Consider the following 72,089-nt stretch of genomic DNA (forward strand, 5'->3'; position numbering starts at 1 on the left):
GACCCTGATCAAATCATTTAACTTTGATTTCCTCATCTGTAAAAAGAGAGATAATAATAGCACCTTTTTCCCAGGAATGTTGTGAAGCTAAAATGAGATGATATTTGAAAAGCACTTTGCAAACCATAAAGTACAGTATAAGCACCAGTTTTTACCATTACAGTTTACAGTTATGGGAACTCAGGATATAAGACTTGTCCATGGTCACACAGGATCTCTGATGGTAAATCCTCTCCCCTTTCTACCACACTACAAAAGACAACATTTAGATTTCGTCACCTAGAGGCAGTTCACTCTAAACACAGATTACACTAAAATAGTCTTATTTAACTTGGTTGATTTGCTCTTCCTTAGTAACTCTTAATGGTATTCTTACTTTGGACAAATCTGGCCAGCTGGATATTCTACTCTGGTTTCTGGGAGTAGGAGAGAAGAATGAATTAAGTATGGTCACTCCATACATTTCACCAAAATGAAGCTGTCAGACAACGATGAGGCAAAAAAAATGATTACATCCACTTTGGTTGGTCACCAAGGCTGGACCATACAAGCTAACTGAATTCCTTAGTTCAGGTAAAATTGCTGTATAATTTATATGTTTGCAATTCAGATAAAAAAGTGGTATTGGCCCTAACTCTTCAAATAGGAGTTCAAGAAGTCTTACAGATTGGGAATAACAGTGGCTGAATGATTAGATCAGCAACTGGCAGCAAAATAAATAAATAAATATGATATTTTGGCTTAGAAATTTGATTTTTATTCAATGCGGATTTTATTTTAAAATGTAATTGATTTCTGTATAGAGCATATTATTGGGTTATTTGATATGTAAAGTACAGACTAAATAGAAAAATCAATTATATCTTAAATTTAGCAAGAAGATTTAGCAGAATCAACAATTTGATGCATGGTGGCAAGCATTCCAGATCTTGTAGACAAAAGTGAAAATGTGTCCCAAAAGTGGGGAAAAATAGCTAAATGTAAAATTGTTAGGGAGTTTGCTTTTCTCTTAAAACTAATGAATGACTACAACTTCAACATTTTTATAAGAATTACAAATATTTTCTGTATAAATCCATATTTTATCCCTAATTTTTCAGGTGGTTGAAAAACCTTTATATGACATGAAAAAAGTCTTTCATTCCCCATGACAGATTTCCTTCTTATTTGATTTGTGTGTGTTCATCCTTCATTGCTGAAGAAGACCATGACATCAGAGAAAAAATGACATGACTTGCACTTGACTTCCTTTTTGAGTGAGAGAGGGCTGTGCAGGTCACCAACCTCACTTCTCCTCCAGAGCCATCTGAATCCAGTGACCAGATATTCATCAGGATGATTGGAGATAAAACAGGATGAGGCAATTGGGCTAAGTGACTTGCCCAAGGTCACACTGCTAGTGAGTATCAAGTGTTTGAGGTGAGATTTTAACGCAAGTCCTCCTGACTCCTGCACTGGTGCTCTATCTACTGCACCATCTAGCTGCCCCTCTTATGTGATTTGGCTACTAAATAAAAGATTCAGATTGTATGTTCTATTCCTCATAATTATAAAAATAATAGCATCAGTTTAATAAAAGCATCATGTACTCAAAATGAACATAATGACTCTTCTTTTTTCATAAATTAAAGAGCCATTTTAATTTTGCCACTTAATATCACATATCCTTCATGTGTTGTTTGGCCTTTGTTTAAATACCTGTTGAAAAAACAATGTTTATTGAGGTTACAAATAAAATTAATATTTATGAAGAAATATAATTCTTTAGATATCACTGTCACAGAAAGGGAGTTAGTCAGATAAGAGCAAGATTCAAAAAAGGATTTCTCATATCCTACAGAAACTAGCAAAATATTTGAAAATGTGTTTCACATTTGCATTGGTTTTAAGCATTATTGGAAAGCTCAAAGTACCATGGTTTCTGTTTAAGACCACCACATTTTAATAGCAGGTTTAGCAAAACCACGATTTTTCTAAGGAAACTTTTGTTTATAAATGATATAAAAGTAATGCCAAAAATACCCACCAAGTGAAATTATTGAATTTGTGGTAATTAACATGATTCCAATTTAATTCTTGAAACAAAAGAAGTGAGCCAGCCAATGGACCAAATAAAGTTTTCAAGTCACCCACAGGGTTTTTGGGATGGGCAGGGGCATATGACTTCCTTTTTTCTAACTTGACAGTTGAGTTTATCCTGAAAACCACATGTTTGTGTTAAGTCTATGGAGAGTTTAATGCAGGACTTTATTTGTACAATGCTACTTTGGTGGCTGATTATTAATTACCATGCTGAATTTACTGGGTGTCAAATTGGACTCCAAGTGAAATTCCATTTCTAATCTAATTAACATATATGTCAATTCTTTGCATTTAGTATGCCATCACAGATGGTAATTGTGGTTTGTGCACATGGGCAAGTCTAAAAGAAGTACTTAGTGACCAATGTCCCTTATACATGTAATGGGAATTTGATATATGTCTAGACCACCTAAGATGGTGTCATTCCCTTGGAAGTCTCTGGAGGAACTGCTTACAGAAGTTTAGAAGAATAGACCATGTATAATAGAGTATAATGTTCATTTTGTATTGCCCTTCTACATATTTGGGAGTGGGACAACTAGGTGGTTCTGTGGATAGTCTGCACTGCCTAAAATCAGGAAACCAGAGTTCAAATCAAGCCTTAGGAACTTATTAGCTATGTGACCCCAAATAAGTCACTTAACCCTTTTTGCCTCAGTTTTCTCTTCTGCAAAATGAGCTGGAGAAGGAATTAGTAAGCTTCTGCAGTGTCTTTATCAAGAAAATTTCAAATGGAGTTATGAAGAGTTGGACATGACCTAAAAAGACAATGGTTGGAAGTACTATTTTCCATTGACTATATGGCTAGAAATGGCAGTTGGTATCTTTAAAATGGCCTGATTCAACAACTATGGTGACTTCTACTATATTCTTAACTGATGTTTTCACTCATGCCATATGGCATGGAAGGTCTCCCTTGCCATCCACCTCTTTAGGTCATGTGGCCCTAAGAAACAGGCTTGAGTTTCTGTGCTCTTCATTTTTCTTTTCCATTCTAGGTGCAGAAAGTAAAGTCTCTGATCCAGCCCAGAACTTGAGTCATGGGGATTTATGAGCTTAAGAATCCAGGCTGAAGTGTGCAACCAGCCCAGCTGCAAAGCCCCAAAGAGCAGGGTTCTCCAGCATGAACTTAGCAGAAGCTTATATTGAAGGCTTTGGATTTGAATTGAGCTAAACTGTGAGCCTAATCTCTATCACCTCCACAGAACCCAAGGTGGTATTAGAGGGTGTAATTTATTTCACCACAGATTTTTGTGGACAATGTTTAGACCTTTGTCCTTGCTATATTAAAGCTACTCTCATGTTATCTAGTTAAAAATAATTGGAGTGATAGTCACTAGGCCCCTTAAATAATGAGAACATAGCTGGTTGGGGCTTGAACCAATGACAGAAAAATATATAACCCTCTCAAGGCAAGAGACAAACTTGAACTGGTATAAAATGTAGCATGCTAGAGAGAATAGCACTAGAGTAAAATTGTGTACATATATCTCAAAGTTGTACAAGTCATTTTTCTAAGGGTAGAACTTAAGAAACCTCACCTATCCAGAAATAAAGTTAGAACTAAAAATATGCAAAAAAAAGACATAGGAAACATTTTAATGCATTTCCCCAAGCATAGCTTATGTAATTTTCTCGTAGGAGTGCCTCTCTCAGGCCCTCAATTACTCTTCTTTTTTTAAATAAGCACATGGTATTTCCTTTTCTAGCTTAAAGCAAATTAAAAGCAGTCAGTTAGAAGTTAGAGGTTAAGACAGACATGCTGACAAAAGCAAGAGGCAGTTGATAATGTGACATAAAGAAAGAATTACTATAGAAAGTAAACTCCAACACTAAAAACAAAAAAATCCAAGGAAACATATCAAGGGCCATCTTGCATAGGAGAAATGGGTCTACAAACCTAAATAATATGCAAGAACAATATTATATTTTATTACATTATGATATGACAATGATTATCCTAGCCATTCATGAAAAAATTAAATTATATTTATTATATTTTGTGGAAAGAACATGTAATCATCCTAAGTGTTTGTTCATGTCATGGAAGATGCCTTGGCCAAATGGAATTATTTACTATTGAAGTAGGAATTTTAGAAATTCTCTTATTTTTGAATTATTATCATTGCTATAATAATTATCATGTTATTCTTGTATTATCATTATGGTACAGGCCCTTTTAAATGAAATATATAATTAAAAAAGAGAATGTCATAACCATCCATGCAACATAAAACAAATGGATAAAGCATTCATATTATACACATTCTGATAGACAGAAGTAAAGAATTTTCTATCTGCATATATCTCTTGAACGGTCACTATGTGCATGACACAGAATTTAATGGGAGAATATCAGGCTGGTCTCCTATGGAAAATTGCTTTCATTTTTTGAAATAAAATTTGATTTTTTTTTAGAACACCAGAATTTCTAGTAGAATACAAATTGATTCTTCCACTTCCCCATTGCAGGGTACCATTCCATACAATAAATAAGGGAAAAGCACTTTCAGTTATTCTAATCTGTTCTGTAACCAAAGTCCATTTTTTTTTATAACATTAATATTCTTGTACTAAGACTGGGAGAGAAACAAAGGGAATATGGCATTCCAGGAGACAGGGCAAAAATGGAGATGATTAAAATGTACAATGATGTGTAATAAACACGTGAACTAGGTAAATTGCTTGCCATGTGAGGTGATGGAGAGAAAGATCATTAGGGTATGTAATCTGTTGATATAAATCCTGAATCTTTTTTGTCTTCTTATTTTAAGTGGCCTTCCACAGTGCTTTGTGTACAATAGGTAAATACGTGCTGAATTTAAGGACATAAATGTACGAAGGATCATGTCAATTCAATTAAAACATAAATGTATTAAGTGTTTACTATGGTCCATAAATCATGTTAGGCTCTGGAGAAAGAAAAAAGATACAGGACACACCCTGTTCACAAAGTTCTTATAATCAAATCAAGAAGGGGTAATATGTACCCCAACAAAGATAATATAATGGAGTATGAGTTAAGTGCAAAGGAAATGTCCAAAGACAGCTATTATGAGAATTGTGCCAGGTTGCATCAGTAAAGACTTTGTGGAGCAGGGGATGATCGAGTTGAGTTCTAAAGGAAAGACTTCAGTAGAAGAGAGAAGAAAGTTCAGCATTAGTATGGTGATAGAAAAAAGCAGGATAAGAATGGAGAGGAATCCACCTAACTGGGGACTTAAATTATATAAAGGAATAAAAAAGTGTGGATCCATTTTAATGGATTCATCGTCATCCTCATCATGATCATCATGATCGTCATCACTGTCATCATCATCATCATCTTCCCACTCAGATATGTTCAAACTCAACAAACTCCATTGATTTTCTATTTACAAAATAGTCTGTTTCATATTCAAAATCCTTCATAAGCTATGCCCACTCCTTCCTTACCTTACTGTCTGACACATACGCTTCTTTTTTATTTTTTTCTTTTATTTGTTTTCAGTGTTCTACAATTGCTTCTACATAACTTAGATTTTCCCCCCTCCCTCCCCCGACTTCCATCCTCCCTCCCTCTCCTTCCCCCCTCCCAGAGTCAGCATACAATTTTATACAAGCTCTACACATATACTCTTATTAAATACATTTTCATCTTAGTCATGTTGCATAGAAGAATTAAAATGAATGGGAGAAATTATAAAACAAACCAAACCATAACACAAAATAAAATGATCTGCTACATTCTGCAATTGAATTCCATAGTTCCTTCTCTGGATGTGGAATGCATTTTGCCTTAAGAGACCATTGGGAATATTTGAAGTCCTTGCATTGAAATGAAGTTCTAAGTCTACCAGAAGAAATCCTTGCACATTGTGGTTGTTGCTGTGTATAAAGTCCTCCTGGTTCTGCTCCTTCACTCAGTATAAGTTTATATAAGTCTTTCCAGGCCTCTCTGAAGTCCTCCTGTTCATCATTTCTTATAGCATAATAGTATTCCATTACATTTATATACCACAATTTATTCATCCATTCCCCAATTGATGGGCATCCCCTTGATTTCCAGTTTTTGGCTACCGCAAAGAGAGCCACTATAAATATTTTTGTACATGTGAGACCTTTCCCATTTTTATGATCTCTTGGGGATGCAGTCCTACAAGTGGTATTCCTGGATCAAAGGGTATGCACATTTTTGTAGCCCTTTGGGCATAGTTCCAAATCATTCTCCAGAATGGTTGGATTTGCTCACAGTCCCACCAACAATGAATTAGTGTTCCAACTCTCCTACATCTTCTCCAGCATTTATCATCTTCCTGTTTTTGTCATGTTAGCCAATCTGATAGGCATGATGTGATATTTCAGAGTTGTTTTAATTCGCATCTCTCAAATCAATAGTGATTTAGAGCACTTTTTCACATGACTATAGTTTTGATTTCTTCCTCTGAAAACTGCCTGTTCATATCCTTTGACCATTTATCAACTGGAGAATGACTTGTATTCTTGTACATTTGACTCAGTTCTCTATATATTTTAGAAATAAGGCCTTTATCATAGACACTAGTTGCAAAAATTCTTTCCTGGTTTTCTGCTTCCCTCCTGATCTTGGTTGCATTGGATTTGTTTGTGCAAAACTTTTTCAATTCAATATAATCAAAATTATCCATCTTGCACTTCATAATGCTTTCCATCTCTTGGTCAGTCAAAAATTCTTCCCTTCTCTATGAATCTGATAAATACACTATTCTTTGCTTCACTAATTTGTTTATAGTATTAGTCTTTACACCTAGATCATATACACATTTGGACTTTATTCTTGTGGCACATATTCTTCAGTCCAGTCACACTGGCCCCCTGGGTGTTCCAAGAAAAGACACTCCATCTCTTGGCTTTGGGCATTTTTCTTTCTGGCTGTCCTCCATACCTGGAATGCTGGCTTTCCTCTACTCCACCTACTGATCATCCAGGCTTCCTTTAAGCCCCAACAAAAATTCCATCTATTTTCTAGAAGACTCCCAACTCCATCCCTCCAATTCTACTGTCATTGATCTGTTATTTCCTATTTATCATCTATATAGCTTGCTTTGTATATATTTGTTTGCATGTTGTCTACCCCTATATTGTAAGCTCCTTGAGGGCAAGAACTAACTTGTATTTTTTTTTGTCTCTCCAATGTTTACCACAGTGCCTAAAAATGTTTATTGATTGATTGATCATGGAACACAAATTTGTGTAGATTCTATCAGACTCAGAATTCTTTGGGGTAAAGAAGTCAACAGCATACTGTTTGGTCTATGAGAATAAGCCTGCTGAAGTGTAGGAAGGGCTTAACACAAGGTGCTGAATTATTTTAGTTGAAACAGTTTGTAAATTGTCTTTTTATGGATGATGATGAACATCAGAGATGGTAGTTCACGCAGATGAAGCCAGAGATCTTTTGAATTACAGGACTATAAACAATGGGTTAACAACCCACATCAATATGGAGTTAGAGTTGATCTTTCCTTTAGAATGGAGTTGAAGCAGACAATCTTCATCTATTTACTAAGTACCCATAGAGTCTCTAGCACTATGCTAGATGCTTTTGAATTTCCATATGATCTCCAAATGCCTTAGAGTTATTAACTTCTAAAAGATGGTTTCATTGTTCAGCCAGAGACAAGAGGAATAGAATATGGTAGATAATACCATCCTTTCAACACCAAAGGAGGAAAAATCTAAGGTATCATGAGTCATTTAATCTTCTGATCTGGATAAATATTGGTTTTCCTATTTTTCTAATCCAGGGTTCACTACCAAATAAAGTAGCTAATGAAGAGGTTTAATTTTTTTTGGTTAATTTAGTAAAGGAACCAACTTTGACCTGAAACACTATATACTTTAGGTTCAAGTGGTTATCTCCCTTTGTGAATTGGTAGCTCCATTTAACCAATTCTCCATATCTCTTGGGCGGAAAAGTGGCCATGGCTTCAGTATATTGGACCACTTAAAAATCAATGTCAGGTAATCAATTATTCAGTCTTTCCAGGTTTCATGGAATAAAAAATTTTCCAAAAGACCTTGTATTTAGAAAAAAGATGACTTTTATTTGTCCAAGAAGAAATGATGACTCTTGTTTTAAGACTCCTATTTTTTATTTCATTGTCTATCGACTACTATGTGTGTTGGAAGTGTAATTTCCTGATTTTTGTGTGGATTAACATATCGCTTATCGATGTACTACCCAAATATACACACATGCACATGAATATGTATATATTTATGTGTATAAATACACATAATATATACATATGCATATAGTCTTCATATATGCCTTTATATGCAACTGTGTTAATATATACATATATACCTATGGTTAACACATGTATAATACACATACTAACGTGTGTGCATACATATATACACATTTTCACACAGAGGCATATATACACATACATATACACTCATACACATGTTTGTGTGTGTATGTGTGTATATGTAATTCAGGAGGCTGATGACAAATTGAATCCTTTCAATTCACTTGAGAAAATTATAGAATGTAATGCATAGATGTTAAGGATTTATTCTTTTCATGCTGGATCTGTGCATTTTTCCCTAATGCGTTGTGTGGTTACTAGAATGATTCACAACTTGCGTATCTTTTTTGTGGGTTCTAAAGTATATGAATGTGGAAATGTCCAACCTACAGTTTATAAAGGAAATTTTAAAAAGTTTTTAATATGCATTGTTCCTTTAGGAGTTTAAAAGAACATATTGCATGAACTTTAAGGAATTATAAAATAGCTGGTAATTGGATGGCTGAAGAATCAGTCTAATAGCTATTAAGAGTCAGCTAGACCCTCTGTAGGCCCACTAAGGAATCAGTCAAAAGAGCAGGCATCTGTGGAAGCAAAAAAGAGAGCAAGTTATTGAAGAGAGATAGGTTCTTGAGAGGGAATCACACTTTGACTTTACTCTTGGAACTCTTTCAGAATGCAGCAAGCAGAAGAATGATTTCTTCTCTCCCCCATAATCAGTGGAATTTTGAATTGGAGGAAGAAGAGAGAGAGAGAGAGAGAGAGAGAGAGAGAGAGAGAGAGAGAGAGAGAGAGAGAGAGAGAGACAGAGAGAGAGACAGAGAGAGAGACAGAGAGACAGAGAGAGACAGAGAGAAAGAGAGAGACAGAGAGACAGAGAGAGACAGAGAGAGAAAGACAGAGAGAAAGAGACAGAGAGAGACAGAGAGACACAGAGAGACAGAGACAGACAGAAACAGACAGAGAGACAGAGAATCACACTGATCAGATCAGATCTAGAGAGTCCTGATGTGGAGTAAATAAGCTGGGTAGAAGAGCAAGTCCTGAGACCTCAGGGGTGTAACCTCTCTAGCAGAGATGATATGCTTAATATAAGGACACTACAAAAAGAGAAAAGACATCCTGGGCCTTTCAGTGCAAAAAGTATGACTATTCCTGGCCATAGATATTCCCTAAGTATGAATTCCTCTACTTTTGAGCTTTATGTGTTGGCTATTCCTCCTACTGTATGCATTGTGATAGCATACGTCATGTTAAAAGGAAGATTGTAGCTACTGTTCTTACTATTATATTTCAGTCATAACTTTTGCGTTGTGCTAGTTCCGTCCTTCTTCTGAATATTGAAGACAAATTCATTTATTTAAGTATTGCATACCTCAAAGTATCTTGTACATTGGGTCATCATTCTCTGAAGGACCTAAGTCCTTGCGCATGAGTTGAGGGTGGGGGGGAAGAGGACACAGAGGTGGTGTTATATTTATGTATACCTCTCTCTCTCTCTCTTTCTCTCTCCACATACATATGCATATAAATATTTGTACTGTACCTATTATATTAAATACATAGATACTGTATATGTATGCATATATTATATAGTATATATCTGCATGTATGTAAATGTACATACCTACACGTGTGCTCACATGACATGCATAAAAGCACACATACATGCCTACATCTGTACACACATATACATTTTATACAGTATGCATTCATACATATGAAATACATGACTATATCTCATTATATATAACATGTACCTATAAATATGTATAGGAATATTTGTTTTGGTTCAGTCATTCAATCATATCTGACTCTTTGTGACCTCATGGGCCATATGTCCTTGGGGTTTCTTGGCAAAGATACTGGATTGATTTGCCATTTCCTTTTCTAGTGGATTAAGGCAAACAGAGGTTAAGTTACTTGCGTAATGTTAGACAGCTAGTAAATATCTGAGGCTGGAATTGAATTCAGATCTTTCTGACTCCAGGCCCAGCGTGTGTTTGTCCTTTGTTGCCGAAGAAGACCATGCCATCAGAGAAATAATGGCATGACTTGAACTTGACTTTGTTTTGAGTGAGGGAGGGCCGTGCAGGTCACCAGCCTCACTTCTCCTCCAGAGCCATCTGAATCCAGTGACCAGATATTCATCAGGATGACTGGAGATGACCCAGGATGAAGCAATTGGGGTTAAGTGACTTGCCCAATGTCACACAGCTAGTGAGTGTCATGTGTCTGAGGTGAGATTTGAACTCAGGTCCTCCTGACTCCTGCACTGGTGCTCTATCCACTGCACCACCTAGCTGCCCCTCCAGGCCCAGTACACTACACATTGAGTTACCCAACTACCTCCTATAGGAATAAATGTACACATACATACATGCATGTGTGCATGCATGCATGCACATAAACATGCACACATATATACACACCTACTTGTGTATATATGAATATATACATATGCATTTACAATACACAAAAGCACATATATACATGCGCACATATGTGTATCTATACATGAATGTATATGTGCATATACATACCTACATATATGTATATTGTGTGTATATATATGTGTGTGTATATACATATATGGTTAGTGAGTTATTTAGTTGCTTAGTTTTAACAGGCAACTGGTATTCCTACATCTATATGGACAATAATGATAGCTGACAACGATATAATACTTCAAAGCTTGCAGAGTGTTTTCCAAATGTCTCAATTAATTGTCCCAACAATTTGTAAGAGTTACTCCGTATATTATTATCCTTCCTTTTGTACATGTGAGGTTTCTGAGGCATAGAAAGGTAACATGCCTTGGCCATGGTCACAGAGTAAATTAGTGTGGAATTTAAAGCCAGTTGTGCACAACACCAAGTATACAACTATGTCCTTTTTACTGAGCAGACTTTGTTATATGTAGTTACACCAATAGTTTGGATAATGATTAGACCAAGAATAGCATTAAGGCAGCTTGACTCTCTAGTTAGAGGGTACTGTTCATTCCACATTAATGAGGATGGCTGGACTTCTCTTACTTTTCCCATTATAGTTTGCTCTCTCTTCAATACTCCAACGCATTTGTGATCTCAGCAAGGTGGGTATGATCTCCAACAGTGTGATTCACAAATACATACATACCTAATGATCTTGTTTAACTCTTGTCTGTGTCCTCTGCACTATAGTTTGGTCTTACAGATTATTAAGCCTTAAAATAACAAAACATTGCCTGAACAATGGATCAAATATCCTTACCAGTTATGGAAATTACTAGGCCTTTCAAATTTAAGCTTTTTAATTAGTCTTTGCTATTAAATAGCATTAATTTATTTCACTTATGTTTATGTAATATACTAATCATATCCACCAGTCTTCCTTGCAATTCATTGCTGGGTTAAAGATTGTCAGAAAAAAAAAATTCATTGACCTCGTAGTCCTTCTACCCAACAACTCTAATTGACATCCTTTCTCATTAGATTTACCTTTTACACGTATGTGTTTAAAAGGGTCTCCTTTTGTATTATTTATATTATACTTATTTTATATTAAGAGCTTATCTAGGTACAGATTTACTTCATTTAAGTTTAAATTAATTTGTCAAACATTTATTAGAAGTACTAAAATAGTACATTGTCAAGGACATAATAATCACACTATTATTAATTTTATTACTCATTAATATATCCTTGGCAGAATAGCCATAAAGTCATAACAACTTTTGTCCTTTTATTTGGTCAGCTCAATGGAGAGCATGCTTGACTTTCTTCTCTATTTTCCAGAAGCTCTCAACAAAAGTGAGATGCTTCGGCAATCTGGACAGAATAGGTGACTGCATTGTGAGAAGTATCTGTGACACTAAAGTCAGAATAAATGAAAATTACATTGCTTTTTTATTCTTCAAAATGAATTTAGGCGATTTACAGTGCTTTTTAACAATCAATCTTGAAGGACTGGGCAATGGGGTCCATACTTTGGGGACACCTGAAGCTGAGCCTTCTTGTGCCATGCAGCCTACTAAAGCCTATGACAGCCATTTAACACATAATCTATTCCTTACATTATAGAGCTCTGAGCTATGCACACCAGGAGAACACAGGCCTGGTGTCCCTGTTGTGTTATTTACCTCTGCTCTGAGCAGTTAGGTCCACCGCAGCCATTTAGTAAATTATCAGTTTTCTTATTGGCCCTAAATTGTGCCTAATTAAAAATCTGACCTCCACAAACTAGTCCTCTTCCTAAAGAGACAGAACATAAACAGGAAAAATCAGCTAATTGCTGCAAAAACTGCTTTTGTGGCACTGTAATTGGACCTCAGTGAAACAAATGAACCCACTGGGATTCCCTAATGAATGTTTAACTGCAAACAGTAGTCGAGCACTTAAGCAGCTAGGCTGATGGTCCCTAATGAAATCAAATAAAATCAAATCAAAGAATCTGGCATTTTTACTAACCAGATTTCTTGGTTCTACAACATATACAATAGTATATTTCTAGATAAGTTAATGCAGAGAGAAGTTAGAAAGAAAGCTTGCAAAACTGAGTTGAAACAGCATGTTTTACCATTTTCTCTCTTCCCCAAACGCCCCATCTAACCTGCCATACGCTGGTTAATTTCACAATTGGAACTCTCTGTCTTGCTGAAAGAACTGGAAGAAATTGTTGAGCTCCAGTTGGGCTATTTCCTTATTGACAATGTCTTATAAAAGTGACATTTCTTTATACTGGGTCTGAGGGAACTTTTCTGAGTGGCAAGTTTAGAGGACATAACTTACATTTTTTCGAATGCATCATATTCCTAATTGATTTTTGACCAAATTTTGTCTAAAGGAAATGAGAAGTGCACAAGTTATTGATTGCCTCTTTTGGCTAAATATATATAGATATTTATTCTAAGATAATAAGATTTCAGTGACAGTTAGGTGCTACAGTGGGTAGCACTCCATTAGACCTGGAATCAGGAAGACCTAACTTCAAATCAATCCTTCAACACTTACTAGTTACGTGACTCTGAGTAAGACACACAACCTCTGTCTGACGCAGTTTCCTCAATTGCACAGTTATCCATTCCATATCATGACTTTCCCCAGTGCAGTTTTGATGTACCATGAGAGAGTACAAGAAATTAAATAGGAATTTTTTGAGGAGTTTTGCAGATGATACATGAAGGCCAGCAGATGACACACAGCCTATGATCAAATCGTTAGCCCATATTTTACAATAAGTTACTGTAAATACCCCATAAAAGAAAAAGAAAAATTCAGACTTCTCTCTGGTATGAAATGAAGGCCAAAAAATTTCATATGGATTTTCTAGATCTCAGGGATGTTATACCTCTAAACATTCTGGTGGAAGGGATAACTGTAAAATGGGATAATAACAATAGAGCCTTTCTCCCAGGGTGGCTGTGAAGATAAAAGGAGATAATATTTGCAAAATGCTTTACAAATTGTAAAGATTATATATATATATGTATATATATGTATGTATACATACACACATATGTATTTATATACACAGACATATATACATATATAGTCTAGCAATTTAACTTAAAATATACACAGAATGGAAGCTTTTTTTGTTTTTTTTGCTTTCTTCACATTTTTCCCCTTTTAGAAACTTTATCTACTAAACTTCAAAAAATAATAGCTAAGACCTTAAAACATTTCTTCACATAATTTTTTTGGTGTTGCCTAAGCTTTAGAGAAAGTCACCTGTCAATATTGATTGTTGAGGTATTTTATTGACTCTTATATGAATATCAAATTTTATTTGAAATGTGATATTTTAGGAAGAACCCAGGACTGGGACTCAGAAGAGCTGATTCTGTCACTGTCACTTTGCTGAGTCTTAATCCCTTCATCTGCAAAATCAGGAGATTGGGCTACGTGATCACTAAGATGCCAGCAATCTCTAAAGCTGCAAGATTCAACTTCAGAATGATGAAGCAAGCACTAAATAAGGATATTTTAATATCTGAATAAATACCTCTTGCAGTGATAGGTGCTGTCATCATAAAGACATAAATGAAATAGTTCCTGATTTCAAGAAACTTAAATTCTGTTGATGGCAGATATCACAGTGATATTCTGTCAGAATTGGTAAGTCTATTTTCAATACCCATATTTTCTTCCTTATAGTCAGATGAGAGGGTATAATGGTATAGATTTAACACCTGGCTTTCCCCAAAATCTTTTTTAAAATGAGTAAGATTTTCTTTCAAGTTAAGTTTGCATTAGCATTTTCTTTACCACATGCTTAAGGTCAGACAATAAACAAGGCTTTATTTGTAACATTTGCCTGTTTCCAAGATGTAAATTCTCACACATAAAGTGAAATGATTGACTTTGGTGAGCAGGTATGAGTCTATCCTAGCACATCTACTGGGCTTATATAATAATCTACTATCTAGGATTCTCCCGGCTGATGTTTTTCTTTTCATTTCTTTATTCTTTTATATATTACATATACACACACATACATACATACATACATACATACATATATATATATATGTATCTATCATCTATCTATCCAGCTATCCATTCATCCATCCATCCATCCATCCATCTATTCATTCATTTATTTATTTTTCATTTATTTTTTAAATTGAATTATTTTATTTGTTTTCAGTGTTCAGCAATCACTTCCATATATCTTAGATTTTTTCCACTCCCTCTCCTTTATCCCCCTCCCTCCCCACTCTCTCCTTGAGACAGTGTACAATCTTAAATAGGTTCTATACATACTATACTATTAAATGCATGATGCACAGGAGAATTAAAATGGATAGAAGAAACCATAAAACAAAACAAAACAAAGCATAATACAAAAGAAAATGGTCTGTTTGTGTCTGTGATCAAATTCCGTAGTTCTTTCTCTGGATGTGGAAGATGTTTTGCCTCAAGAGTCCATTGGAAATTTTTTAATTCCATGCATTTTAATGAAGTATTAAGTCTACCAGAAAAATTCCTTTCACACTGTGGTTGTTGCTGTGTACAAAATTCTCCTGGTTCTGCTCCTTTCACTCAGCATAAGTTCATATAGGTCTTTCTAGGCTTCTCTGAAGTCTTCTTGTACATAATTTTTCATAGCACAATAGTATTCCACTACACTCATATACCATGGTTTGCTCAGCCATTCCCCAATTGATGGGCAGGCCCTTGATTTCCAGTTTTTGGCCACCACAAGAGAGCTGTGATAAATATTTTTGTACATATGGGACCCTTTCCCGTTTCTATGATCTCTTTGGGATAGAGTCCCAGAAGCGATATTGCTGAGTCAAAGGGTATGCACATTTTTGTAGTCATTTGGGCATAGTTCCAAATTGCTCTCCAAAATGGCTGGATCAGCTCACAGCTCCACCAACAATGAATTGCTCTTCCAACTCTCCCATATCTTCTCCAACACTTATCTTCCTGTTTTGTGGTGTTAGCCAATCTGAGAGGTGTGATGTGGTACCTCAAAGTTGTTTTGATTTGCATCTCTCTAATCAATAGTGATCTAGAACATTTTTTTCATATGATTAGAGATATCTTTAATTTCTTTCTCTGAAAATTGTCTGTTTGTGTCCTTTGACCATTTATTAATTGGTGAATGACTTGAATTCTTATACATTTGATTCAAGTCTCTATATATTTTAGAAATTAGGCCTTTATCACAGACACTATTTGCAAAAATTTTTTCCCAGTTTAATTCTTCCCTCCTAATCTTGGTTGCATTGGGTTTGTTTGTGCAAAAACTTTTCAATTTAATGTAATCAAAAGTATTCATTTTGCACTTCATAATGTTTGTTATCTCTTGTTGGGTCATAAATTTCTCCATTCTCCCTAAATCTGACAAATACAGTATTCCTTGCTCCCCTAATTTGTTTACAGTATCCCTTTAAACCTAAATCATGTATCCATTTGGACTTTATTCTTGTATATGGTGTCAGGCATTGGTCTATGCCCAATTTCCACTGCACTGTTATCCAGTTTTCCCAGCAATTTTTGTCAAAAAGTGAGTTCTTATCCCAGAAGCAGGAGTCCTTTAGCAAACTGTTGATTGCTGCTTTCATTAACTACTGTGTCTTAAGTACCTAACCTGTTCCATTGGTCTATCCCTCTGTTTCTTAGCCAGTACCAACTAGTTTTGATAATTGCTGCTTTAAAATACAGTCTGAGATCTGATAGGACTAGGCTAAGTTCCCTAGCATTTCTTTTCATTAGTTCCCTTGATATTCTGGAAATTTTGTTCTTTCAGATGAACTTTGATATTGTTTTTTCTAGCTCTATAAAGTAATTATCTGCTAGTTTTGTTGGTATGGCACTGAATAAGATAACTAATTTAGGTAAAATTGTCATTTTTATGATATTGGTTCAGCCTACCTACAAGCAACTGATGTTTTTCCCCTTATTTATATCTGACTTTATTTGTGTGAACAGTGTTTTGGAATTGTGTTCATATAGTCTTTGAGTTGTTTTGACAGGTAGACTCCCAGATATTTTACAGTGTCTACTGTAGCTTTAAATGAAATTTCTCTTTCTATCGCTTACTGTTGGGCTTTTGTTAGTAATATATAGAAATGCAGATGATTTATGTGGGTTTATTTTGTAACCTACAACTGTTGCCTTTTAAGATGGTGTACAATCTTATATAGGTTCTACACATACATTAGATATTTTTCTAACATCTAGAATAAACCCTAAAGTAATAGGAACACAAAGAATGTACAATGAAAACAACTTTTCTTATAACCGTTGTTGTATTATCCATCCCAGGAAGTATCAGTTTGCTAGTAAACTGTTGCCTTTTAAGTGTTGTTAATATTAGCAACAATTTTCTTATTTTAGAGTATCTTCATCTCTTTTATATATCATAGAAAATGATCCATTAGTACTTTAAAAATTGGATCATCTTTACTGTGAATTTCTTCACTCTATTCCAGCCACTTTCCATGACTTTATTTTTTTTTTTTTTTGCTGTGTTATCTTTATGTCATTGCATTGTACATCAGGGAATAAGGATGGAATTTCTTGTCTTAATGTGTTACTGTGCTGGGTCACTATCACTTGGTGGCCAAGTCTCTGGTAAGAAGTATTTCCATTAAAAAATTGCTTGGCTTATCTATTTATGACTGTAAAATCTCTTAAATTTTTTTTAACTTGAGTAGGTCCTCCCAGAGTTTGTGTTCTTCTGGCATATATTACAACAACCCAAAGTCACCTCCATGTCAAGATGTAGTATCATATATGTCATATAATTACATATTCATGGAGATTTCTAAAAATAATTTTAATAATTAGTAGATCCACACTATTGTTTTAAAGTTACATTTGGACAACGTATCGTAGGAATTCAAGAGAAGGAAAAAGAGAAAGGGAGGAATATAAAAAATATACATATCCTTTAAATATATGGTACACATACACTTAGCAATTGTTTCACTATCATTTTCTCAAGTGAACAAAGTAGTGAGATAGTTTGTTTCATTGTCCTTTGGCTGTCATTTTCAGGTTTGGTGCCTAAAAACTGCCATTCTGGCTGTTCTGAGCATTCACATAATATTCAGATGAGTTGAAATATATGCATGCATATACATATATATAAATATATATATACATATACATATATTTGTATCTTTATGTGTATATATGTGTCTGTACATATATAAAATGTATTATATATGTATATTTCAACATGTATATTCAGATATACACGTTGCAAAAATGTGTCACCTTTACATCCTATGATGTATGCATTTGATGGTGAATATGTACTAGGAACATGGGGAAACTTTTACTGTAATTGTGATGACTTTGCTATATCATTTTATTACAATCTCTTAAAAATTATATCTTCTGGATAGTTAGAAAAGGAGCACATTAGTAAAAACTCATGAGCTATTTCTTGGGGTAGTTTGTGGGGGATGGGCACTTGTTATTAGATGTGATGTTTGTTATTTTTAATACTCAGTCAAATTAGGCAATCACTAGTTAAATTTCAATTCATTGTCTGAATATTATATGAATGTTCAGATCAATTGGAATGGCCACTTCCAGGCATTAGACCTGAAAGAAGGTTAATGATAGCAAACTACCTTGTTAACTGGAGAAAACGGCAGTGGAAGAACTTTTGGGTATACTTTAAAAAACCATCAGGAATTCCTCTTCACAAGTATTGAAAGAATCAAAACACCATGTTTTAAACCAGACTTTAAGATAAATTGAAATACACTTGAATTCATTTCAAGGCAAAAAAAAAAATGTGATGGGGGGAGGAGCCAAGATGGCGGAGTAGAAAGATACACATATGCTAGCTCCAAACCCACAGCGCATAAATTACCGGTAAAAAAGAACTCCCAACAAATTCTGGAGCAGCAGAAGCCACAGAACAATGGAGCGGATGAGATTTCAGTTCCAGAGAGCTCTGAAAACAGACACCAAAGGTCCCTCATACACCAGACCCGGAGCCCAGCCCAGCCCTGCCTTGGCCATGTGGCACTGAGAGGAACAGATCCCAGCAGGCTTCAGGGATGGAATCTCCAGCAGTCATGCAGGTCCCTCCACCCACAGGTGCCAAAGGTCAGTGAGAGAGTCTTTTTTGGCTTGCCGAGACGGGAGTGGGGTGTCCCCATAACTCAGGCCCCCTCGGGAGACAGCAGCGGAAGCAGCAGCAGACAAGGGCTCCCCAAGCAGGCAGGAGTCCAGATCCATTGTTGAAGGTCTCTGCATAAACCCCCCGAGGGAACTAAGCCCCATGTGGCGGTCCTGCCCCCACCTGAGCACTTGAACTTAATCTCACACTGAATAGCAGCCACAAATTTCCTCTCCCTCCTTTCCCTCTCCCTCTCCAATATGACATAGAATCTTATACTACTTCTATAGAAACATACCTATTAAACGCATTTTCACATTAGGCAGGTTTCAAGGAAGAATAAAAACAAGTGAGAGAAACCATGAGAAATATAGAACAAAATAAACACATAAAAAGAGAAACAGTCTCTTCATTCTGTGTTCTGACTCCATAGATCTTTCTCTGGGTTGATGGCATTTGGCATCATGAGTCCTTTGAAAATACTTTAGGTCCTTACCTTACTTGCTTATGAAGGGCTAAGTCTATCAAAAGCAGTCCTTGCCCACTGTCGCTATTATTGTGTATAGCTTTCTCCTGGCACTGTTCACTTTATTTAGCATCCCTTCATATGTCTTTTCTGGTTTTGCAAAAGTCAATCTTTACATCATTTCTTATAGCACAATAATATTCCATTAGATTCATACACCACAACTTATTTAGCTACTCCTCAATTGATGGCTGTCCACCTGATTTCCAGTTCTTGGCCACCACAAAAAGAACTGCGATAAATATTTTTATACATGTCCTTCCTTTTCCCATTTTTATGATCTCTTTTGGATACAGCCCTAGAAGTATTATTGTTGTGCCAAAGGGTATGCACATTTTATAGCCCTTTGGGCATAATTCCAAATTACTCTCTAGAATGGTTAGATTAGCTCACAGATCCACAAGGAATGAATTAGTGTAGCAACTCACCCACATCTTCTCCAACATTTATCATTTTCCTGCTTTGTCATGTTAACCAATCTGAGAGATGTTATATGGTACCTCAGAGTTGTTTTGATTTGCATCTCTCTAATCAATAGTGATTTAGAGCATTTTTTTTTATGACTAAAGATAGCTTTAATTTCTTCCTCTGAAAACTGTGTGCTCATATAATTTGACCATTTATCAATTGGGAAATGGCTTATATTCTTGTAAATGTGATTCAGTTCAGTATGTATTTTAGAAATAAGACTTTTGTAAAGACAGTAGTTATAAAAATTATTTCCCTGTTTTCTGCCTCCCTCCTAATCTTAGTTGCATTGGCTTTGTTTGTACAAAAACTTTTCAATTTAATGTAATCAAATTTATCCATTTTGTATTTCATAATGTTCTCTATCTCTTGTTTGGTCATAAATTCCTCCATTCTCTACAATTCTGACAAATAAAGTACACCTTGTTCCCTTAATTTTTTTATGGTATCAGCCTAGATCGTGTATCCATTTGGACTTTATTGTGGTTTACAGTGTCATGCATTGATTTATGCTGAATTTATTTTCTAGTTTTCCAAGCAGTTTTTGTCAGACAGTGTTTGTTTTTTTCCTAGAAGTTGTGGTTCTTGGGTTTATCAAACTGCAGACTACAATAGTCATTTACTACTGCGTTGCATATTTAACCTATTCCACTGGTCTACCCCTCTATTTTTCAGCCTGTACCAAGTGGTTTTGATGATTGCTGCTTTATAATACAAATTAAGATTTGGTATGGTTAGGCCACCTTCCCTAGCATTTCTTTGCATTAATTCCTGTGATATTCTGGACCTTTTGTTCTTCCAGATGAATTTTGACCTTTTTTCTAGCTCTATAAAATAAGTTTTTGTTAGTTTGATTGGTATGCTACTGAATAAATAAATTGATTTAGGCAGAATTGTAATTTTTGATTTATTAGCTCGGCCTACCCAAAAGCAATGGATACTTTTCCAATTATTTAAATTTGATTCTGTACAAAAAGTGTTTTGTCATTGTGTTCATATAGTCCTTGTGTTAGTTTTGGCAGGTAGACTCCCAAATATTTCCTAGTGTCTACAGTAATTTTAAATGGGATTTCTCTTTCTATCTCTTGCTTTTGGACTTTGTTAGTAATATGTAGAAATGCAGATGATTTATGTGAGCTTATTTTGTATCCTTTAACTTTGCTTAAGCTGTTTATTTCAAGTAATTTTTTACTTGATTCTCTAAGTATATCATCATATCATCTGCAAAGAGTGGTGACTTAGTTTCTTCTTTGACTATTCTAACTTCTTCCATTTCTTTTTCTTCTCTTATTCCTAAAGTTAACATTTTTAGTACCATGTTGAATAACAGTGTTCATAATGGACATCCTTGTTTCACCCCTGATCTTACTGGAAAAGCATGTAGCTTATTCCATTAAATATATTGCTTGCTGGCTGTTTCAGGTAGATACTACTTATAGGAATTATCTTCCTCAGTGACCTTTGGAACCTCCTTTTCCATTTGGGCAATTTTGCTTTGTAAAGCATTCTTCTCCTCGTTGGCTTTTTGGACCTCTTTTGCCATTTGGGTTAATCTATTTTCAAAGGTATTGCTTTCTTCAGCATTGTTTTGGGTCTCCTTTAGCAAGCCATTGACTCATTTTTCATGGTTTTCTTGCATCTCTCTCAATTCTCTCCCCAATTTTTCTTCCACTTTTCTCACCTGATTTTCAGAATTCTTTTTGAACTCTTCCATGGCCTGAGACCATTTCATAATTTTCTTGAAACCTTTGGATGTAGGAGCATTGATCTTGCTGTCTTCCTCTTGTGGTATGTTTTGATCTTCCTCATTCCCCAAAACATAGGAAAATGACTTTTCACTAAGAAAGTCACATTCTATAGTCTATTTTCCCCCTTTTTCTTTATTTCCCTATGGCTGGGACTGGGGCTGGGTCCAGACCACATTCCTTTCTCACCCAGGTGAGACAGCTTTCCCACAGATCTTTGAAGCTGCCTTTGGTGCTAGTGGTTTAAGAAGTCTGGAAACCTCTACAGCTGCCAGTGATTCAGTACCCTGAGGTCTGCTCCAGTCCAGTTTCTGCCAGCGTGGTCCATGCTGGGCTGCACTTTGCTCCACGCATGGTGAAATAGACCCTTCCTATTGACTTTCCAGGTTATCGTGGGCTGGAAATCTATTTCACTCTGTAGTTTTGTGGCTTCTGCTGCTATGGAATTTGTTTGGAGTCATTTTTACAGGTATTTTGAGGAGATTTGGTGGAGAACTCAGACAGGTCCCTGCTTCTACTCTGCCATCTTATCTTCACCTCCCTCTTGTCATGTTTAAATCAAAGGTACCTTCAATGTGTGGGAAGATCATTCTTTTAAGTTTTTGTAAGGATTAAAAAGTAGGCATCTGTCTTGATCATTATTGATATCAGTTTCCTTTGATAAATCATCATCCATACCATACCCTTTTACTTTCTATTTACAATGTCCTACTTACTTTTCCTCAGGCCTGATACTGCATCTCTCAATTCTGTATATTTTCATTGACTGACCTCCAAGCCTACACCTCTCTACCTCTTTATCTTCCCTTAGCTTCTTTCAAGGGCCACATAAATCCCATATTATACAAGAATCCTTTCTTAATTCCCCTTAAAACTAGTGCCTTCCATCTGAGATTATCTCCAGTTTATCCTGTATATTTCTTGTTTGAACATTGTTGTTTGAATATCATCTTCTCCATTACACTCCAAGCTCCCTGAGAACAGGAAATACTATTGCTGTTCTTTGTATCTCCAGTATTTATCACAGTATCTGGTACATAGTAAAGGAAGGGGAGAGGATATGAAGATAGTGAGAATTGTATAGGAAGTCTGAAGTTCAGTCTAGAAAAGAATAGACAAGGCTGAATTGGTTCTTTCCTTAAATAAATATTTGGAAGAGGAGTTATCTGATCAAAGGAAAAGATTGCAGGGATTAAGGAAACTTTCAGGGTATGAATTCTGAAAACAGAATGAGTGAGCTTCCAGGATCAAGATGTTTCTGGATATGGTAGAGAAATTCTGAATTTCAGTATGGAAAGAATTAAATCATAGAAGACTGTTGCAGAAGTAAAATGACATAATATTTGCAAAGCATTTTTGCAATCATTAATAATTTATTTTCATTATTATTATTATTTTTGTCATATCTTCTTCAATATGCTAAATGTGATTGCTGCTTTGGCATCATAGAAGAATATAAAAAGAAGGGAGGTAGCATGGCATAAAGGGGAGACTGCTCCACTTAGAGTCAGAAAGATGTGTATTCATGGCTCAGACATGTAATAAGATCTATATGACCTTGAATAATTTATTTAAACTTTCATCCTCACTGTCACTACCCCCAAAATGAATATAATAAATACAGTGAGTGTCTTCCCCACAGATTATTGTGAAGTTCAAGAGAGATCCAAATATAAACATAAACACACATGCAAAAACCCACAGACATAGTACACACATGTATGCGCAATGTATAAACATATATGTGCAAATGCCAACACATGCATAAATACATGTACATGTGTGTGTACACACAAATATATGTATATATACACATACACACATATATGAAAACTTTAAAGAACTTTATAAACCCCAATTTTTATCAATTTATTTTTTGTTTTCATCATTTACTTCCACATGATTATGAGTTTCAAATTTTTTCCCCATCTGTCCCCTCCTCCACCCCAAGACATAGTATATTCTGATTTCACCAGCCCCCAATGTGCCCTCCCTTCTATCACACCCCCTCATTCTCTTATCTTCTTCCCTTCTATTTTCATGTATGGTAATATAGATTTCTATGCACCATTGCTTGTATGTCTTATTTCTAAGCTTCATGTAAAAACAATTTTTAACATTCATTTTTAAAACTTTGAGTTACAAATTTTCTCCCTTCCTCCCTCCCCACCCACTCTCACTGAGAAGACAAACAATTTGATGTAGGCTCTACATGTGAAGTCATGCAAAGCACTCCCATAGTAGTCAAAAAATCACTTATTAAAGAAATACAAACAAATCTATTACGTTTCCCTTTTTCATCTTCCTAGTTGTATCCTAATATGGTCTCAGAATCAACTGAATTTGGATTAATTTTATGCCAAAGGTATTTGCAAACATTTTCTCCCTCAATTGCTTCATTTTGATTTAAGAGATAATATCACTCATCCTTTCCTACTGTTTCTATAGGTTTTGAAAATTATGTTGTTTTCTAAACTTGGTTATTTTTCTTCTTGGTGAAAATATTATATGCTTATTGTCCAAAATAGTTTATGGACACTTTTCTTTTTCTTAAAGAACTATATAATGGTTAAATTAGAATTATCTTTAGAATTATCTTATATCTTTTCATTTATCCATTTCCCATTTTTCAATATCAATGACTTGTTCAAACAGGTCAATATGGAGTTTTTAATTCTTTGACCTATCTTCTGCTTGTATTTATCCTTTCTTCTTCCTTTTTTTGATATTGATTATTGTCTTTTCTCTAAGTGATGATCTGATTACATGCAGAAGTCTGTTTCAAGAATTATTCCAAAACAGTTATTAAGATAGACTATCTTTCATTTTTTGCATAGTTATATTTTCTTGTTTAATATTATATTTTTCTCATGCCCAATACCTTTGATTTCTCTTTATGAAGTACTCATTTTATACACACATATGTATATATATGTATACATATAATATAGCATATTATATTATATGTATACATATATATGTGTATATGTATAATATAGTATTATTCTGCTAGGTAGACCAAAGCCTTGTCCTTTTTTAAAATTTCTTAGACATAAATTACACATATATTTTTCTAGCACAGTTTTCAGTCTGCTACTCAGCTGCCATTGACACTGATGTCACTAATTATTAAGCTCTCTATTATGACTTAATTTGCATGAAATTATTGAGTTCTTCATAGAATTTCTCAAACCCATTTATTATTCTTTCTCTTTTATATTATTTTTGTAATTTGTTATTTATGTAAATATTCTTTTCCCGTGAGTAGACTGTATGTACCTAGAGGTGAAGGACTGTCTATCTTTTTGTCTTTGTATTCCCACCTATCACTATCTTCTTTGTACAGAGCAGGTACTTATCAGCTGTTTATTGAATTTATTGTTTTAAGCTTTAATTGTGTTTATGGTAGCATTTGTTCTTATGTTTATCATAAATATGTCAAGGACAGTAAAGTATCATGAAATTGTTTCATGATGTTTGGAGATGCCTAAATAAAACCAATTACACTATGAGCCAATCTTCCAGTTCCTTTTTGTGTATGGACATATTAATATTTGTGGGCTTCATCTAAGCTTAGGAGTCAGTTTCTTTTGATTAATTCATAAGGAGTTCATGCAAATACTGAATATCTTGTGAAATTAGTTCCTAGAATTAAAGCTCCTTGAGGACAGAGATTATTTTATTTTTTTGTCTTTGTATCACTAGCATTGGGCTCACTTCTCAGCACAAAGTAGGTGCTTAATAAATTATCATGTATTTGTTGATTAATTGATTTACTCTCCCCTTGTGTCATTCTTTTAATAGAAAGCACAATTTACCCTCAATGCCAAAAGATAAGGACCATTGAATTAACTCTTTTTCTGCTGCTTTATCAAACTCTGTTCAGGGAATATGTGCAAACTGAATAAAATCATTTGCTATTTACTTTCTTTCTGAAACCTCATAGCTCTTTGTAACTTGGACATTCATTTGATACAGCTGGGGAAAAGTTTAGGTTGTGTCAGTTGAACAGCATGACTGCCTTCAGAGTGGAAAATAACAGATCTTTTTAGATGCTTCTTTGATCTATTTTGAGTGTTTAACTATAATGACTCATGCATATCTGTTGTTTCTTCATCAGCAATGGCTACTCAAACACTAGGTCACATCCTGGCCTTTCTGTGATGGGAATGAAAGACATTTGGTTATAATATTTTTCAGACCAGATAAATTAGCTCTTAGAAAATTAAGTATATTTAATCTGGCATATCATCAAAAGGGTCTAGCAGAGGCTCAGCTCTTGAAAATACTTACCTTCATGGTGAATTACTTTGTTGTCAGTGAACTGCAATCAGTGATTGCCAGAGATATCAAAAACATCACAGTGCTTTTTGGGAAGAAAATTCTATAATTATTGAATATCCTTTAAAATATTATCTAATATTATGAAGAAGAGAGGCAGCCTGGCAGAGCAAATAGAAGGCTGGACTTGGTTTAAGCCCTTGATTCAAGTCATGCTTCAGAATTTACATGTGACCCTGCGTAAATCACTTAATCTCATTGTACCTTAGTTACCTCATCTGTCAAATGAGGAAGTTGAACTAATGATCTCTTAGTTTCTACCAACTCTAAATCTATGGTCCTAAAACAATGGTTTGAGTCCTGCCTTTGACTCATCCTGACTGTGTAATCCTTGGCAAGTCACAAAATATGTTAGCACTACTAGAACCTCCAAAGTTGTATTACAGAAAAGTTGTCGATCTATCAGTAGAAGTTTTCATACTAAGAGCTCTCTATACCTATGACATCATAGGCATGCTCTTCTCCCTCCAAAAAATTGTTATAAGGCAGAAGCAAAGAAAAGACTTATCCCCTGTTACCGATATATATATATATATATATATTCAAGATACAATTACATGAGAAATGTATGCTAAGATCTATACAAATCCTAAAGCACTATAGAAATATTAATTGTTTATAAGACTTTTTAAAGTAACTGTGAATTTTGAATTTTAATAATTTTGGTCACCTATGTGACAGGAAAAAAATAACTCCATTTCCCATCACTCTTCCTGAATGTGATCTCTCAAGGACACAAACAGCTTTCCAATTCCATGGACTTTTCTCCTTAATCTTCCTTGACCGCCTCATAGAACATTTTTACTTTATATCCAACCCTACTTTGCATCCATGACACTAGGCTCTCAGAGTTCTCCATCTATGACTGTGACTTCTCCTTTCCTTCACTGTCTTTTCCTTCTCCTTTCCTTGAAATGTTAAAAGTCTCATAAAGCATTGCCCACAACTCTTATAAAATCAGAATACTAGAGTTGGTAGGGACTTCAGAGACCTTCTCACCTAGCTTGTTTCCAACTGATAATTCTCTTTAGAACATTCTTTTCAAATATTCATTTAGAATTCATGTGAAGATCTCTAGTGTGAGGAACATTCTCAGTGAAATCCATTTTACACTGGTATAGCTTTAATTATTAAATTATTTAAATTGTTCAAACAATTAAATTGTTTAAACTGTTTCATTAAGCCTAAATATATGTCCCGGCATCTTTTATCCCTTGCTTCTAATTTTGTCAAGGAAGGTCAATACATTGTCTAATTTCTCTTCAATAGTAAAGTCCTTTAAACATTTGTCGATGATTTAATGACACCCCTAAGAGTTCTTATTCCATGCTAAGTATTTCTAGGTACTTTAACCAATTTACCAACTGCCTTGGACATACTCCAAAGTTCTGTCTTCAAGGAGGCACCCAGAAATGAAAAATAATGTCTTGAGTATGATCTGACAGGGTAGAGTATATAGGAACTATGAAACAATTGTGTCCTTGCATAAATATTGAGGATACAAATAAAAAAAAAAAGGAAAGCAAAAGCTTTGGTCCCTGCCCTCAAGAAACTTGAGTAATTTTAGCAAAAGAAGTCAAGAAATGTAGTTGCCAGATTAAAAGGCTTCTCCTCTGCAGAATTTCAGGGATAGTGGTTTTACCTTGTTCATTTAGAATTATTAATTTTATTTTTCTGTATTTGGTGAGTTTAGATAAAGGTTTAGTAATTTTATGAGCTTTCAAATTAGTGGACTTTAATATCATTTCTCTAGTTTTTCTGAGTTTTTATTGCCTATTTCTCTTTTGTTTAGAATTGAAATTATTTCATTGTGAAACTATTAAGCTTAAGGTAGTTTCCATGTTGATCTTTTTTTATGTTGAAAATTTTTATTTTTGCTGTATTTAATACCATTATTTCAACCTCTGACAGTTTTTTCCTTTTGGAATTTCCTGATGCAGTCAATTTTGTTCCAGCCTCTCATTTTCATTCTTTTATGTTCTAGATATATCTAGATAGTCAACTAGATGTAAAAATATTCTTCTTATCAATTATTCTCATCTTTACAGATTATTAAAGTCATTCACATCTTACAATATGATGTTTATTTACCTTTCACTGTTTTTTAATCATTTTCCTATTTTCAAGTAGTATTTTGTCTCCGTGACTAGCTTTGCTTATTTTACTTTCATGCTATTCTGTTTCCAAAGACTTTCCTCCTAACCTTAGTTCATTTTCCTACATATTTTACATCAAGTTATTGGAATTTACTTAAATTACTCATTACTTTCTTTTTGTTTATTTTTAGGTCTCTCCTTTTGGCCACTATCTTTCTAACCCAGTTAAGTAAATGGTTCTATATTTTCTTTCTCTCTCTCAGTCTTGAAGATAAGTGATTTCAAGTCAAAGTAACACTATTTTGTAAGTACAATTTTGCATTGAAATTTTCTTTCCTTTATCTTTTTCTCTCATCCTTTCAATTCTATTTTCATTCATTTTCTCTGATGCATGGGTTATGCCCTAGTTTCATCCTTCTTTATTCTCTCTATATCCCTCCTGAGGGTAGAGTTGCCAACTTTGAACCCTTTCTTCACTCTTATTTCTAAGTTATTTCATTTGTAGTTCATATCCCACCCTTATCTTTGTATATTTTCCCTTGTTATTAGAATTATCATCTCATGAAGAAAACAATAGCACATGAAAGTAGAATTATACAATAGGAGTCATTATATGTCCAAGATATTAATTAACAGTCCTACCTTCGTCTCTTACATGATCCTTCACCTCTCTTAAGGCATAAGCTATTGTGCCTATCGTTCTTTATTTCCCCCAAAAGTTGGAGATTTGTATAAATCTTCTTCTGGAGTGGAATGCAGGCCTTGGAATCAATCAATCAATCAATCAATCAATCAAAACATGATTGTTAAGTACAATCCAGGGACTATGCTAAGAACTATAGAAACAAGTACAAACACTAAGAATGAAAACTATCCCTATTAGTCAGAAACTAATACTCTAATAGAAGAGCTATGTAGCAACCACATGTAAAAATACATATAGCATAAATATAAAATGAATATACAGTATATTACATAAATATAAATATATATTTATTATATGTGTAAAATATATATTTACATACATTTGTAATATGCTTATATATTTATTATATAAAAGCATATGAATACATATGTTTTGTATTCATTTTACATTTATACTGTATTTTGCCATTCATTCATTCATCAGGGAGGTGATGACATGACTTGCAAGTAAATTGGACTTGAGTGAGAGAGGGCTGTGTAAAGTTTCTAGCTTCACTTTTACCTCTGGAGCCATCAGGGTCCAGTGGCCAGATATTGATCAGGACAACTGAAGTTGGTTCAGGATGCCTTGGGGAAACATGCTTTCCAAGCTAAGGTTTATAAGAAGTCTCAGTTTGACTGAGGAGAGCCTGTTAAGTATCTGAAGCTAGATTTGAACTCAGGTATTCTTGACTCCAAACCTAATTCCATCTGCCTAATTCATCACCCCGCTGCCATAAAGATATAAACAAGGTAATTGTGATGGAGAGGAAGGAACTAGCATCAGAGAGGACCAGGAAAGGCATACTGTAGAAAGTAGAACTTGAATTAAATATTTAAAGAAACCCAGTAAGAAGGAAGAAGGAAGGGCATTCCAGCTATGGGAGGACAGTAAATTCAAGGCATAGAGATGGGAAATTGAGCCTTATGTGTGAGAAATAACAAGACAACAAGATATGGATGAATTAGTGCAAGGACTAGAATAGTACAAGAATACTGGAAGGGGCCAGGTTGTAAAGAGCCTTAAATGTCAAATACTAAATGTCTCTCTATTTGAGCCTAGAAACAACTGGGAATCATTGAATTCACTGAAAGGGGGTGGGGATAGGGTGGTACTGGTGATGATAGTTTGGTGATGTGTTCAGACTTTTGCTTTAGGGAAATCACTTTGGCAACTTGTAAAAAGAATGGGAAAAAGCATAGATTTCCAGTCAGAGATACCAATTAGGATGCTATCTCTATCATCCATGCAAAGGCTGTTTTGTAGATTGAAATGATAAGGATCTGGCAACTGACTCACTGACAGTGAGTTGAGTAGAGTGATGAAGAGTAGATGATGAGTGTCAGAACCCAGACGGCAGAGTAAAAACAAGGACTCATCCGAGTTCTTCCACAAATTCCTTCAGATACCTCTAAAAAGTGAATATGAACAAATTTTAGAGTGGCAGAGTCCACTAGGAGACAGTGTGGCAGATTTCCACCATAGAAAAGCCTGGAAGGGCTACTGGAAGAATTTGTTGCACAGGGATAAGAGAGTGCAGTGCTTGCTGGTTGCATCAGTGCTGATTCAATCATAGCAGAGTCAAAATGGCCCTGGGAGGACTGAATCACAAACAACAGTGATGATTTTCAAGTCTCTCAGAATGGGACTGGAGTCTGTTGAAGCTGGGTGTGAGAGAAACGCAGGGCTCTTCAGCAGTAGTAGCTACTCCTAGGGTCATCAACCCACAGACTAAATGTTTAAAAGTCACTTAACTGAAATTCTGGAAGCCAAGATGGCAGTGAAAACTTTAAATGCTTTCACCCACCCCTTGTTGACCTTGAAAAATCCAGAGAATCTTGATCCAAGAAAACTCCTGGAATAGTGGGGCCTGCAGAAAGAGTACAGCAGTCTTTCATCTTGGGAGGGTAGGGAGATCTATGGGAAGGGTGTCTCTTGCTATGGCTGAAGGGAACCAGTAAAGGATTGGAGACATCCCAGCAAGCTCCACCTCAGGGGACCAGCAGGAGATCTTGAGCCTCAGTAGGGTGGAGCCAGGAAGTGTCAACACCAGGACCCCAAGCATGCCTTAGCACAGCCAGAGGAATTGGGAAGATATCAGCACAGATGGGGGTCCACCAGCTTCTGATCCTGCCCATGCTCTACTGTAGCCCTGGGGAAGGAGGAGACCTCTAGAGCCAGACTATCTCTCCCCTGTGCCTCATGCCATGAGCTTCAGTGTAACCCTGGGGAAACTGAGAAAGACTTCACTTGGCCTCAGCTCTGGCACACACTAGCCAACTCAGCACCAGGTAAACTGCAGCTTCTAGCTGACAGAACCAAAGGCAATAGCACACAAAGCCAGTAACCAGGCCCCTAGCTACCAGCACAAGAAGCTTGGGACAGACTCCCCTTTGCCCCAGAAGCAGGGATCCACTTTAAAAGCCAGGAAAAATGGCAATCACCATGAGCAAGAATCAAGTATAAGAGCAGAAACCCTAGAAGCTTATTATGGGGAAAGAGAAAATTAAAATACAATTTTAGAAAATGATAGCATTGACAATACAGACTCACCTGAAACCTCAAAAGAGAATATGAAGTGGTCTCAAGCCAAAAAGCATCCTTTGAAGAGTACAAGAAGAAAAGCCAAATTAGAGAAGTAGAAGAAAAATTGACCAATTATTTTAAAAATACAGTTGACAAAATGAAAAAAGAATGCACTGAAGAGAACAGCTCCATAAAAATTAAAATTGGCCAAATGGATAAGGTAGTACAAAACATAACTGGAGGAAATAACTCCTTAAAAGGAACAATTGGACAAATTGAAAAAGGAGACACAAAATTTAACTGAAGAAAATAATTTGTTAAAACTTAGAATTGGGCAATTGGAGGCTAATGACTTTATGAGACATCAAGAATCATTCCAACAAATCTAAAGAATGAAAAAAGTAGAAGAAAATGTGAAATATCTCACTGGAAAAACAACTGATCTGGAAAATAGATTCAGTAGAGGTAATCTGAGAATTATTGGTCTACTGGAAAGTCATTATGAAAAAAAGTGAGCTTGGACATATCTTCCAAGAAGTCATCAAGGGAACCTGCCCTGAGGTCCTAGAACTGGAGGGTAAAATAGTCATTGAAAGAATCCACTGATCACCTCCTGAAAAAGACCTCAAATTTAAAACTTGAAGGAATACTGTAGCCAAATTCCAGTATTCTCATGTCAAGGAGAAAATACTGCAAGTGACCAGAAAGAAACAATTCAAATATCTAGAAACTACAGTCAGGATCACACAAGACCTTTCAGCTTCTACATTAAAAGATTGGAAAATAATATTCCATATGGCAAAAGAGCTTGGACTACAACTAAGGACCCAACAAAATTGAGCATAATGTTTCAGTCAAGGAGATGAACAGTCAATAAAATAAGGGATTTCCAGATCTTTCTCATGAAAAGGTCAGAGCTAAATGGAAAATCTGATCTTTAAATACAAGACTCAAAAGAGCAAAAGGGGAATAGAAAGGTAAAAGGGACAAAAAAGAAGAAAAAAACCTTATTATTCAGTAAGGATAAACTGTTTACATTCATATATGGGAAGATGATACTTATTCATCTTGAGAATTGTATATTTATTAAGACATTTGAAAGGGATATACATAGATGGAGGGTGTGGGTATAAATTAACTGATGTGATGATAAAAAACCTAATTAAGGGTTATGAAGGGATGGTAAAGGGAAAAGAGGAAAGAAAGAGGCAGAAAATTACATCACATGAAGAGGCACAATAACATGTTATAGTAGAGGGAAAGAAGGAAAGAATGTTAGAACTGTTTGAGCTTTACTCTCGTAGGACTTGATTCAAGGAGGGAATAACATACTCAATTAAGTATAGAAATCTAACTTTTCCTATAGGCAGTAGGAAGGAAAAGGGGAAAGAAAAGGGAGTGGTGGTTAGAAGGGAGAGAAGTAGTAAGGGAAAAGGGAAAGAAAAAGGAGGGGGGTTGATGGAAGGGAGGGAAAATTGAGGGAGGCAGTAGTCAAAAGCAAACTCTTTTGAGGAGAGAAGAGAGAAAAGTGAAATAAAAGCATTAACAAGGAGGAAAATGAGATGGAAAGAAAGACACAGATAGTGATCAGAACTGTGAATGTGAATGGGATGAACTCTCCCATGAAATAAAGGTGGAGAGCAGAATGGATTAAAAACCATAATCGTACAATATTTTGTTTCCCAAGAAACACATTTGAAACAGGGAGATACACAAAGGGTAAAGGTAAAAGGCTGGAGTAGAATGTATTATGCTTTAGCTGAAGTAAAATACCAAGGGTAACAATCTTAATCTCAGAAAAAGGAAAAGCAGACATAGATTTAATCAAAAGAGATAAGGAAGGAAACTATATCCTGCTAAAAAGGCAAAATAGACAATGAAGTAATATGATTACTAAACATATATGTATCAAGAGATATAGCATCCAAATTCTTAGAGGAGAGGTTAAGGGAGTTAAGGAAGAAACAGACAGCAAAACTACACTAGTCAGGGACCTCAAACTTCCCCTTTCTGAACTGGATATATCTAACCACAAAATAAACAAGAAAGAAATTAAGGAGGTGAATAGAATTATAGCAAATATAGATGTGATAGACCTCTAGAGAAAACTGAATGGGAATAGAAATAAATATACCTGTTCCTCAGTGGTACATGCTACATGAACAAAAACTGACCATGTACTAGGCCATAAAAACCTCATAATCCAGTGCAGAAAGGCAGAGATAGTCAATGCATTCTTTTCAGATCATGATACAATATAAATTATATGTAATAAAAGTCCATGGAAAGATAGATCAAAAATTAATTGAAACAAATAATATAATCCTAAAGATTGAGTAGGTCAAGCAGCAAATCACAGAAACAATCAACAATTTCATTCAAGAGAATGACAATTATGAGACAACCTACCTAAACTTATGGAATGCAGCAAAAGCAGTTCTTATGGGAAGTTTTATATCTCTGAATGCTTACATGAATAAAATAGAGAAAGAGGAGATCAGTGAATTGGGCATGCAATTGAAAATGTCAGAAAAAAAAACAAATTGAAAATCCCCAATTAGATACAAAATCAGAAACATTGAAATACAAAGGAGAGATTAATAAAATTGAAATCAAGAAAACTATTGAACTAATAAATGAAACTAAGAGCATGTTTCATGAAAAAAATAATAAAATTGAAAAAACTTTGGTCAATTTGATTAAAAAAATGAAAGAAGAAAACCAAATTACCAGTATCAAAAATGAAAAGGGTGAATTCAACTCCAAGTAAGAAGAAATTAACACAACAATTAGAAATTATTTTGCCCAGTGATATGCCCATGTATTTGACAATTTTAGTGAAATGGATGAACATTTACAAAAAATATAAATTGCCCAGATTAACAGAAGAGGAAGTAAAATACTTAAATTACCCCATCTCAGAAAAAGAATTTGAGCAAACCATCAATGAACTCCCTAGGATAAAATCTCTAGGGCCAGATGGATTTACAAGCAAATTCTATCAAACATTGAAAGAACAGTTAATTCTAATACTATATAGACTATTCAGGAAAATTGGAAAAGAAAGAGTCCTACAAAATTCTTTTTATGATATAAATATGATGCTGATACCTAAACCGGGAAGAGCCAGAACAGAGAAAGAAAATTATAAACCAATTTCCCTAATGGATGTATATCAAAAATTTTAAATAATTTATTAGCAATAAGATTATAGCAACTTATCATGAGAATGACACATTCTGATCAAGTAGGGTTTAAACCAGGAATACAGGGCTGATTCAATATTAGGAAAACTATCTGCATAATTGGTCACATCAACAACAAAACTAACAAAAATCATATGATTACGTCAATAGATGCAAAAAAAGCTTTTGACAAAATACAACACCTATTCCTGTTGAAAACACTGGAGAGCCTTCCTTAAAATGATAAGTGGTATCTACCTAAAACCATCAGCAAACAATATATGTAATAGAGATTAGTTAGAGGCATTTCCAGTAAAATTGGCAATGCAACATTGTTTCACCACTCTTATTCAACATGGTGCTAGAAATGTTAGCTTTAGCAATAAGAAGAGAAAAAGGAATAGAAGGAATTAGAAGAGCCAAAGAAGAAACCAAGTTATCTCTCTTTGCAGATGATATGATGATATACTTAGAGAATCCCAGAGAATCAAATAACAAACTACTTGAAATAATAAACAACCTTAGCAAAATTGCAGGATACAAAATAAACCGATAAAAATCATCCCAACAAAATCGAAAGAATGAAAAAAATCATCTGTACTTCTATATATTTCTAACAAAGGCCAATAGCAAGAGATAGAAAGAGAAATCCCATTTAAAGTTATTGCAAAATATTTGGGAGTCTACCTGCCAAAATAAACCTAGGGACTATACAAACCCAATGACAAAACACTTTTCATACAAATAAAGTTAGATCTAAATAACTGGAAAAATATCAGTTGCTCATGGGTAGGCTGAGCTAATATAATAAAAATGTCAATTCCACCTAAATTAATTTAACTTATCCAGTACCATAACAATCAAACTATCAATACTATTTAATAAATCTAGTGAATGTTGAAAACAGAAAACAAATGATTTATTTGGGAAAAAACCAAAATACAATTTAACCTAGATAATGTTAAAAAGTAAAATAATAAAAATATTTAAAAGATGACATCAAGATTGTGAACCTAAATGACTGGAAAATGTTGATGTCTTCAACAATGGGGAACTTCCAAAGAAAAGTGTATTAAGGTAAGGGGAGATAATAAGTTCTGTTTGGGCATATTGAGTTTGAAATGTCTAAAGGCCATCTAGTTCAAAATGTTCATTAGACAACTAGTCATGAGGAACTGAGGCTGAATATATAGATCTGGATATCATTTGCATAGAGATGAGAATTAAACCCACAGGAACTGATTAGGTCATCAGGAAAAGGAGTGAAAAGAATACTCACATTCAGGGATAACTATAGTTATTCAGGGACACCCATACTTAGTGGAGGTTGCATGAATGATCATCTCCCTCCTTCCTTTTCAGTCTTCTTACAGTCTACATACGCTTTAAGAAATAACAATGACTTCTGTGTCTTTCTATGTTCCCCTACCTGCTCTCTACTGTCTGGGCCCCATGCCTGGAGCATTGTGTCCCTCCTCACCCATACCTCCTAGATTCTCTATCAACCCCAATCCCATCCTCTTTCCTCCAAACTTTATCTCAAATAGACTCATCTTCAATCACATTTTCTATAAGAAATCTGTCCCAATTCCTTCCCCACACCCCATCCCTTCTTTCCCTTATGTTACCTCCAATTATACTATGTGTGTACATTTACACACATGTGTGCTCTCTCTGTCTCCGTATTTCTCTCTGTCTCTCTATCTCATGCACACACACACATACACACACACACACACAAACACACACACACAACTTTTGGAGAACCAAGAAAATCTTCATATAGAACATGGTGCTTGAACTGAATCTTAAAGGAAGATAACTCCATATAGCAGAGGTAAATAGGGAATACATTATAACAAGTGAGGTGGTCACTGCAATGGAATGGAGATAGGAAATGAAGAGTTTTACATGAAGAATAGAAAGAGGCCAGTTTGGTTGGATCATGAATGTGGGTGGGAGAATAACATTCAGTGAAGCCAGAAAGTTAGACTGTGGCTAAATTGCTTAGGATATTAAAATCAGGAGTTTATATTTTATCTTAGAGGTAATAGAAAGCTATTGGAATAAATTAAATAGGAAAGTAAGAGAGTGAAATCTACGCTTAAAGGAAAAGTACTTTGATCACAGTAGGTAGGATAGACTGGAGTTAGAAGAGACTTGATGAAAGGTGGTTAATTAATAGACCATAGGAATAATCTAGGGGAGGTGAAGAGAGTCTGAGTTAAGGTGGTAGCTGTCTGGAAGAAGAAATTTAATCAGATAGGAGAGATCTTGTGACTTTAGGAGAAACAAGATTTGACAAATAAATAGAAATGAGGGTTGAAGGAGAGTAAGAAATCTAAGATAATTCCAAAGTTACAAATCCCAGATTCTCAAAGAACAGCAATGCCTTGGAGAGAAATATGGTTCTTTGCAAGAGGGGAAAGTTTAAGAAGGAGGGTGACAAATCTAGTTTTGGACATTTTGGGTCTAAGATGTCCCCAAGATATCCAGTTTGAAATGGTCTTTGAGACCGCTGTAGCCTGGCCCATGGTTGAGGGAAAGAATATGTGTAGTACTGTTATCATAAAAGGATACCATCTCAGACTCATTCTTCCCCTGAGGCAAACTGTCATTACTTATTGATTTGTTTCCCAAATTATGTTTTCCCTGAGCTTCTTTGTATCAACATCCCTGCCCCCAAATTTTCTCCTTTCCTTGCTACCCCACCTGATTTCCTTGCTGAACCACCTGGTTGTATTAGCTCTCAGTACTTCTGTTTTCGACCTCTGAATATTTTCCCATGTACTTTCTTGGATACTCACTTATATCCTACTCCTTTACACGTTCACTAACGAATCCCTATCATCTATCTATGCAGAAATATAATGCATGTTCATCTGTCTCCCCACACCTATCATTTAATTGACTTTAAGTAATGCCAAGTTGACAGTTGCTTCAAAATTTATGTAGTTTATAATTTATTTAGTCCCAAAGTTTTCTCTGGGAAACCAGTAGGTTAAGTAAATTGTGAAGTGTCACATAGCTAATGTATATCAGAGGTTCTTGTCTCTCCATCCATTTGGTTAATTTGTGTCTTACTGCATCTTATTAATGTATGTATATATGTGTGTTTGTGTATGTATAGACAGGTAAATGCATGGACATGTGTTGCATATGTTTGTATATTCTCTATAAAATATACTAGTATAGATATATGTGTTAGGTATACATATATTTTCCCAATAAATCTAATATATATGATAAACATAATAAAATTTTCACTTACATAACAAATTGATTTGTTTGATCCAGTTAACCATAGAGATTATTACTCAAAGAACTGTGATTTCTTTGTTTATGCTGTTAGAAACAAATTTGAAGAGGAAAAAAGCGTAGGCCTTTCAGTCTCAGTTCAGATTTCATAGTTCAAAGTGGAGGCCATTAATTGCATTGATATGCAGGTGTTTTTCTTCAGATCAAGGGAAAACATGAAATCAGGAAAAAAGTGAATCCACAGTGGTCTTATGAGCGTTTGATCTTAGATTTAGCAGTCTTTGACAAAGTTCATTCTAGGACTTCTTGGTCTATTTTCACTTGATGTATCAAGAACATTTTGAGAAGGAGAATGGGGGTGGTTTTTCAGTTAAGTTTAGGAATCTGGGTAACTCATGTTATATGGAGGTATGTTGTGTTACACATAAGAAATCTGTTCAGTTTCCCTCTTCTGATCTTTTACAAAGCATGTGTGTGTAGGACATTTATTACTGAACCTGAAAATGTGGTTATAATTCTATCTTTAAGTTGACCAGATTTTTTTTTTACCTCATTTGAATTCCTGAATTCATCTTGACTCTATATAAGATTGGCTTCCAAGTCAATTTATTAATCCTATGGAACTGTGCTGTAGTCATTCATAAAAGTATGTCATTCAATGTGTACATAGCAAACTTTACTCAAAGTGTAATAAAAAAATAGACAATCACCCTGTGAGGTTAATTAATATAATCGTTCAAACTAGAGTCATAACTCTACTTAACAGTTTTGAGGTTTTGTATTTTGCTTTATTCAGTTCTACTTGCTGATTATTTTTCATTGCCCATGTAGATGCAATAAAAGCACAGATTTTCTAGAACTAGTCCTGTAAGAATGTCAGTAGCAATGATAGTTTGTTATTGGAACACTGACTTTTTTACCTCCCTGTCATCTTGGTTTTCTGGGAATAGCCTATACTCTTCGGGTCAATTTGTTGTATTTTCTTTCACCTGTTTTTTTTTTTTTTAATCTCTAACTCCTAATGTGTCTCCTCGCTCTTAAAAAAATGATCCCTAATAAAAGTTTGCTGAATTGATAATGAAGAAAATCTCACTAATTAGAATCTCATTAAGTGTGTGTGTGTATATGTGTGTATGTTTATGTCTAAGCTTAGGAGTCAATATTGCTATCTTCTTAATAATGTAAATAAAGCAATTTAGTTAAAATGAGTGCTTTTTTAAAAAGCTTGTCAACTTCATTTTGGGAAGAAATAGCAAAAAAAATTTACTATTTTACGTAGGAATGACTCCAAGCCTTTATTCACTTTAGAGATGAACTTGTACTGACCCTGTTTGGAAGGCCTATGGTGACCAGATGAATGATTTTGCCTTTCTGTATTCTGGCTGCTTGTGTAAGTTTTTTGGCCAAATTTTCAGTTTCAAGGGGTTTGGACATGTTATAGAAAAACATCCAATTTCATATTGAAAAGCTCTGGATATTTGCCCATTCTCACTTTTAAGATGATAAAATAAAGGTGCTAGAAATAACACTAATGATAACAAGATGTTATGCAGAAGTTTAAAGTGCACGAGCCTGTATGTCTTTGACAAGTTTAGAACAGTCATATATTGCATCAAGAATGAAAGTCTATACTGGCTCCAGAAATGATTGTCTGTTTCCTAATATTAAACAACAACAACAACAAAAATCTAAGATTGAGAAACTCACATGAAAATATAAACCTATTGTATTCATCTGATGGAAGTATAACCACATCTCTATTGTTGCTTTTTTCACCCAGAATTTTTTTAAGCTTGGAGAAGTGAATACATAATATGAAACAGTTGATCACAAATTAAACTCAAAGATGGAGAAAAATCTCATCAACATTTACATTACCTAATTCACATCAATAAAATTAGAACAACATATCCCTGAAAATACTGTAAGTTTTTCCGTATGGAACAGTGGGATATTTTTTGGTTTACTTGGTCCATGCATTACCCTGATCTTTTCCTTCTTTGTTCTTTTGCCATGTTATTCCAAGCCCACCTAGGAATGGAAATGCATTAGGAGAAAACTAGAGTACCTGAATCATTGTGAATAAAGGGCTTGATGGATTATTTGTGTAGGGTTTTCTCCCTGCAAATTTTTTGAGATATGTTAGTTTTGTTTTTGAACATTTAAATTTTAAATTCTGTGAAAATAAAGATCATTTATTTTAATCTATATAATTCTAAGCCTTTTAGAGGTAATTTAGCAGATAACTGTGATGCAAGTCTTTTCTTAGTTTGCTTCTGCCCAAGATTATTGATAAAATACATTTTGTGGGATAAAAAACAAAGAGCTTCCTAATTAGACTTCTTGTCTCAAGCCTTTTCATCAATCCTCACAACTGCTAAAATGATTTTCCTAATATACAGTTTCTGATCTTGTTATCAACCACCCCTATTCCCTTATAAACACATGCATAATTAATAAACTCCAGTGGTTCCCTATTAAATTGAGGAACACATATTAAATATAAACTTCAGTCGAGATTTTAACATTCTTTACAATCTGAACCCTTCTTAACTTTCTAGTCTTTTTACACATTTTTTTTCCTGAATCCAATCTTCCACCTTGCCATGTTAGTCTACTAGCTGTTCCAAAGCAAGGCACTTTATTTTCTGGTTGTTCCTGTTCACTGTTGTCTTCTGTGCCTATGAGTCTCTCTCCTCCCCTGTGTTTCTTAGAATTCCTGATTTCCTTTAAGATTCAGTTCAAACACACCTTCTGCAAGAGGCCTTTCTCATTTTCCCCAGATTCTTTAACGTTTTTTGTTAAGGAATTCAATCCATGATTCTGGTCATTATGAATTTAGTGTTTATGAGAATTGTTTCAGGAAGAGAGTTTAAAAAATTGCTGTGATCACCCTGCTTGCATGTGCCAAAGACAGCACTTGAACACAGGTCATGTAGCAGATACTATAACTATAGAAATATTTCTATATATGTATCAATGTATAGTAATCCTTTCTTCCTCCCTCACATATTTTGAAATAAGGGAAACCAAAATGGTAGTTGCCAAAAAAAGAAAAAAAGCGAATATTTGCATGTCACTTGTAAATACCTAGTGTTCTCCTTGAATAATTATATTAAACATCCTTGCTGGTCTCATATTCTGCACTCAATAAAATACAGTAGAATTAGGATTGGGATTCAAATATATTTTATTTCTGGACTTAGCATGATTTCCTCAACTATTATTTGAATGCAGACAGGTTACTATAATGAAAAGATAACAGAAAAATTCCTTTGATCTAACTCCAGTTTAAGTCCTATTAGAAGTTTAAAGTGAAGGAATGTCCCTACAGGGAAAAAAAGATGGAGGAAGCCTATTGAGGCTTTTTTCTTCTGTTGTTGTAAAGGGAATTTATACATCCAATGTTGTGGCATAGCCAAGGGGATTGCCACTTCTTTTCACTACATTAACAGGAATGTTCCATGGTAGAATTATGATATCAAGAGTTTTGAGATATGGTATCTATTTAGAGGAACTCTGAAAAAAAATAAAAATCACTGTAATATGTTAAGCATCTTGCTCTTACATGAAGAAACAAAGTCACTAGAGACAATCGAAGTCTATTATCAGATACAATTTGCCACTAGTTTCCTTTGTGACTTAAGTACTGAAGCCAAATAGATGGTAATACAATCTGTAGGAATGCATGATATGAAGATGACTAGGGTGCTTTCTGTCATTTATTAGAGTAATTATCAGTCAGCATCGTAGCAAAATGCTGGTCAAAAGATGGCCAGACAGTTTCATAATATCTGCAGCTAATGACAAAAGTTTCATTGAGTATTTGAAAGGGGAGTATTGCGAATGGCTGTAACATGATCATTGCTAGCCAATAAAACATAAGAGCAAATCAGATTTATCACAAAAGAAACAACTTTTTGGCAGTGAAGCAATATTAAACAACAACAACAGGAAAAGGTAAGGTCCTAAACTTTCAAAATAATGAAATATGGGCATAACCCACATATCATTGCCTTGATCACTAGTATTTGATGATAATAACTCTGCCTCTGTGCATTTATATAGGCAGTCCTTCCCATATCCATCTCTCAGATTGCTTTTCGTGCTTCAAGGCTGAGTTCAGGTACTGCTTTTACCCACAGCCTTCAAGGATCTGTGCAGTTGTCAGCATTCTTGCTCTATCTAAATAATTCTAGAATGCATTTTTACTTTCTCTTTTGTTACCTCCAGTCACTAATCTGTATTATACAGCATGTCTTGAAAGTCTTAAGGCAATTTTAATCTTTAATAAAACTGCACTAAGATTTTTGGGGACAGCTTATATTCATGTGTTTCCATTCCACATTTCCACTACCATTGTAAAATGTCAACAAATTAACAGAGGGAATGCTTTCTTTTATTTCTTTATGTCCTTGGAGCCTTACACACAGTAGGTTCCTAATAAGTGTTCAGTTGAGTATGTTGAACATTATGAAAACATAATTACCAAACCAATCATTCATAAAATGCTAAAAGCCTGATTTTACATTATATTACCATTGATCCACTTACAATATCTTTTCTGTGGAACTAACTGCTCCCTGTATTTTTGTTTCTCTTGATAGTGTGTTTTCAAAGAACCAAAGAAATAGAGTTCGTTTGACTGAAACATTGATTTTTCTTTTGGGGGGTGGGGGTGCTGCAGAGTCAAACATCTAAATGTATCATATTTGGCAATGTTGAATATTTGTACATCTTTGTTCAAAAAAGTAATACAGAAAGATTGTAGGCCCTTTCTCATTTCAAAATACTGGATCAGCCATCTTTTTTTGATATATTGTGTTAAATATGGGCAGGTAGAAGCAATTAAATCTTTGGTTCTCATTTATTTTCTTGTGTGTATATAATAATTACTCTGTAGTCTGTATATTTTCATGAAAATATAGACGATGATGATGGGAGATTACAACAAAGTCACTAGGAGGAGATATATAAAAATTCATTGACCCCTCCAGACATCATATTTCTATATTCCTTTTTTTTAAATCATAGGCTCATGGTTTTACTGTTAAAAATAGCTGGAAAGGTCATTTAGACTAGATGTGTTAAACACACAACATGGAAACCACAACACTCCTACGTGAAGCCTGAAGCAGATGAAAATATGATTTGGAAAAAAGAGCAAAATAAATAAAACACAATAAATTACATGTAATGTTATGTGGCTTTCTAAATCAATATGTGACTGGGAGGGATACTTATATATGGCTTAGTGGTGTCCATTTGAGTTTGACACCATTTGTCTAGATCTTTTCATTAAAAAAGGAAAAAATGAAGTCCAGAGAGATTATATGATTTACCTAAACTCTTCTATGTGGTAAGTAGCAGAGGCTGGTGTTTGAAGCCATGTTCACTTCAGTTCTAACTTCAACTATCATACCCTTTACTTTCAGTTAACAGACAAAATGCCAAAGTGCAAAAGTTTGTAGTGGGATTTATATCTTTGAGGTTCCTGGAACATTGATCCTGACATCAGGAACACACTTGAATACATTTATTATTTAATCAACATGACTACTCTTCTACAATGGAGTTGTCAACTCAGCTATGCCTATCCTATGCAATTTTGGATGCGACAGGTTTATAAATGGTTTGTCAAGTTTAAAAATCTTCCAGAAGAAGATTAGCTCTGTCCCCTTCCCCCCCAACTCCCAAATGATTAGCTATTCACTAATATTAATAAGTAATGGCTAGTTACGCAATGTAGTAGAGTCTTTCTCTGGATCCCCTCACATTGCCTTGAAACCAGGGAAGCACTTGGGTTATTTACAAGTTTCTGTCTCACTTTTGTTATTTGAATTACTCTTTCTTTTCTCTCTCCCTCCCATTTCCTTCCTCCTTTCCCTTTCCCATCACCTTTCCTTCCTCCCTCCTTCCCTTTTCATTTCCTTCTTTCTTTTTTCTTTCCTTCTCTCTCTTTCTGTCTTTCTTTCGTTGTATGTTGGTAATAAGTTAAGTTAATAATAATAGTATTAGTAGTAGTTTAGTTGGCAATGAAGACTTTATTGACAGTACTTTGTACCATGATCTGCTCCAAAGTGAGGTCCACAAAAATCTGAGGGAAAAATTTGTTAGCCTCCAGAATTGGTGACAGTATTTCTTTTTTTAAAAAAATGTATTTGTTTATTTTTAGTTTTCAACATTCGTTTCCACAGAGTTTTGAGTTCCAAACTTTCTCCCCATCTCACCCCTCCTTCCACCCCATAATGCCTTACATTCTAATTGCCCCTTCCCTCAATATGCCCTCCCTTCTATCACACCCTTCTCTTCCTTATCCCCATCTTCACTCTTTTCTTGGAGGACAACATAGATTTCTTTTTTTTTATTTTTAATTTGTTTATTTAGCTTTTAACATTCATTTTCACAAAATTTTGGGTTCCAAATTTTCTCCCCATTTGTCCCCTCCCCCCACCCCAAACATGGAGCATTCTGATTGCCCCATCACCAATCTGCCCTCTCTTCTATCATCCCTCCCTTCCCTTGTCCCTATCTTCTCTTTTGTCCTGTAGGGCAGATAAGTTTCTATACCCCAATACCTGTATTTCTTATTTCCTAGCGGCAAGAACAGTACTTGACAGTCATTCCTAAAACTTTGAGTTCCAATTTCTCTTCATCCCTCCCTCCCCACCCATTCCCTTTGGGAAGGCAAGCAATTCAATATAGGCCATATCTGTGCAGTTTTGCAAATGACTTCCATAACAGTCATGTTGTGTAAGACTAACTATATTTCCCTCCACCCTATCCTGCCCCCCATTGCTTCTTTTCTCTCTTTTGATCCTGTCCCTCCCCAAGAGTGTTGACTTCAAATTGCTCCCTCCTCCCATTGCCCTCCCTTTCATTATCCCCCCCAACCCTGCTTATCCCCTTCTCCCCCACTTTCCTGTATTGTAAGATAAGTTTTCATACCAAAATGAGTGTGCATTTTATTCCTTCCTTTAGTCGAATGTGATGAGAGTAAACTTCATGTTTTTCTCTCACCTCCCCTCTTTATCCCTCCACTAAAAAGTCTTTTGCTTGCCTGTTTTATGGGAGATAATTTGTCCCATTCAATTTCTCCCTTTCTCCTCCCAATATATTTCTCTCTCACCACTTAATTTCATTTTTTTAAGGTATGATCCCATCCTATTCAATTCACTCTGGGCTGTGTGTGTGTGTGTGTGTGTGTGTGTGTGTGTGTGTGTGTGTGTGTGTAATCCCACCAACTACCCAGATGCTGAAAAGTTTCAAGAGTTATAAATATTGTCTTTCCATGTAGGAATGTAAACAGTTCAACTTTAATAAGTCCCTTATGACTTCTCTTTGCTGTTTACCTTTTCATGCTTCTCTTCATTCTTGTGTTTGAAAGTCAAATTTTCTTTTCAGCTCTGGTCTTTTCATCAAGAATGCTTGAAAGTCCTCAATTTCATTGAAAGACCACTTTTTACCCTGAAGTATTATACTCAGTTTTGCTGGGTAGGTGATTCTTGGTTTTAGTCCTAGTTCCTTTGACTTCTGGAATATCCTGTTCCACGCCCTTTGATCCCTTAATGTAGAAGCTGCTAGATCTTGTGTTATCCTGATTGTATTTCTACAATACTTGAATTGTTTCTTTCTAGCTGCTTGCAATATTTTCCCCCTGACCTGGGAACTCTGGAATTTGGCCACAATATTCCTAGAGTTTCTCTTTTTGGATCTCTTTCAGGTGGTGATCTGTGGATTCCTTGAATACTTATTTTGCCCTCTGGTTCTAGAATGTCAGGGCAATTTTCCTTGATAATTTCATGAAAGATGGTGTCTAGGCTCTTTTTTTGATAATGGCTTTCAGGCAGTCCCATAATTTTTAAATTGTCTCTTTTGGATCTATTTTCCAGGTCAGTTGTTTTTCCAATGAGATATTTCACATTATCTTCCATTTTTTCATTATTTTGGTTTTGTTTTGTGATTTCTTGGTTTCTCATAAAGTCATTAGCCTTCATCTGTTCCATTCTAATTTTTAAAGAACTTTTTTCTTCAGTGAGCTTTTGAACCTCCTTTTCCATTTGACTAATTCTGCTTTTCAAAGCATTCTTCTCCTCATTGGCTTTTTGAACCTCTTTTGCCAATTGAGTTAGCCTATTTTTTAAGGTGTTATTTTCTTCAGCATATTTTTGGTTCTCCTTAAGCAAGGTGTTGACCTGCTTTTCATACTTTTCTTGCATCTCTCTCATTTCTCTTCCTAGTTTTTCCTCCACCTCTCTAACTTGATTTTCAAAATCCTTTTTGAGCTCTTCCATGGCCTGAGCCCATTGAATATTTATTTTGGATGTTTGGGATACAGAAGCTTTGATTTCTATGTCTTTCCCTGATGGTAAGCATTGTTCTTCCTCATCTGACAGGATGGGAGAAGATATCTGTTCACCAAAAAAGTAACCTTCTATTTGGGTCTTATTTTTTTCCCTTTTCTGGGCATTTTCCCAGCCAGTTACTTGAATTCTGAGTTTCCTCTCCACAGCCACCTGGCCTCCAGTTCCACCCAGCTACAGCTTGGGGTCTGAAATTCAAATGCTGCTTCCTAGCCTGAGGGCTTTGGCAAGGTGGGGCTGCTATTCAGTGTGACATTAAGTTCAGGTGCTCAGGTGGGGTCAGGGCAGCCACACAGTTTCATTTCCCTCAGGGGGTTTATGTGGGGACCTTCAACAAAGAATCTGAGCTCCTGCCTGCTTTGGGAGCCCTTGTCCACTGCCACCTCCGCTGCTGCCTCCTAAGGGTGCCTGAGTTATGGGGATACCCCGCTCCCCTCTCGGTGAGCTGAAAAGACCCTCTTACTCACCTTTGGCACTTGTGGGTGGAGGGACCCACACTGCTGCTGGAGATTCTGTTTGGATCTGCTCCTCTAGGTGCTTGGAGGCCAAGGCAGGGCTAGGCTGTGCTCCGCGTCCAGTGCAAGACAGACCTTTCCTGTTAGTTTTCAGGTCTGTCTGGAACAGAAATGTCCTCCACTCTGTTGTTCTGTGGCTTCTGCTGCTCCAGAATTTGTTGGGAGTTCTTCTTTACAGGTATATTATGGGCGGTGGGTTTGGAGCTAGCATATGTGTATCTTTCTACTCCGCCATCTTGGCTTCTCCCCCAACATAGATTTCTATATCCCATTCCTTGTATTTCTTATTTCCCAGTTGTATGCAAAAACAATTCTCCTCATTTGCTCCTAAAACTTTGAGTTCCAACTTCTCTCCCTTCCTCCCTCTGCATCCATCCCCACTAAGAAGGCAAGCAATTCAATATAGACTATATATGTATAGTTTTGCAAAAGATTTCCATAATAGTCATGTTGTGTAAGATGAATTATATTTCCCTCCATCCTATCCTGCCCTCTATTTATTCTACTCTCACATTTAACCTTGTCCCTCCCCAAAAGTATTTGCTTCTAATTACTCCCTCCTCCCATTTGCCCTCCCTTCTATCATCCCCCTCACTTGTCCCTTTCTCCCTTACTTTCCTGTAGTGTAAGATAGATTTTCATAAGAAATTAAGTGAGCCTGTTATTCCCTCCTTAAGCTAGTTTTTACAGATATTTAATGGGCTGTGGGGAAGAGCTAGAGTATGTGTGTCTTTCTACTCCACCATATTTGTTCTACCCCTCAGTGACAACATTTCTTAAGAAAGTATTATTAAATGGATTGACATTATACAGCTTTTCCTTTCTGAAATCAGTAAAATACATACATATATATTCTACTTACCTTTAATGAAAAAGTATAATGGTAATAATAGCTAACATTAAAGTTGTACTCACTATGAGCCAGGCATGATGCTAAGTGCCATGCAATTATATCGTTTAAGCCTCACAATAACCCTGAGGCAATAGTAACACTAATAGTTAACATGAATAATAACAATTAATATTTATAGAGTGCTTACTATATAGAGATACTGTGCTAAATGCTTTTCAATTATTCTCATTTAATCCTCAAAATAATCTTGGGAAGTAGGCATTGTTCCCATTTTACAGATATGGAAAATGGGTTAAACAGAGATTAAGTGACTTTGTCGGGGTTATAGAGCTAGCAAGTCTTTATATGAACTCAGGTTTTCCTAACTGCAGGCTTGAAACTCTATCTGCTTTGCCTTCTAAGTAGTATATGTTGAAATTATTTTAATTTGACAAATTTTCTGTCTCTGTCTTCTCTGTCTCTTCTTTGTTTGTCTATCCATTTCTCTGTCTCTGCTTCTGTCTCTGTCTCTTTTTTTCTGTTAGTGTATATTTCTTTATCTATCTCTTTCTCTGTATTCTGTTTTACTGATTTTTTTTCCTCTGCTTTCAAGTTTCAAAAATTGTTGCATTTTTCCTATGTATGTTTGTATATATGTTTGTTTGACTGTTTTGTCTTGAATCACTGACAGCTCAATTAGAACTGAAGGTATCCATCATAATCTGATAGGAAAAGAGTGCAAAGTAACTTTTTTAAGTCCCTAGTTTTTTCATAGTGGTATTTGTATGGTTTTTTGCCATAGTGTTGCCATGAGCTTATTACTGCTACATCCTTGTTTAAAAAATAATAATAGTAATTAGAAATTGAGGTGAGTAACATTTATTTAGTGGAGGCATTCAAAGGGCAAATGATGCTTTTGAATCTATTCTAAATTTTTCCAAAGTGATATTTGGTCATTCCTCTTAGTAGACTCAGATTTTTGTAGCAGAAAGAGTGATTTTTGCTTCTGCCTTCAGGGCATCGTTGTAAATTTTTTGAATGTGCCTCAGCTGGAAATTTGTGCATTTTGCCAATTAAATGATAGTTTTCTGCTGGCAAAAACCACATTTCGTGTTTGAAACAGAATTTTAGAAAAGAATATATTTTAAAACCAAACAAAACACCATCAACTCTTCCCTGTTTAGATTTAAAGTGTTGGGTTGGTTTGTGTGTGTGTGTTGCTCTTCTTTAGCTGTTCCTCTCCAAGGCCTTGTAATTTACTCAGGAAAACCAACTGCAATGTGAGTCTCATTGTGTGAAATGGTTTCCCAGGACGCCACACATTTTCCAATTATAGCAGAGTTTGACTTAATAAGCTACATCACACCGCATTAAAGCAAAGTGTGCTGAGCATGTTACAACCATACCTAATCTGTATTCTAGGCTATCTTAGAACATTGGTTTCAAAGACACAACTGAAAATGGAGTTTTGCTGGAAATCTTGTGAGTTCATTTGTGATTCCACATATTTACCTAAGCATCAAGGGTAGAGTTCTGCATTATAGATGGGTCTAATATAGACCCATCTCTTTTCCAGCATATTTCTACTTTTTTCCTAAGTTTAAATATCATGTGGTCATTGGATTTAAAGTTGTGAGAGGCTTTTAGTGAACATCTTAGCTCACTGTCCCCTTTCTCACTACAGACACCTAATTTTTATTTCCTTAATTTCCTTAAGAAGAATGTCACACGTGTCATAAATTGCGATTGCAGAGTGGTAATTTGAACCCAGTTCTTCTGATTTAAATCCAGAATCCTTTCCATTGCATCCATTATATTCTCCTTTCCTTTGGAAGCAGCTACTTTTTTGTTAAACAAAACATCTCACAATTTTTTTTTTAATAGGAAGAACATCATGCCTTAAAAGCTCAAGAAATCATTGACTTGTCACTTTGCTTGGACATTAATAATACATATAAGATCTACTAAGCTCTTCTCATATGCTATCTCGCTGAACTCTCAATACCACCCTGTGAGATAGGTGCAATTGTCATTCCTATTTGAAAGATGAGGAAATTGGGGCGAAGAGATATTAAATGACTTGAGAGGGTCATATGATTAATAAATGTTTGGGGCAGTGTTTGAATGTATGCCTTACTAAGCCTAAAATTTTATCCTCTGCTCCATGCTATATCTGAACCATTCTGGCCTCACTTTCCTCATTTGAAAATTGGGTTGATAAGGATATATGATTTCTTAAAGCTTTTCAGCTGTAGGAGACTATAGTTTTGTCTGTAAGTCTGCTATTCAAAGAACAAGGTTTTAATTCTAATTCTATTTTTTTAAAATAAAAGGCTTCCTCCAGAAATTGCAGCAAAAACTTTCCCCAAAACTTAGCATCATATTTTTGCTCTTAAAGCTGGATAGCATCATGTTTTGTTTTCTAATGTTTTTTTCTCCTCTCCATAACCGAGAATCAAGACAGGCAGAGGAGAGAAAAGCTTCCCTAAGAGGACATAGAGATTAAATTAAGTTTTCCCTTAAATTGCAACATCAATCTTTTTCTTTTATTTTTAACAAATGGAATCTATTGACCATTAAAAAATAAAGATTTTCTTAAGTCAATAAATCTTTTGAGGCCTACAAATGCAACACACATATTTATCGCCTTGTCTCTTTTGATGCTCCACAAAAGTGTCTATTATTTGGTGTGTCGTTAATGGAATCACAATTATAAAAATCAATAATGACCATCAGAATATCTACAAAAGTAATAAGCCACTTATTTCATGAACTTTAATGAAAGAACAGACCAAACACTCCTTTTTCCATGACTGTCTCTGTGTGTTACTTTGATTTAGCAGCAATGAACACGTCTTAAATACCTTAACTGTTCAGTTGCATTTTTTTGCTTTATTAGCTGTATTTTTTGGAAAGGGAATGCAACTAAAGGACTTCTAAATAGCAAAAATTATATAGAAATTTAGCCTTTGGGGGGAAATTCCTTATTAGGATACCACATGAAATGGGCTCCTGATGACCTTCCCTCCCAAACAGGAAGTTCATAAGTGATTGAGGGAGATTAGTTTAGAGCCTCAATCATAATAAATACATTAGGAGCATAAAATGGAAATCTCTGAGTCTTGCTTTTTTTGACTTCATTTTAGGCTCCCAAGATTAATAAGGAATGGGGTAACTGATAGCTAAATTTTTTCATCTTAAAAGGCTCATTTGCAAAAAGACAAAGTAAATGGAAGAAAAATAATTTATGCAGGGAGCTGCTAATCCAGCTGTTTTGCTTCTGGGCTTAATTGGATTTACCTAGAATTGATATTTGGTGTCAGCATGTGTTATATCATCAGTGCAAGCCATAGTTACCAAACATAAAGGAGCCAATGTTGAAAATGTGAACTCCCAGATAAAGAAAAATATTTAAACCAGAGACAAAATATTTATTTATTTGCTTAAAGCTTAGCATAATCACTTTCTAGTCATGTGTGTTATCAACTAAATATACTTGCCTGATACTATCTTCTCTATATTTCTCTTCTCTTCATTTTCTTATTATCATAGAGGTAGAGAGGAAAACCAGAGCCCAGTAGAAAGGGAGCAGGAAATGGCTCTTTATCTCCTGTTCTGCCTTGCAGGCAACTGTGGTGACTATAAAAAGGTATCCAATGGCAGGTGGGTGACATCTACCTTCCCAAGGTAGGAGAGATAACATTATATGGTCTTTGTCATTTCAGTTGGAAAATAAACAAAGCCAGTTCACAGTGGTGGGGGAGGGGGAGGGAAAGAGGGGAGTGGGAGAGAAGAAGGAAGTATGTACTCTTTCCATGGTGCACAGATTTAGTGCACATCCATGTGGAAGCCAAGGCTCAATGCCTCTAATTTTATTCTATTTCACGAACACACATTTTGAGGTTAGCAGCAGATGCTACAAAGTTTAGTTTGACATGATCCTTACCTACCTTAGACTTAGAGCCTAGTAAAGGGATTTGGGGAATCCTTCTACATCCTACCAAGGGAGAGAGTGCAATATCTGGAATTTAAGGACATGGATCTAAACTTTGGCTCTCTCCCTTACTCACTAAGTGACCTTGATCAAATAATTTCAGCATTCTGAGACTGTTTCCTAATGAGCAAAATGAAGCCGTTAGATCTCATGTTGTCTAGGATCTCTTCCAAAATTAATGTCTGCGATATTAGGAATTCAAGTCACCACTTAGAGATTCTTAAAAGGGACATCACATTGTTCTTTTGATAATTACCATGTTCGTCTTTCTTTCAAATTTTATCTTTTCTGTATCTTTTCAATAAAAATGATTAAAAGGTTTTCCAAAATCTTTAGCTTGGTAGGTCTTAAGGCTTAGTGTTCTATAATTGGGAGATTGATATGTTCCAAACCTAACAAAACTGTCACAAAAAAGCAACTGTTCATTTTTTTGGTGGGCCAATTTGTACACCTTCATGAATGATGCTCTTGGCATTTCTTGTTAGGGTCTCTTAAAATAATTATAAATGAGACAACTGTTTCTGAGTTATTTGAAATAAGCTGATTCAGGTTTAAAATGTCAACTGAGAAGACACTGAATTAGTTTAATTAAATGCAGGTATCATCACTTTGAAGTAAAAAAAAAAAAATTCGTTAATACGTCAGAGATGGCAAATTCAAAGTCCCCACAACCCTAGACTACAACAATTCAGGCACTAAAAACACAAAAACCAAACTCACCAAACTTCCTTTAGCTCCATTCCCCGTTCAGAACATATGCAGATCTGCTCCTCCAGAAAGGTATTTGTCCCCAAAGCCATGTTAAACAATTCTGGGCTGCCTAGGACTGCCAACATAAAAAGTGCCTTCAAATAAACTTTTCAAGAAAAAAATCATTGTGGGTGAAGCTCTAAGGAACAAGAAACATTGAGATGCAAGTTTTCCTGAAAAAAGAGATGCCCCAGAACACAATCCCTGAAGGAGTGGAGAAAGTCTACAATATGGTATATTTTTATTTTAACAATTTATTTTGGCCAAATAGGTGTTACATTCAGATGCTTCTATTAGATAATAAAGTAAAATGGTTCTCAGTGTTCCTTAATTTTGACACCTTTGGGCAAACTCTCAATTGTTTCGCCAAAGGTATAGTTCTTTTGTCCCTTTCCTTCATATATACATTTCTAACTTACTCCCAAACCCATGCCCTTTCTTACATCAGGAGTGGGAAAGGTCTTATATGGATATTGACCTTTCCCAAAACTCCTTCTGAAGGAGGGGAAGTTGGAGGGATGGAAATTGTAACTTCAGAAATAAGACTAATGCATAGGTTAATTCATGTTCAAAGTGCCTTACTGATTAAACATCCTTCAGAATGAAGATGGACCAAGAGGAGGGAGCTGCTGAAAGACATTTTTAACAACAGACTTAGACTCTATATGTGGCTTATTTTGAAGTAGCTGCTACTAAGATCTCTTTTTTAAAGTGTTAAAGATGATATGCGAGGCACGTACCACAAGGAAGTCAAATACATGAAGACATACAAAACAGATCACTGGTTAAAGACTCATTAGCTGTGTCACCTTAGGTGAGTCACTGAACAAATATTTGCTTCATTTTTCTTGCCTACGAAAATGAAGACAATAGCTTCTACACTCCGAAGGTTGTTGTGAGGATCAAATGAGATAAAAATTGGAAAACACAGAACAGTAAATTCTATATAAATGTGACTTATAATAACAATATTATTATTTTTGCTACTATTGGTATTGTTGGTATATGAAGGACCTATTTTTTGTTACTGAGGGAGGAAATAAAGGCAATCTCATTTATTTAACAAGCGGATAGAAAGCATTGATTACCTTTGAGATATTTTGATCATTGAAGGAGAACAAACAATGATTGAAGCTCTCCACTCTATTCCTTTTTTAACAATAGGGATACAGGATATTTTAGTGTTAACAGGGTGGTATGAAGGGAAGGAAATTAATTTTGAATTTTGAATCCCCTTTCCTTGCCACTGTATTTCAGTCTGATACGTATACTATTATTTGCTATTTTTGTGGAGATACGACCAGATACACTCAAAATAAATCTATGAGATAGAAGTCTATATTTCAGCATCAAGTTCACTGCAAAAAAGTATAAATCAAGTTGTCTTCTGAGACCACAGGCAAAGGATGAGTTTGCTAAGGTGTATGTGTATGTACGCATGCATGTATATGTGTATATACATATATACACACATGTATATATGTACATATATATGTATATATATGTTACCAATAGCAACAACCTAATTGATTAGTGTTCTGAGAATATGCACTTCAGTTCTCGAAAGAAGAATTACAAAATATTAATAACTACATGAACTTTTAACTTATAATAGAAGAAATGCAAAGCCAAATTTTCTTGTAATTCCTTCACACTCAGAAAATTGTTCAAAATGAAAAGGGACAGCAATAATTCATGCTGGAGGATTATTGGAAGTTAAAAACACAGAAGTATTGGTGGAGCTATGTATTGGTATAATTTCTCTGAAAAAAATTGTAATTATACAAAAAAATGACTAACATATGTATAACCTTTGAGATTTCATTATTGTCCTTATACCAGAAGGAAGCCGTTGATAAGAAGAAGGTCCCTACATATACCAAAATATTTATGGCAGCACTTCTGTGATTTAAAAAATGGAAATAAAGTAGATTCCCACTGATTGGAAAATGGCTAAATAAATTGAAGTACATGAATGCAATGGGATGTTAGTATGTTGTAAGAAATGGTGAACATGATGAATACAAAGAAGTATGTAAATATTTCTGATGAAATGATGCAGAAGAAAATAGTCAGATCTAAGAACATAGTATACACAATGCCTACAATAATGTGAATGGGAAAAAGAAACACAATGCAATCAAAAATCAAGTGCAAAGTTAAAAAGAACAAAGAAGTCTGGAAATAAAAATAAAAGTCTGGAAGATATTCCCAACTTACCCCTAGTAGAGGTGGCTGGTTCACAGTTACTGCATATTGCATGTTTGGGGAGTTTTTCAATATATTGATCAATTGTGCTGCTTTTTCTTTTCTTTTTTCTTTTTCTTTTCTTTTGTCTTAAAATACTGTTTATTATATGTGATTACTCTCTGGAAGGGAGGAAGAGAGGGACACTGAGGAAAATATTGACAAAGTTAAAACAAAATACATCAATAAAATGTGTTTAAAAATATCAGACAAGGGATTCTAATTCTGTTTTTAATAAGTAATGAATACTTAATTACTTCCATTATTTCTTTGTGTACTTAACATAGTTTGCTGTTAAACAAATTTTTCCTTTTGGTAATTCTGAAATCTGTCCACTGTTTAACAGTAAATTCTCAAGAGATAAGAATGACTAATTTTTCTATTGTTTGAACTCTATTCCCTACAAAAACCCAACTAATTAACTCCTAAAACAATTCCCTTACCCCTGCCCAGCACCCTTGTTTTGTTTTTGTTACACTTAGTGAACAAGGGATCAAACATTTGGGGAAACCCAGTTCTAAACTATATGAACAAATCTATGCTACTTATTTACGTTTAGAGATGGGTATGGTTATCATTTCTCCTGGCTAACAGTGTGTGTGAGCTATGATGGCCTGCAACAAATAGCTTCAGGTTAAAAGAGACTCCTTTGCATTTGAATGTAACATTTGAGTTAAACCCGACAGTATTTTTTTTCTACAAAATCTGGAAATTGCTCATGACTGAATTTATTTTCCTAGCATTTCATTTATTCTCTCTTCTGACTTAAATTTCAAGTAGCACATGCACACGCGCACACACACACACACACACACACACACACACACATTACATCAGGAGCCATCCTAAATTATAGGTTTCTAGTTCATCAATTTTGTCTTTCGTTGATTCAAGCATTCACTCATTCCATAACTGTATGATTTTCAACAACCTGAGCTCATGGATTGAGTCTGCTTATTTTATTTACTTATTCAATAACTGTTTCTTGAAGACCTACTAAGAGCAAGGCACAGTGTTAGGTAAATGCAATAATGAGTAAGGAGTGATTTATGCACTGAAGCTGCTTATAACTCAATTGAATTATTTTTATTCATTTTCTGTCGTTCCTCCAACAAAATTCACCTGAAGCTCTTGTCAGTAGATAAACTTTACGACACATATATCCATTAAAAAACTTTTCATGAAAAACAATACACTCTATGTCCAGGGATTCTTAACCCATTAGGGGTGTGTGGATGAAATTCAAGGGGTCTATGAATTTGAATGAGAAAAAAATAGATCTTTGTTTTTACTAACTTCTGCCTGAAGTTTAATGTTTCATACAAAGACACTTTCTGTTTATCCCTGAGTAATCATCATTGAATGTCTATTTGCCTTAGTTTCTTCATCTGTAAAATGGGGATAATAATTGCACTTTGCCTCTCAGGGTTATTGTAAGGATCACATGAAATTTGTAAAAGACAGCACAATGTCTTGCGCATAGTAGACCTTATACGCATATTACTATTATTTGTTATTGTTACTGAATATAAGCAACACACATTATTCAGAGAAAGAGTTCATAGGCTTCATTAGAATTCCAAAGGGATTCATCACACACACATACACATACATACATACATACACACACACACGTGAAGAATTGCTTTTCTAGAAGAAAGACCTATAAATTTATCAGAAGACTGAACAAAAACAAATGTTATATTCTAGTCACTATGCTAAGTACTGGGGATACAAAAAAAGTCAAAAGACCATTCAGGATAAAGGGTTGAATAGGGTGTTAAGGGAGGAGTAGCACCTTTTGTATGAGGGCTTACCAAACCCTCTTTAGGGCTACCCTTTGGTGTTCACCTAATTCAACCAACTCTCACCTGTAGCTCCAAGAAGCTTTCAGATGTGCAGTGGTTATCTCAGCAGAGTCTAAACCATACTTAAGGTAACTAACAGGCCTCCAACCTGAGTTAGGGGGATGTCTACCCTAAGTATGTGAAGACATTCCCCAGAAGAATCAATGGGAACTATGTGTTCCAATGGTCCTGAAGGTGGCTGAAGCAGGAGCTGTGGAGTGCTTAGAGTTTGGTCAGACATGGAAGATGCAAAGGTCATCCACTGAATCCGAGGCCATTTCCAGTCACTCTGGCTTTTGTATTGCCATTGGACTTTGATATCTCTGGAAGAAGGAATGAGGCTGATGACTGCAACTCTGCCTTGCTTAAATCCAGTTCAGGCCCAAGCCATGACATCACCCCATGATGTCACTGGTCCTTTTTGAAAATGAAGGACAAAAAAAATGAACTCCAGGATCAAAAGCCAAATCTTCTGTTTGTCTCTGGAAGCCCTTAATAATACATTTTCCCAATGCCCACAAACTTTCCATTCTTACATCCTACTACCTGTCACATACTATTTGCTCCGCTGAAACTGGTTTCCTTGCAGTGACACAAACAAGCTCCTCCATACTTAGACTCCAGGAGTTTTCCTTAGCTGTTTTGCCTGCCTGGAATGCTCTCCCACATCAACTCTATTCCCTGACTTCCTTCAAGTCCCAACAAAAATATGATCCTTTACAGGGAACCTTTCCCAATACTTCCTATTTCTGGTAACTTCCCTCTTTTAATTATTTTCTATTTATCCTTCCCCTAGCTTGTTTATACATATTTGTTTGCTTATTGTCTTTCCATTTAGATTGTGAGTTCCTGGAGGGGAAGGATGCTTTTTTGTATATCCCCAACACTTAACATAGTGATTACGCATACTTTTTATTTTCATTCAGTCCTTTCAGTTGTTTGTGACTCTTTTTAACATCATTTAGGGTTTTCTTGGCAAAGACACTGGAGTGGTTTGACATTTTATTCTCTAGCTCATTTAACAGATGAGTAAACTGAGGCAAACAGGGTTAAGTGTCTTTCCTGGGGTACAACAGCTAGTAGGTGTCTGAAATTGGATTTGAACTCAGGTCTTCCTGATTCTTGGCCCAGAGCTCTATCCACTAAGGACTTAATGAATGCTTATTGACTGAATGAATGACTACATAGTGATTTCAATGAAGCTAGGTGGCATAGTAAATTATGTGCCAGACTGGAAACTATGAAGACATGGGTTTGAATTTTTTCTCAGATATTTACTGGTTGTATGACCCTGGATTGGTCATTTAACTTTAGTATAATTTTTCTATTTATAAAATGATGATGATGATGATGATGATACTTCACAGTCTAGTGAGGACTAAGATTATATACAACATATGTATATATTCGTAAATGTTAGTAATTACTATCAATGATGAAAGCAAAAGCTTGTTACATCATGCTAATAGACAATATTCATTTTTTAGTTGCTTGTTTTTTTTGTTTTGGGAACATTTTTACATGTTGATTTTAGTGCCTAGGAGTTCAAAGAATGTAACTGAGAGGAGGATTGATCATACCCTCATCACACTATCCTCCAAGTTTACTGGCAATTTGCCTCTAAATAAGTGATTTGTGAATAACCTAAGTGAATAACCTCAATAAGTGAATATTCAATAAGTGAATAACCTCATTGTCATGTATGGAGGAGGAGGAAATAGGTCACAGCCATTACATTTACAATGTAAGAGGTTTATTGCAGGATTTTCATTTTAGTTAATAGAAGTCCAAGATGATTGTAGGTAAAATGATGTCCTCCTCACACTTATGCCTTGAGCTCAGTATTCACTAGCTATCAGTCACTGAATAGTAGAAGAAAGGGCTGAGTGAAGGGAAAGACAGTAGCTTCCCAAGGTGCTAGTGGTAAAGGGTAGATATTAGTAACACCTAAAAGTCTCAGAAATGTTGCAGAAATGGGAGTTGGCTTGTTGTCTTAGCTCAGTTATCAGGGGATGCGATAGATTGGCTCAATCATCTCCCAAGATTGACCTCAAGTTTCTCCTTTATGTGTGTGTGTGTGTGTGTGTGTGTGTGTGTGTGTGTGTACTTTTTATGGTGTAAAGATGTTTTTCTATAGTTCCAGGAATTCTAAACTGATTGCTCAAATGGTATTGTGAAAATCTAATCAGTAGCTCATCCTTCTTTACTCTGTTTAGGACAGCAAATATGTTATCTATAAGAATTAAGTGCTAAGAACAATTTCAATTAGCAATAGAGATCTTTTAAACAGATTAAGAATAGAAGACAAAAGAATGAAATTACTTAGGGAAGTCCCAAACAACCAATCCAAATATTCTAAAGAATTTTCTTTTTTTCCCGCTAGCTTGACCAGTGCAAGTCCTGCTTTGTTACTTAACAGAGAACGAAAGCCCCTTTCCTTTAAGGAGTATAGCTTTTCTGGAATGGACCTTAGAAGCAATGAGTTCCATCCTCTCATTTTACTAAAGTGGGAATTGATCACCAGAGAGATAAAGTGACTTTCCCAGTGTCACAGATCTGATAAGTGACTAATCCGGTCACTGGATTCAGATGGCTCTGGAGGAGAAGTGAGGCTGGTGACCTTGCACAGCTCTCCCTCACTCAAAACAAAGTCAAGTGCAAGTCATGTCATCATTTCTCTGATGGCATGGTCTTCTTTGGCAATGAAGGATGAAGGATGAACACACAAGTCCCTCTAGAACAAGGGCTCTGTCCCCTATAGCTAGTAAGTGGTGGCATCAGGTTTTGAAGCCAGTTCCTCAGAATCCACATTAAGTGTTAAATCCCGTACACTATGGTTAGTGACATTTAACGTCTTTGACCTTGCTTACTCCTTTGAAAAATATAAGTTAAACTTCTTCCTTACTCATCTCTCTTGTGATAAACAAATAAGTCATTGTATACTACAGCTCTTCATGAATTATTGGAAAAGAATTCTATAAAAGTAATCTGTTACTCTGTCCAAACTACCGTGTGGAAGATGTGGATGACATGGTTATGGCATGCTATTGACACTTGTTGAGAAATCCACATTATAATGCTTTCAAAGCATTAAAAATATTAAACACTATCTTGGTCTTTTATTTTATAGATGAGAAAATTGAAAACCAAAGGGATTAATCCTGTTAAAGGCAAAGCCAAAAATTGGAAACCAAGTCTAATAGTTCACATGTCTACTCTACAACACTAGTAATCAGAGCTTCTAAAGGAAACGTTTTTCTCTATGATGTTAATCAGAAAGAAGCACTCTGAACAAATCTATGAGACAAATAGACCAATGCTATATTCCTAAAATATTTTAATAGGAGAATAAATTTAAGAGAATCATTTATACTCTATGGTGAGTATCCAAGGAGTATATCTTAAACAGACATATTCTCTGTAACCCTCTGGTTCCCAAGTATATACTAAAAGACAACGACATAGGGGAATGTCGTCTAGGAGAAAAATCACAATGACTTCTCCAGCAGGTTTGTTTGGCCTTGTCCCTCAATTTGTTGGGACTCATTTTTTTTTTCACATTTTAAAACTCTATCTTTTAATTCCAAACTATTTGAATTTGTCCGTGGCCTGGCAGGAATGGTATGTCTCCAACGTGCCTATTACTGTTTATAATGGATGTTCTGTATAACATTTACTATTTGAAACCCCATCATATTGTATGTAGCTCATGTGAAATTGACCTCTCCAAACCCAAATTTCATTAGGAAGATATTTGGGGTTATTTATTGGGAGAATAGGAGCTGACATGAAATACCTTCAAGTATTCTAAATGTCTTTGGGGATTTTTGACATTTGATAATCCATGTAGTGTTCCTTTAAGATGGATAAAAATGAAAAAAAAAACCTCAAAAAGTGAAATTTTGGAGGCAGGCTTATTGGATATCCCTAAGCTATAGATTTCAAACATACAGCTGCAGTTCATCTTAGGATCATTTCAAATTCATTAGCAATGTGGAAACTCATAAAAACCATTAAAACAAGAACTATGCTGATTTTAAAAGCATGCAGCAATAACCAATCCCCAGGAAAAGAAAAAAAAAAGAAAAAGAAACAGATTTCTAAGATAATTGTTTGTATACCAAAGTTTAGATGGACTCAATTATATGCCCTCTATAATCAAATGTTTAATAATTTTCTCTCTAACTTGGAAAGTGCAGTCATGTATCTTCACATGAAGCTAGATAAAGGAGATTATTAGGCAGGGTGAATTTATTTTCTTACTTTAAAAAACAAATAAAAACCAATGACAATAGACAACACTCGGTGTGCAAGTTCCTGAGTCTGTATATCTGTAGAAGAGGGAGGGAGGGAGGCTTTTTCCAAAAAAACGTTGCAACATTTGAGGGAAAAGTATCCATGTGGGTGTGTGCATGTGTGTGAAAAACCAAAGAAAGAAAACCAGATCAAAGCTCCGGGCAGATGCCTGGCTGCCAGTAGAATTCATTTGAATCCAAGGAATCGCTGTGGTGGTATCCAGTGCCAGCTTGGTGTTTCTAACATTTCTGCTTTAGCCAAGGCTGTAATTTATATTCCTGTTTATTGACCAAGAACTGCTTCATTTACTGAACTAACCACGTTATGAAGTAATCAGTCCTGTGGTTTTCCTTTTTGCAGCCTGGTCGGCAACACTGAAGGTTGCTCTCTAGATGGCAGTCTTCCACAAAGAACTCCGGGGGCAGGGAGCTGCCTGGTCAGTAGGCTGCTTTTCTCCTCTGCTAGCCCCAAAGAGAAAACAGCTCCATAATCTGTTGACAGGATTAAGGATTCCTGTTGTTTTACAGGAAGTAAATAAATCCTTATGGTATTCTGGAAACCTCAGAAGTATATGAGACTGGTTAGAAATTGTTTATCCTATGGCAAAGGTATCAAATGAATATTTACAGCATTTAAAACCATTACCTAGATTGATGTGGACTGGCTTGGAAACCAGCCTGTATGCATTAGTCGGTTTGGGGATATTTGTGAAGTTCTTGCATAGTAGGGTTTACTTTTTGAGTACAGAGTTTCCTCCTCGCAGGAGGCCTAATCTTTCCAGCATGGTTGGTGAACACTAAAGCTGAGGCTGGGGGCAATTCTGTTGTTTCTAAAATAGAAGGAAGAACTCCGAAATTCAGATCTCACATACTGTGTGCTGAGCACTGTGGGAAAACTCAGAAGGACAAGACTCTGAACTATAGGTTAATCACATGATAAAAAATATAACAAAGAGGAGTGTGAAAACTTTACAAAAGTTGATTATAGTAGGTTTATACTATAATTTTAAAATTTATCAAAAAATTATTAAAAACCCCAAGACCTTGATATTTAAAATAAGCCCTTTGTGAAGATGATCTCTTCAGTGAGAAACACTTTATAAAATGAAAATTAAATTCTGACATTTACTTGTTTAAGAGTCGTGAGACAAAAGGTGCTGTTTTCTTTTAAGTTTTAAAATGCTTATTCATATTTATTATTTATATAATCATGACTTTTGATTTATATCTAGCTTTATATTGGTTATTTCAGGGATACATAGAATTTTCATATTAAAAAGGAGTGGTTCTCAAATTGTGGTCATGGAATCTGGGTCCCCAAGAGCCATTCATGGAGTCTTAAAGGTCAAACTGTCTTTGTAATCACAGTAAATTCTTTTTAATATTATAAATATTAATAATTGTTAATAATTATAACCCACTATGCAAAAGGTTTATATTTTACATGCCTCCTCAATAATTTTAGGAGTGTAAAAGGGACATGATAACAAGAAGTTTGACAACTGCTCTTACAGAGCATTATTTCTCAAATTCTGTTGTAAGGAATCCCAAAACATTTCAAATTTTTTCTTAAATTCATTTTTTAAATTTTTATTGAATCTTATGTTTTTCACTGATAGAAATTAAAATAATATTTTAGAGAGTTTTACTATAGGAGTTATCTTAAAATATTATTTAAAGGGTTCTGCTATTATGGAAAAGTGTGAGAACCGCTATTATGTAATAAGTGAAATTTACCTGACAATAGTTTCCAATAAATAGCACTTATTAATGCTGTCAGGCTTTCAAATAACTAATTCCCAGATACTTTCTTCTGGGCATCACACCAGCCTTGTGAAATAGATCCTGTTGGTTTTATTATCTTCACCTTACAGGTGAGCAAAGTGAGGCTGAGAGAGGTTAACTTACACAATGATTAATTGTCTGAGGATGTTTCAGTCCTGCCTTTGACACATCATGGTTATCTGACCTTGGGAAAGTCACTTAAACTCTTATTGCCATAGGTGACTCTCTAATAAACCAAACTGCAGAATATTTATCAGTAAGCATTGCTAAATTGAGCTTTTTCCCTACAGGAATGAAATTGTAGATTCAAACAAAGAAACAAAAAATTCAGGGGAAGGATTTGAAATATCCAGACCTGTACTATACCAATACTGCTCCAAAGAGCACATTGAGGGTGAAACTATGGTAAAGCAGATATCTAAACTTCGGCAGTATCAGTTCATTTGGTCACACTGAGCTGTGAGTTGAGACATAGTCCTAGAAGGCTTCTAATGCTATTTTAATTTTTATTGAAGACCAGAAATGGACAAGATTTTTTTTAAACTTTAAACTCATGTTATTGCAAGTTCTCTTTTAGATATATGACATAAACACTCAACAGAATTGGTCATAAAACTTTAAGTTAAGAAAAACAAGTTGTAAACGCATGAAGGGTGGGAATTTCCAATTCATCATCTAAGCTGTTCGAGCCAATTAAGCAGTGAAAGAGTAACTTGCAACCCGGAGATCTGGGGTTTGTTTTTAAATCAACAAATACGTATAACTTGTTTACTATTGGCCAAGTACTATTTCACTTATTTCAAGCCTGAATTTTCTTTTCTGTAGAGTGGGAATATTATATTTAACTGGTGGTAGTTATCCTTAACTCCTAAAATAGATCTACAATAATAAGAAGAAAGTTTTCTTTTTTAGACAATCAACCATTTTACTGTTGGATTGTAAGTGAGTTTTGAACATTTTGAAAAGCATAGCTATTTTCATGGACATCCAATGGGATGAATTGGGCGATAGGATAAGGGACTTTTCAATTATAGAAACCAGATAAAATTGCCAGTAAGGTAATGGGTAAGGGGAATGGAACATTCTAACATTGCAATAGTCTCTGTGTGACATGAAAACAATCATTGCAGGTGAGGTGTCCATATTTCTACATTAATTTAGTGTCTACTAAGTAAGTCATGCAAATTAATGTAGGACCACAAACTTGGGGACTAATAGAATTTTGCCTGGACCTATAAGAAAATGAACTTGAGATTACCAAGAATTTTGATAAAAGTTAAAATGTAATTACCCACACATTTTGTGTTTCCCTTCCTTCTACAGACAGGTTCTTGCTACTCACTGAAAAGGGAGGTTGAACACCGATATTTAAAAGCTCACTAGTTGGGGAAGAGCTATTGAGATTTTCACAGTTTAGTAATGGTTTCTTTTTCCAGCCTAATCAGCTGGGTGGGGCGTATCAGTAAGGAACAAAAGTATTTTGAGTAAATAACGTGAGTTACTATTAATATACACAGAACAATCACATATGTGTTTATATAAAACATTACTAATGTTATTACTTGAGTGGATAAATAAGAATAATTTAAGAAAGTTAGAATGGAAGGTGCCCTGGTGTTTCCCCTACCACCCCCAAAATTTGAGCATGAGGTTGTTACAATGTATTATGTCACTGCATAAATTTAGAATATGATTGAAACCATTGATAAACAGTGTGTCAATACACACCCTACAATTCCAGATGTTGCCTATTAAGAATACTTACAATGACAGGATTCATTTAGAAGCTAAGTTCTATGAGAACACTGCACACTTGTACACTGCTGATAACATAATTCAATAATTCATAATAACAATAATAAAGAGGTGATGAAAGCAGACCCAGTAGCTGCTTTTTCAGCTTATCATAAATATGTTTGGTGCTTTAAATAACTGTTAAAAAGATTTCAGAAAAGACCAACAGACCAGAGAAAAGCAAAGAAAATACCTTTGGCTACATATTATTTGTTATAGTGCCCATTTTGTTTTTAACTCCATAATGAGTAGTCACTAGTGCATTGGGGGGGTCCTTCCAGAGAATGTACGACAAGACATGAACAAAAATCAGATAAAATGAAGAGGCATAATTTACATGTACAAAGGGTTTGATCACACTAAGGAAAACAAGGGTCTGGCAAGGTGTCCAAGATAAGGGTCAAAGATGTTTGCCATATACATACATATAGTATGTACATATGTATAATAAAAGTGTATATGTATAGGTGTACTCAGTCTATGTATTTATATGCATGTACACAACCAGGTCTTATTACCAAATTCTAAACTCATGTGGCGTCTAGGTGTAATGTTGAGGATTGCTCAATAATCATATTTCTGGGTCATTTTATCTCTACCACAGCTTTCCCTAGGAATATCAGAATTTGTCTCTTCTTACAAAGTAAGAATCCAGGATAATAATAGACCTGTTATTTATCATTATTAAATACATGTGCCTTTTACATGAGTCTGTAAAGTGTTAGAGATAACTCCACTTTCAATTCTGGAGGATCCTCACTTTCTTCAAGGACCTAACTTCCAGAATTGTTCTATTCTGGGTGTGGGCACTCTGTAAAGAAATAGATCGTGGTGTAACTAGGCAGTCAAGCAATCCTAAATCCATTATAGTACCAGTGAAGCAACTGCTATGGATTTCTCCTCCACATTGTGACTCTCTGCGACTCCAACCCATCTTCTCCTTAGTGTCTCCATCAGGCAAGGATTCCTTCTCCTTATCTCTTCACCTAGCCTAACTCTCTGTATGTGTCTCCATGCTAGTTTGTTTCTTCATCTGGCTAGAGTTCTTTCTCTCTGGGTACTAATAGGATGGGATGTGATTCTTTGAAAAAGAACAGGTAGAGGTTTTAAAAAAAAATTCAATAACCAGCCTTCTGTTGATGTGATATATTTTATTCAACAGTATATCTTTTTTTTTTTTTTCAGACCCATAATTGCAGCATTTACCAACTGGTTTAACTTTCCAGGCAGTGTGGTACAGTGGGTAGATTTGGAGTCAGGAAGTAGCAGTATAATTCATTTAACCTCTCAGTTTCTTCTTCCATGCAGTGGTGATCAAGAAAGTGAGAGATTAAAATGAAATAATTAATATATTTCTCAACCAATAGGTAAACATGCGTTAGCAAATTATTATTTGGCAGACACAGTGTCAGAACTGAGAATACAAAGAAGGAAAAAAAAACAGAAATAGTCCCAAGTCTCAAGGAGCTTACACACTAATGAGGGAGAAAGAATGTATATAAATAGCTATACATATATATGCATATGAATACACACACATATATATGTATATGCATATGCAGAGTATGGAAGGCAAACATACACTTGGTAAATTGTTAAAGTATGTAAATATAACCTATTGATTTGAATTAAATTTATGATGACAAGAGGAGTCAGTTGCTCTCTTTGCAATTGGCATTCCATTAGCCCTAGATAAATATGAAAAGCTTGTTGTGCTATTATAATATTGAAATGAAGTAGACTTTGAGTCTTTTAAAAATATCTAAGGAAGGCCTTCTCTGAATAGGACCGAAAAAAAATAAGGCAATATACATTGATATACTGGTTTTGAATAATTTTCAAAGCTCTAAGCAGGAGTGAGTCTTCTGGACTTTGAAATCAGCCCTAAGGTCTGCAAGGTACAACAAAAACATTTGACTGTTCAACTTGCTTTTAGACATCACACTTTGATCAGATCTTTGACAAAAGAGATAAATTGGAGGAGAGTCAAAGCCCAAACTGCTGACATCAGCAAGTGGGTTTTCCACATGTCCCTAAGTGAAAGCTTATGATCAGGAAGTCTGATTTTCTAGGTGTCTTTTGGTGTAGCTTCCTATCTCCGCCTTTCATCTATAATGAAACAGCATTTAAAAGAAGGTGGAGCGTGGGATGAGGTCAGGAGAAACACTTCTTTCTTTCAGATGGAAAGAGGGCTGCTGTTACAGTTAACTTTCTTCCTTTTATTTTGGTTTTGACAAAGTTGTCAAAAAAGATTTAACTCCTCCTTTTCCTGATCTCATGATTTTTTGAAGGGAGAGCAGTGGCCAGCAAAAGAATTCCACTGACTGTTATTGAAGACAGATCTGATTATGTGAACTTCGTGTTATTTGGAGATAAGAAAATTGTGCAGAAATAAACAACTTGACATTTTACTTCCTCTTTGCAGTGTAGCTAAGATGCAAACCACATGAGGTAGGCATATTGATTTGGAAATATGAAACATGACAAATCATTTTTTAACTTGAAACCAAAGAAATTGTACACTTCCCCAAGAATTACACACTTGAGTTCCTCTAGGTAACCTCTGGGTCTTCAGAACCCTTTTTATTACTTGAAAAGCTGTTAAACTAGAGTACAAGAAAGTGTTTATTAGGTCTAGGCCTATAGTTCAAACGAAATAGAACCAAATTAGTTTGCTCGTATAACAGTATGAAGCTACTAAATCTAAACTAAGCCAGATTGTGTTCAGAGGAAAAAGTGTGCGTTCTCGTCCGTAGCTCTAAATGGTGGACAGAATGGAGGTGTGCACCATGATAGTATCAGACTATCAGACGTAAGGTATTTAGGTCAAACAGACTGAATTTCTCTTTTAAGTCTCCAAGTGAATTTGATTTCCCAATTTTTAACCTGATCTTTAAAATCTTAAAGCAATCAAACTATTGTTTGGACATGCATATCAACATGTTTCCCTCTCTCGATGAATCTATTGAATTCCCCCTCCTTATTATTTTTCTTTGGCTTCTACCTCCCACCTTTATATGTATGGGTTTTGTTTTTTTTTTTGTATTTACCACTGATACTTTCTTTTTAATTCAAATAGTACTAGCTGCTCCTTGTTTTTTCCTTTGTGCCACTAATATATACATAGCTTGAGGCTCAGAGAGATTAGATGATCTACCTAATATAACACAGCTAGTTAGTATTTGAACCTAGGCCTTCCTGTTGCCAAGTTTAGTATCCTATCTACTATGCAATGCAGCCATTTGATGTTATTAGCATTTAATTTAACTGGTTTAAATATTATATCTACAATAACCACATGAGTTTTCCCCAGAAATTCTATTTCATTAGCCATTATTCTGTTTTCCTTTCCTCTGGACTTTATATTTATAATGAATGTACTAGAAATCTCTTGCATATTCAGAATAAAGGCAGAGTAGAGCTCAAAAGTACTTAATTGCATCCAAATCTTTTAATATAGTGTTGAGCTTTGAATTTTGATTTTTTTAAAAATCAGACAATACTGAAATTAAGCTTCATAGAATAATTGTTTCTATTGTGTACTTACATCATTTTGTAGTATGTTAGATTTTTAATGTAATATCTTAATCTATTTAAAAAGAGAACTTTAAATGTGAAATATCATCTGGCTTTTAGTTCTGTCAAAATTCGTAAACTTAATTTAGCATGAATGTGCGTTGTTCTTGTATTTTGGGTACAATGGGTTAGAAAAAATTAATAAGAAATAGGAAGACTGAAACAAATCAACAGTTAGATGTTCAGTTGTTTTTCAGTCATGTTTGATTTCATGACCCCATTTATGGTTTCCTTTGCAAAGATATTGGAGTGGTCTGCCATTTCCTTCTCCAGCTCATTTTACAGGTGTGGAAACTGAGGCAAACATGATCAAGTGACTTACTCAGGGTCACAGAGCTACTAAGTGTCTGAGGCCAGATTTAAACTCAAGAAAATGAATTTTCCTCACTCCAAGACCCTACTCTAACCCCTATACCACCTAGCTGTCTCAACAATTAGGCACTGCAGAATATAAAGAGGTTTAGAACATCTCACAGGGTTAAAATACATTGGTAGAATGGTATTTGTTCCTGCTATCCATTAATAGGTACCAGAATTTTGTAGATAGGAATATACGGGTTACAGTTGGAAGTGATATTGGAAATAAGTTGTAGTAATCTATACTTTTCCTCTCTTTTTACAGGTTAAAAAACAAACAAATGGACAGACTCATTTAGTTGAAGTGACATCCACAAAAAGTAAGAAATAGATCATGAATTTGAATCCAGATCCTCCATAGGGTCCTGCTTAAGGTTCTCACACTTTGATATAGCATAGAAATAGCAATGAACTCCCTTATAGATAACTTCTTTGGTTGTTGCTAGAAGATGTTTTGCAGCAGAATAGGATATCAGTTGTTTATAAAGTATTACTTCTCTGAAAATCTTGGATGATGGTGATTTCTCATGATTTTTAAATTTAATTTGAATATGAATATGTCTCATATTCTTGAAAGTCCAATGCACTCAAGATGGAGAAAAATATTCTGTTAATATTAGTTTTCAGATGAAGTAGAGAAGTGATTCCCTTCTCCTTTCTATTTAAGAGATTCTTGCTGTGAAAAGACATCGACATTTCTCATAGGATTGCAATGCATACTAAACTGCCATTGCAGACCCCCTTTCTGTCTTACTGGCTTTGTGTGTCTACTTAACTTGGATGAGGTAGATGCTGGGTGTGATAGAGTTGAAAAAGGGTTGGATTTTGGATGTCTAATTCAGGAAAAGGTTCCAAAGAATTCCCAGGGCTGTATCTAGGTAACTTAAGAAGAGCTGAGATTTGGTAGGATAATTCTACCTAGTTGATTATCATTCCTGGGTATAGAAATGAATAAATTTGTATAGCTCTTCAGGACTAGAAAAAAATTACTTGAGAAAAAATGAAAGGCTTCATTTTATTCATCAGCAAAAAAAAAAAAAAAGAATCCTCTAATTTCATATTTAGAAGGGATCTCCATACACACCTACCCACACTGGACAAATAATCATCATTACAACACTCCTAGCAAATGATCATTCTGACTTTGCTTGAAGATTTCTAATAAAGGGAAAATCTACTGCTTTCCATCTCTCTTCTGAATAATACAATTGGTTAGAAATGAAAACAAAGTTCATTTTTTCCTTTGTTTTATCCTTAATTCAAAAATCAGATTTGTTTTTTTCCTATTGCCCTTGGGACCATGCAGAACAGGTAGCAAATGTTGCTGCTGTCTTTTCTTTAGGCTAAATATTCTGAAATTTACCAATATTTATATATTATATTCTTAATTACCTAACATCATATAACTTTCCATCTATTAAATGATTCTTTATATTTCACATTGGATATACTACATGAATAATAGCAAATTCTATTCTGAAAGTGATATAGAAAAAACTGCTGTCATAGGATCATTTATTCATTCAACAAGTATTTATTGACCACCTAATATGCACAGGACAACAGAAAACTTTCAACTTTCAACAGAAAGAGACAAGGTTATGAAACACTGGAGGAAAATCATTTAAATGGGGAGAGAGACAGGAGGCACTGAAAATATTAATATTCTTTAGTTGGTAGAGAATGGAGAATTATCTGAAACAAATGTTAACAAATTTCTCTTTAGGGTTTTAAATGCTAAGCTGTGAAAAAAATGATTCACTATATTAAATTGTTTCAATCAATGGAGTTTGTATATCTGGTCAAAAGTTTCATCTATAAGATTAAAATTTTTGGATCCCTATTTTGATCAAGTAAATTATGTCTATATGACATGTTCTCCATTTTTTTGAGATAGTAATGATATTTTCATCCACTTATTGCATGGATCTTTTTACAAAATTATTTTAAAAACATTAAATGCAATATAATTCCATTTGTTCCTCAGATTTACTGTATGAGTTGTCTTTTTTCCTCCATTTTTTTCTAATGATAACTTTATCTCTTCTTAACTTTACCCCTGGAACCAGGTCCTCATAAAAATTACACTGCAAAAGACAGCATGGAATAGTGCCCAGAGTGTTGCACATAAACTCAGAAAGAATAAATTAAAATATAGCCTTAGACACTTATTAGTATATGATCTTGGACAAGTAACCTCTTTGAGCCTCATTTTTCTCATCTTTAAAATGGGAAAAAAATATAACCTACTACACAGGGTTGTTGTGAAGTTTAAGTGAAATAGTGCATATAAAGTAACTTTGAATAGTTTATAGTCCTAAATATATCAGATAAAAGGCAATATGAATTCAGAGATATCCTGGAGGCAAATCAAACTTGCTCCAATAAATGGGTTACTAAATTTTAAATGTGGGCTTAGAAATTGGCAAATGGTGCAAATCAAAGATCGATTTGCTGTTTTGTTCATTATTTAGATTTAAAGTGAAAGAATAAATTCTAATTTAGATTAAAATTAAAAGTGTTCTATGCATACATTTTGTTTTTATTTTTAGAGAGTTGGTTGTTAAACATTTACTAACACAATTTTGCCAGAATTCCTCAGTGATATATATTAATTTGAAACCAAACAAAAGAATCATAGATAGGAAGAGAGAGTTTAGTGAATCTTTCAGTATTTCTGCTTTCTGATCTATGGAGATTCCCTTGTGGCTAGAGATATGTGAATGAATGCTTATATTGATGGGTGCCATAGTGGTACCCTCAGTATGAGGATCCATCAAAAATAACTTTAATTGCCTTTGAGGTGCTTTACTTTCCACCTATCCCTGAAATTTGACCTGTCTTCTGACTGCTATTGTCCAGCAAATTAGCCTTTTGTATATTCTCAGAATATAAGTGCCATTGAAGAGCCAGGGGCAATATATTTGTTGGACAAAACAAAACACACAAATAAAAGATTCAAAAGCCTGGGCTGTGACAGAGGTGAGGAAGGAAGAAACAGTCAATTAATGGAATTTATTCTAGAATAGAGGGAATCAAGAAATGAACAGATTAGGGTTAATAGAAGGAGAGAAAACAATCATCACGGATGGACGGACAGGAAGTAAAGTGTGATTAGATATATAACCACTGTCGTTGTCTAAGTTTTTAAACTGAATTGAACTAGTGAATGTTTTGGATTTACGTGGGGCTAAGAATGGAGCTTCTTTGCAATAGCAGCAATTATGAAATGGCTTTAAGAAAGTAAACACAGCTGGAACCAGTCCTTCAGTCCCTGAGAGAAGTGGAAGGAGCATAGAGATCTAAAAGTGGAATATAAATGTATTCTGATCTAAAATCAATGCATCAAGAATACTCACCTTCATTAATTTATTTTTCAGAATGAATCAAACTAAATAATAGCAAGAAGTCATTGATTCGGTGTCCTTTCAAGTAATGTATTTTGTAGACAATGAACTCTCATTTCTCCATCTCACAAAACTGTAGTGATCTGATGGCACTACCCAAGCTGTGCCCAGGAGTGCAAAACCTGTTGTGTCTTATAGCCTAATTATTGAGGTACCTGGCCTGGGGGGTGAAGTAATAAAATGGGTAATAAAGCTCTCCAAGAGTCCTGATGCAGGTACAGTGTAGCAAGTCATGCAGTCTAATGAAAATCTGCTATGTTACAGATAGAAATTTTTAAAAACAAATCACATCAAAATCAATTTTAAAGCTAAAAATATTATGTATTTTCCAAAAGAGTTTCCTTGTACAGCACCAAGGAACATAAAGTATGTTTCTATATCTATATGTAACTTTTGAACTTTCTTAGTAATAGGAGTTTTCATGTTGCCCACATTGTAAACCCCAAGTTGCAAGATACCTGTCTAGGTATGAATGGCTTTTTGCTTTTAAGTTACAGATTACCCATTCTATGAGTACCCTAGGAAATCACTCCCTTGTCCAAACTAAGTAACTAGAGAAAAT

Source organism: Notamacropus eugenii, chromosome 4 (genome assembly GCF_028372415.1).
Source record: "Notamacropus eugenii isolate mMacEug1 chromosome 4, mMacEug1.pri_v2, whole genome shotgun sequence".
In the NCBI taxonomy this organism is placed as follows: domain Eukaryota; kingdom Metazoa; phylum Chordata; class Mammalia; order Diprotodontia; family Macropodidae; genus Notamacropus; species Notamacropus eugenii.